General features: G+C 38.5%; 1 protein-coding gene across 3 annotated transcripts; it reads right to left on the bottom strand.

The window, feature by feature from the left end:
- Positions 1–23779: 23779 nt before the first annotated feature.
- Positions 23780–60156, bottom strand: Rragb (Ras related GTP binding B). 3 transcript variants are annotated; one of them, XM_042702547.1, is made up of 11 exons: positions 59539–60156; positions 58598–58631; positions 55171–55270; positions 49358–49441; positions 47509–47575; positions 44955–45177; positions 34932–35027; positions 32611–32733; positions 26480–26571; positions 25232–25347; positions 23780–24315 (listed from the first exon to the last, which is right to left on the bottom strand). In XM_042702547.1, exons 1-11 carry the CDS (start codon positions 59628–59630, stop codon positions 24218–24220), a joined length of 1125 nt encoding a protein of 374 aa, XP_042558481.1. In that variant the 5' UTR covers positions 59631–60156; the 3' UTR covers positions 23780–24217. The 3 variants fall into 3 exon arrangements, with proteins under 3 accessions (XP_042558481.1, XP_042558482.1, XP_042558483.1); XM_042702548.1 differs by having other exon boundaries at positions 23780–24083; XM_042702549.1 differs by lacking the exon at positions 49358–49441.
- Between the last annotated feature and the right edge of the window lie 11933 nt (positions 60157–72089).

Here is a 72089-nt window from a genome sequence, read left to right as displayed (position 1 = left end):
TCAATAACTTGTTGATATCTACACATACTAACTAAATATAGTTGAAATATTGAAAATATTTGACACGTACTAGATCCCAAACACAATACATTTCTATTTTAAAAGTCTCCCAGAAATAAGTATAGTGTATAAAAAGATCATTCACAGGGCTGGGAAGGTGGCTCAGTGGCAGAGTGCTTGCCTTGCATGCCTGAGGCCCTGGGTTCGATTCCTCAGCACCACATAAGCAAAAACAAAAAAGCCACAAGTGGCGCTGTGGCTCAAGTGGTAGGGCGCTAGCCCTGAGCTGAAGAGCTGAGGGATAGCTCCCAGGCCCAGAGTTCAGGCCCCACGACCGGACCCCACCCCCCCAAAAAAAAGATCATTCACAGAAGAAATACATAGTGAACTAAAAAAAAAAAAAAAAGCTACTCCAGCTGGGTGCCGATGGGGCTCATTTCTGTATTCCTAAATACTCAGGATGCTGCCCTGGCAGGAAAATCTGTGAGACTCATCTCCAAAACAGGAGAAAGATGGCTAAAATCAAGAATTCTAATAACAACAGATGCTGGAGGGGATGTGGACAGAAGGGAACCCTACTGCATTGTTGGTAGGAGTGTAAACTTGTTCACCCACTTTGGAAAGTAGTGTGGAGGTTCCTCAAAAGACTCCACATAGAGCTCCCCTATGACCCAACAATCCCACTTTTGGCATTTACCCAAATGATCACAAACAAGACCACACTAAAGCTACCAGTACAACTATGTTTATTGCAGCATTATTTACCCTAGCTAAGATATGGAACCAACCCAGATGCCCCTCAGTAGATGAATGGATCAAGAAAATGTGGTATATATACAGAATGGAATTCTATGCGCCCATCAGAAAGAATGACATTGCCCCGTTTAGTAGGAAATGGAAAGGCTTGGAAAAAATTATATGAAGTGAAGTAAGCCAGGCCCAAAGAAACATAGGTCTCATGGTATCCCTTATTTGCAATAACTAGTACATGTCTGAGACAAGCAGAAACGGTCAGATAAGTTGATGTTAGGCGAAATCAACCTCAAGATAAGGACTCAAATGCTTTTTCTTTCTTGCTATTGTTTCTAACATATTTATAAGATGATTTCCTTGTTGCTATGTATGTCCCTCCCCCATGGTATAACCCCTGTTTTTACTGTATTTGATGTTGGTATAATTTGTGGAGGGGAAGGGAAAAAACAAATTGTTTAAATAGGGATAAAAGTGGACCCATTACAACAATGAGATGCACAAGATGCTATGTTGAGAAACGAACTTACAACTTTGGGGGAGGGGCAGGGAGGAGGAGATAGGAAGGGATGGTAAGGGGAAACAAAGGAGGAGGCAAAAATGCTTGATAAGAAATGTACTCATGGTTTCCCTTATTTGCAATATCTAGTATAGGTATGAGTCAAGCGGAAAAAGTCAGAGAATGTGATGTTAGGAAAACGAACCCTCAAATATGTATTTTAATGTTTTTGTTTCTTTCATGCATGTGTTTCTAACGCATTTATAAGATTATTTCTTTGTTCTTTGTATGTCCCTCCCCCACAGTGTAACCCCCGCTTTCACTATATTTGATGTCAGTATAACATGTGGAGGAGACGGGGACAAACAAGTCGTTTAAGGATTCAGGTGGACCTGTTGCAACAATGAGAAGTACAAAATGTCATGTCAAAACCAGCTTTACAATGTCGGTGGGGGGGGGGGAGGGGGGGTATGACTGGGTGGGGGGGAGGGGGGAGGCTGGGAAGGGAGGTGAAGGGTAAACAAAGGAGGAGGCTGCAATGCTTGGTAAGAAATGTATGCATTATCCTGCCCATGTAATTGTAACCCCTCTGTACAGTATGTTCTCAAATAAAATAAAGTAAAATTAAAAAAAAAAAAAAAAAAGAAATGTACTCATTACCTTGCCCATGTAATTGTAACCCCTCAGTACGGTATTTTCACAATAAAAAAGATAAATAATTTTTTTTAAAAAAACAGGAGAAAGAAAGGAGTGGTGGTATGGCTAAAGTGGTAGAGTGCTAGTCTTGAGTGGAAAAAGCTGAGACAGTGCTCCGGCCCTAAGTTCAAGCTCCAGTACCACCGCACATGCACGCGCGCGCCCGCGCGCGCGCACACACACACACACACACACACACACACACACACTTTATTCCACTTTAGTAGAGATCAGAGAAAAGTAAATTAAATTTAGAGGGTAACTTCCCAAATCAGCTGTGGCCAAACCAGGATATATATTCACCATTTGTTACAAATTTGTGTTTTCTAATTTTTCTGCCTGTCCCGGGGCTTGAACTCTGGGCCTGGGAACTGTCCCTGAGTTTCTGTCACTCAAGGCAAGCACTCTACCACTTGAGCCACAGTGTCACTTCTGGTTTTTTTGAGTACTTTGCTGGAGATAAGAGTCTCACGGGGTGTCCTGTCTGGGCTGGCTTTGAACCGTGATCCTCAGAGCTTAACCTCCTGAGAAGCTATTATTATAGGCATGAACCAACAGCACCTGGCTAATGCCTATGATCATAACCATTACTTCTTACATGTTTTGCATAGCCTACAAACTTGGTAAAAACTCTCTAGAAAAGTTGCCATAAGGAAGGAAATTGGCTTTTCTACGTAGTTTTCCAACTCTTTTTATTTTTCCTTCTCATCAGAACCTTTATTTTTGAGAACATTGTTTTAGTCAATGAGGAAAAATTGTTATCCTTAACTGATGGATCCATGACCATTGTTCTTTTTTTCACTAGCTTAAATAGACTATTTGGGGACTGAATGTAGAAAGGGCACATAAAGAAGTTACATATACTTTTCTCTCAAGGGGTTCCCAGTCTAGTTGGAAAGATTGAAGTGTAAAAGAAAATCGTTTTAATACTCTAAGCTAGGATTCATGTTAAAAATAAGCACAGTATTCTAAAGGAATAGTGAGAGAAGCAGCAAAGGCTGATTTATACTAGTGGTGCCATACAAACTAGGTCTTAAACAGCAGTTTGAGTGAAGTAAGCAGAAAATTGAGGGATGGCATCTCTTTCCACTCTCTCACATTGTTCTCTCCCTATCATGCTGTTTTGTTTTGCTTTGTTTTGTGCTGGTACTTGGGCTTGAACTCAGGGACTCAGTTTTTCTGTTCACAGCTAATGGTCTACTACTTGAGCCACATCCCCTCTCCTGGATTTCTGCTGGCTAATTGTAGATAAGGGTCTAGCAGATTGGTCTTGCAGGGGTGGCTTCAAACTGCAATCCTCAGATCTTCATCTGCCTGAGCTGGCTTTAAACCTTGATCTCAGATCTCAGACTCCTGAGGAGCTAGGATTACAAGTGTGAGCCACCAGTGCCTAGCTATGCTGTTGTTTCTTAAAACATGATGGCTCCCACTTTGGAAAGCAGTCTGGAGGGTCCTCAGAAAACTAAATACTGACCTCCCTTATGACCCAGTCATACCACTTCTAGGCATCTATCCTAAACAACAGGAACCAGTATACAAGGACACGTGCACCTCCATGTTTATTGCAGCACTGTTCACAATAGCCAGGATATGGAAACAACCCAGATGTCCCACCACAGATGAATGGATCCAAAAATTGTGGCATCTATACACAATGGAATATTATGCAGCCATTAGAAAGGACAAAATAATGGCATTTGCAGGGAAATGGATGGAGCTAGAAGAAATCATGTTGCGCAAGGTAAGCCAAGAGCAAAGAGACAAACAGCACATGGTCTCCCTGATAAGTGAATGTTAAGTCCAAAATGTAAGGTGATACGACAAAATTAACAAGACTTAAGAAACAAAGGACTTCCATTCATCTGGTCGAATAACCCCATGCTGCTGATCACATATATGGTGTGCACACCGGAGGGAAACCAGGAGGACGACACAGAACTAGAGGGAATCAGGGAAAAACATACAACAGTGGGACCCATAAACTGCACTGGACATTGATCAAAATGAACTAAGCAACTCAATGGCAGCGATGGGAGGGAGGGAACAAGTGGGAAAGAGGGAACAACTGATGCTATGCAAAACAAAAAAAAATGTACGTATCATCCAATGTGGTAGAAATAACTGTATTGCAAAGCTCATAGAACTCATAAATGTTATAGATCATGATAGATAATTTGCCCCATGAAAGTTAGAATGTGTTTGTGACTTTAACTAAGAATCACTATCCCATAATACTGTGAAATTTGGGAAATTATGTAATCACTTAATCACAATAAAGAATTTGAAAAAAAAAAAAAAAACATGATGGTTCCGTCCCAGGACTCCTCTTACAAGTGTGCTCATTTACCTGCTAAAGTGCCCTGGCAGGAAAGCCCATGAGATTCTTACCTCCAGTTAACCAACAAAAAGCCAGAAGTAGAGCTGTGGCTCAAATGGAAGAGCACTAGCCTTGAACAAAAATCTCAGGGACAGTGGCCAGGGCCTGAACACTATCCCCAGGATCAGCGCACACACACAGAGACACACACACATACACACATGTACACACTCACTCACTCATTCACTCATTGAATCATTTAGGGCATGCCAAACTTTGTTCTAGATATGAGGAATGGGGCAGTGAACAAGATCTCTGCCCTCATGGTAGCCTTCAAGTCTAGTGAGAGCCAATAGACAATTACCAAATAAAATATTAAGTTCAAATAGTGGCATGTCTTACAAAGATAGTACAACAGGATAATACGACAGAGAGAATAGAGGTAAAATTGGAGTAGTTAAGATAAGGCTCAGGGGGACTGGGAAGGTGGCTCAGTGGTAGAGTGCTTGCCTTGCATGCATAAAGTCCTGGATTCGATTCCTCAGCACCACATAAGCAGAAAAAGCCAGAAGTGGCATTGTGGCTCAAGTACAGAGCACTAGTCTTGAGCTGAAGAGCCGAGGTACAGCACCCAGGCCCAGAGTTCAGGCCCACAACTGGAAAAAAAAATATAAGGCTCAGGGATCTCTGAGGGGATCACATGTGAATGGGGACTTGAATAATGAGAAGGGTTAAGGCATGCAAAGAACAATCCCAGTGGAGCTAACAGTGAAGAACAGAGGTCTTGAAATAGGAGTAAACTTCATATGTTCAAAAGCTAGAAAAGCCAGGTATGGCAGGAAAAGAGTGAATATAAGAGAAAGTAGTTCAAATTAATGTCAAATAAGTAGAGAGAGGCAAGGTCATATATGATCTAAAAATCCAAAAGTGGAGGTGTGGCTCAAGTGTTAAGAGTGCCAAACTTGAGTAAAAATGCTAAGAAACAGAAGCCAGACCCTCACTTCAAGCCTCAGTACCCGCACAAAAATGAGGCTATTTAAAATTTTTCTGCCATCTTAATCCTCAATCTCATTCTTAGATAGAAACTTGCTTTCTTGCCTTCAAACTTTCAAATTTCTAAGCAAACTAAGGACAGAATGCTCCCACATACTGTGGTCTGTTGCTTCTTTGAACCCTGGTTGGACAGAATACACAGAAGCTAAGGAAACTAAGGTCTGAATGGAGGCTGACAATCTGGGTTCAAATTATAGTTCTTCCAATTGTTGTGACAAGTAGGGGAGATTTTCCTTATTTTTTTTACATCCACTTTCTCATCTATGAAGTAGAAATGAATAATACAACTCACTTCACATACTGTATGAAAAAAGATAAGATGATGACATGCAAAATGTTTAGCACAGGGCTTGGCACAGAAAGAACACACAATAGATTGTTATTAAAGGAACAGTAGATCAACTGCAAGTGAACTTGTGGGCATAGGCCAATAGGATAGACAAGAAAGGGGAAGGAAAATAGTTCTTACAAATCTCCAACATACTCTAGGTCTCAGTTGTACTTTCCTTTGTCAGATTAAGGAGCTGAATGGAGTAGAAGAACAAATCTACTACAGGCCTGCATTAAAGATACAAGATAAAATGATCTCTCTTCTTACTAAGTTGGCCAGCCTTTGCAAGTGAGTAACAAAACTTATTTTAAATTGGATCATGAAGAGATAAAAATTACAAGATATACCAGAACTAATATGTTAAAATCCAATTACAACTTAAGAAGTCTATGTGTTCATATGAGACTATTCACAAAAATCTAGAGAAGCAGGAACGATGTGATTCTAATTTTGCAGAAGGAAGAAAAGGACACCTGTGTGTAATTGAACATAAGCCCATGGAATGTATTTGGAAGGCTTTATATAAACTGACATAATAGAAGTGACTCCTAGGGGAAAAAACAAGTGAGCAAAAGATATGGAAGGGCAATTTAATTTCCTTTTATTACATTTCATTTTTATGCCATGGGTATATTTAAGATTGTTTGGCAAATAAATCTCAATTTAAATGAAATCAAATTAAATTAACAACTCAGAGCTCATTTCCTTAGGGAAGATCTAGGGAAATTTCAGGCTGTACTCAACACCAGTTAGTGTATAAAGTTCATGATTTGGGATAGATAATAGTGGATGGGTTTGAAAAGTAAGAAGTAAGCAAAAGACAGTCTAACACTTAAGGAAAGCATTTTTTCCTGTCTCTAAGATTTTGGAAAGGAAATGATTCAGATGCTTTACCTGTGATGTTACTCTTCAAAAGAAATTTCTATGAACCTCTGGAAAGATGGTGGCATCATCACAGTTAAATTCCCTAGGTATCTCTGACCAAACAGATATTTAGGGTCCCAGCACACACTTCACCTCAAGAGATCCACTCATTCTAATATAGAAGAAATCTCACCGTAGAAATGCAAAAGCAGAAATCAGTGAAGATTTCAGAAGCAGCATGCTTGAGTGGCTTCAGCCATGACCTGAGCTATCCCAGACAGCATCGGGAGACCCAGAAGGACACACCTGGAGAGCCTCCAATCAAACCTTAAACAGAGGACCACTCTAATACTGAAGAAATCACACAGCACTGTGGAAACAGTGGTTACACAAGGAAAGAAACTAGCACAGATCTCAGAAGCAGCGTGTAGACCCCTACTGAGAGGCTGCTGCTGCTACTGCACTGCACAGAAGAGAGAGACCCATCTGAAACACCACACCACAGGAAGAAGAGTTAGAGACCATCACATCCACACACAGTGGTCCCTCACTAAGCACATACATAAAGAAAACAAAAACAGCTCAAGTAAACAACCTCACGATGCAAGGAAAACTGCTAGAAAAACAAGCACAAATCAAACCTAAAACTACTACATGGGGAGAGATAGCAATGATTATGGTAGAAATCAACAAAATAGAAACAAAAAAAATATATACATAAAATCAATGAAACAAAAAGCTGATTTTTTTAAGTAATACAAAAATTTTGAGAGGTCAAATTAGTAGTATTTATTGGAAAGCTGCCAACTGCAGGTGGACTTTTGTCACAAAGACCTGAAGCCCTTTTAAAGGCCTAAACCACATAACCAGTATGAGAAATTAAACCTAACGAAAGTGTTATTCATAGGCACAGCAAACTGGATGTGAATACTAAATCTAACAAAAGTGTTACTCACAAGCAGAGCAAACTAGATGAGGATACCTAATCCTAAAAAAAGTGTTATACACTGGCAAAGCAAACTGGATGAGGATACTTAATCTTAACAAAACTGTTATAATAGGCAAAGCCAACTCTACAGGGGAACAATCAGGAGCAATCAGGACCCCAATTATCTAAGGGAAACAAGACTTTCTTGGAGCTTAACAACTCAGGACATATCTACAATCTAAAGAATGTCCTCTATCACTTCTACAGCTCTCAAAAAGTCCCCCTCTTCTATTAAGATGCCAAGATGGCTAGGCACCGATGGCTCTGCCTGTAATCATAGCTATTCAGGAGGCTGAGATCTGAGGATTGTCGTTCAAAGCCAGCCCAGGCAGGAACTTCCATGAGACTCATATCTCCAATTAACTACCAGAAAACCAGAAGTGGTACTGTGGGTCAAGTGATAAGAGTGCTTGCCTTGAGCTGAAAAGCTCAGGGATAGTGCCCAGGCCCCGAGTTCAGGGCCCACAACCAACAAAACAAAAAACAAAACAATAAATAAAAAACCCCAAAGATGGTGCTACTTAGATCCAGTGTCCATATTTCATTCCCCACTGGTGTTATAAGAATAACATTGCCCCATTTGTTAGGAAATGGAAAGACTTGGAAAAAATTATATGAAGTGAAGTAAGCCAGGCCCAAAGAAACATAGGTCCCATGGTTTCCTTTATTTGCAATAACTAGTATATGTCTGAGACAAGCAGAAAAGGTCAGATAAGGTGATGTTAAGCAAAATGAACCCCAAGATAAAGACTCAAGTGGTTTTTTCTTTCTTGCTATTGTTTCTAATATATTTATAAGGTACCATGGGATTTTTTTGATGCTTTGTATGTCCCTCCCTCACAGTATAACCCCTGTTTTCACTGTATTTGATGTTGATATAATATGGGGAAGGGAAGGAAAAAAAACAAATTGTTTAAATGGGGATACAGGTGGACCCATTGCAACAATGAGATGTATAAGATGCTACGTTGAAAAACGAATTTTACAATTTAGGTGGGGGGGGGGAGTATAGCTGTAGAGATGGGAGGAAAGGGATGGTAGGGGGAAAACAAAGGAGTTGGCAACAATGCTTGATAAGAAATGTACTCATTACCTTGCTCATGTAATTGTAACCCCTCTGTATGGTATTTTCACAATTTAAAAAGTCATTGATTTCCTGATTTCCCTTCAAACCATGGGTGTAACTGAATTATAACATCATTTCTTAGCTCAGACACCCCTTGTGGTCTTGACATGTGGGGATTAACATTATCAACTGGGAGAAGAGAATGCAAAACAAGTAACAGTTTCAAGAGGGCAAAGGGTCTAGACAATTAACAGACCACTTGCAAGGTTAACAGAAAAAAAAAAAAGAAGAGAGGAGACTCAAATCAATAAGATCAGAGATCCCACAGAAAACATTACAACAAACATCCAAGAAATCCAAATGATTATAAAGGACTACTTTCAAAACCTATACTCACAAAAGAAGGTGAACCTAGTAGAAGTAGACAAATTTTTTGAAACATACAAACTACCTAAACTGAACCAAGAAGATATAAACCAACCTAAAAAGCCTATAACACAGAGAAAGAGGAAGTAATCAGAAGTCTTCCAACAAGGAAAATCCCAGGCCCAGATGGATACACCACTGAATTCTTTAAGACCTATAAAGGAAACCTAATACAAATAAGCTTCTCAAGGTTTTCCGTGAAATAGAAGCACAAGGAGTAATTACAAATTCATTCTATGAAGTCAATACCACATTCATCCCCAAACTAGGTAAGGATCCAACCAAAAGAGAGAACTACAGATCAATTTCTCTGAATATAGATGAACATAGATGCAAAGCTCTTCAATAAAGTATTTGCCAATATATTTTAAAAATCATACCTTATGACCAAGTAGGCTTCATCCCACAGATGCAAGGCTGGTTTAACATACGCAAATCAATAAATGTAAATCACCACATCAACAAAGCCAAGGACAAAACCACATGATTATCTCAAAAGATGCATAAAAGGCCTTTGACAAAATACAACATCCATTCATGTTAAAAGCTTTGGAGAAACTAGGAATAGAAGGAACATTCCTTGAAACAATAAAGGCTATATGTGACAGACCAACAGCCAGCATCATACTAAATGGGGAAAAACTAAAACCATTTCCCCTAAAATCAGGAAAAAGGCAAGATACTCCTCTCTCCACTCCTCTTCAATAGAGTTTTGGAATTCTTAGCCAGAGTAATAAGGCAAGAAAAGGACATAAAAGGGGTTCACATAGGGAAAGAAGAAATCAAACTATCCCTATTTGCAGATGACATAATCTTTTACCTAAAGGACCCAAAAAACTCTACCCCTAAGCTCCTAGAGCTGATCAACTACCTCAGCAAAGTAGCAGAATATAAAATTAACCCATAGGAAGCGACGCTGTGGCTGAAGTAGTAGAGCGCTTGCCTTGAGCTGAAGAGCTGAGGGACAGCGCCCAGGCCCAGTGTTCAAGCCCCACAACCCACAAAAAAGAATTAACCCACAAAATCAGTAGCTTTTCTGTATACCAACAATGTACAAGCAAAAGGGAAATCATGAAAATAACCCCATTTACAATAGCTTCAAGAAAATAAAATACCTAGGAATTAACCTAATCAAAGATATGAAAGATCTTTATAGTGAAAACTATAAAAATCTAAAGAAAAAAATCAAAGAGGACACCAGGAAATGGAAAGACCCTACATTTCATGAATAGGTAGAATCAATATTGTGAAAATGGCCATACTGCCAAAAATGATATATACATTCAATTCAATCCCTGTCAAAACTCCCAGTACCACACTTAACTGAAATAAAGAAAACAATCCAAAAATTCGTAGGGAACAAGAGACCTAGAATAGTAGCCAAAGCAATTTTAGGCAAAAGAAGCAATGCAGGTAGTATCACAACACCAGATTTCAAACTCTATTACAGAGCCATTATAAGAAAAACAGCTTGGTATTGGCACAAAGATAGACTCAAAGATCAAGATCAGATTAGAAGATCCAGAAATACAATCACATACTTACAATTATCTGATATTTGACAAAGGAGCCAAAGACATACAGTGGGAAAAACATAGCCTCTTCAACAACTGGTGTTGGGAAAACTGGGCAACCATATGCAGAAAACTAGGAGTAGATCACTGCTTGTCACCATAAACTAATATTAATTCAAAGTGGATGAAAGACTTCAATGTCAGACCTGAAATTCTGAAACTACTGCAATATAGAGAACTTATAGGTATAGGCAGGAACTTTTTGAATAGTCCCAGAGGCATAACAGGTAGGACAGAGACGTGGCAAATGGGACTACATTAAAATAAAAAGTTTCTGCACAGTTAAGGAAATAGTTACCAAACTAGAAAGACAGCCAACATATTGGGAAAAGATCTTTACCAGCAATACATCAGACAAAGGCCTAATATCCAAATATACAAGGAGCTCAAGAAACTAACCCCTCTCAAAATTAATACACCATTACTGAATGGGCAAGGGAGCTAAGGAGAGACTTCTCATAAGAAGAGGTAAGAATGGCAAAGAAACACATGAGGAAATGCTCATCATCACTGGATATAAAGGAAATGCAAATCAAAACAACCCTGAGATCCCATCTCACCCCAGTTAGATTGGCCAATATTTTAAATTCGAACAGCAACAAATGCTTTCAGAGATGTGAGGGAAAAGGAACCCTACCGTACTGCTGGTGGGAATGCAAACTAGTACAATCACTCTGGAAAGCAGAGTCATACTACTCCTAGGCATCTACCCTAAGCATCATGAAAGAGGATATGATAAAGACACCTGCATATCCATGTTCACTGACACACTATTCACAATAGCCAAGATATGGAAACAACCAGATGACTCACAGTAGATGTGTGGATTCAAACAATGAGATAGGTATATACAATGGGATTTTTATACAGCCATTAGAAAGAATAATGTCATTTGTATGGAAATGGATAGAACTAAAACAAATCATGTTGTGAGGTAAGCCAAGATTGGAGAAACAAACAGCGCATATTCTCTCTGATATGTGGAAGTTAAATTTAAAATGCACTAGAGTATGAAAAATTACACAGGATTCTAGATGCTCACATACAGTGAGACCAAAAAAGGTAGTCTTAGGAGAAAATTACAAATGTGCAACACTAAGCACCTCTTCATATGTATATAAAATAATATACATACTGAAATGAACTCTGAATATGGAAATAAAGGACTTTTTTCTAATTTATTGTTCTTTTAGAGGTACTATACAGCGGGATTATCTTTACATACCTCAGGTAATAGTACATTTCCTTTCCAATTGTGTCATCTGTTCCCTCATTCTCTCCCATTCCTTCCCTCCCATTTCCACCTACAAGTTGCACAGTTTACTTTCATCAATGTCCAGTGCAGCCACTCTGCTCCACTGCTACACTTTTTCACCCCTTTTCCTCTGATTCTGTGCCTTCTCCACCCTCCCACAGATGTGCATGTGAGTACACTCTATATAAGTTAAATACAGTCATCACAAATGGAAAAAACAAATTAAGAAAAAAGTCATTTGTTTCCATATCTTTGAGTTCATTTCAGTATGTATATTATATTATATACATATGAAGAGGTGCTTGAGTATTGTACCTAGGACTTTTTTTGTTTTTTTCTTTTTCTGATGATTCTGTATTCTTTACTTTATATATGGTGTACTCCCATGCACAGCTGTGGGAGGTCAGCTAGAGGGGAGGGCACAAAATCAGAGGAAAAAAGGGTGAAAAGTGCAGCAGTGGAGCAGAGTGACTGCACTGGACATTGATGAAAGTGAACTGTGCAATTTGTGAGTGGAGATGGAGGGAGGGACTAGGAGGAAATTGAAGGAACCGATGACACTGTACAAAAGGAAATGTACTCATTATCTGAAGTATGCAAAAGTAACCCCTCTGGATATCACCTCTATAATAACAATAAAGTAAATTTTAAAAAAGAAATTTCTATGAGAAAACCATAGTTTAAGAAAACCAAAAGTTTAAGAATCATGTTCTAGAATGCTTGAAGCACATAGAGAGCAAACTGAACCAAATAAATGAGAATAGGGCTTTAGACACTGAGTGACCAATAGTGACCCCCTCAAGGAATGATTGCTGGAATGAGAAGTGACAAAAGACATTTCTACAGAAGAGCCTAATACTTTTTTTCTCAAGTATATAAGAGAAGGGGATCAGGAAAGGGAAGAAAGGGTTATTGGAGGGGTCATTATTATCACAGGCTGGTATATGCATGAATGGAAATGTCATAGTGTGAAAGCCACTAATTAGTATAGCTAATAAGATTTAGCTGGGCGCCAGTGACTCACGTTTGTAATTCTAGCTACTCAGGAAGCTGAGAGCTGAGAATCATGGTTCAAAGCCAGCCCAGGCAGAAATATTTGTGAGACTCTTATCTCTAATAAATTACTCAGGGACAGAAGTGGCACTGTGGCTCAAGTGGTAGAGAGCTAGCCTTGAGCACAAAGAGGCTCAGGGACAGTGCTCAGGCCTTGAGTTCAAGTCCCAGGACCAGCAAAAAAACACTTGATAACTATGATAAAAAGTATAATTACCCATCTTGGCAGATATTATAACCACCTGTGGAGCTTTGAAAATGCTTGTATCCAAGTCATACTCTAATGTAATCAGAAACTCTGTAAGTGGGATGTAGCCACTGATAAGTTTCAAAGCCCTCCAGGAAACTTCAATGTAAAGCCAAGTTTGAAAATCATTGCAGTATTTTTTGTGTACCAGTATTGGGACTTGAACTCAAGGCCTCACAACTCTCACTTGGCTTTTTCACTCAAGGCTGACATACAACCAGTGGAGCCACACCTCCACTTGTAGCTTTCTGCTGATTAATAGTAGATAAATGTCATGTTCTTTTCTACCTGGACTGGCTTTCAACTGCAATCCTCAAATCCCATCCTCTTGAGAAGCCAGGATTACAGGTGTGAGCCACCATCTCCCAATGACATTGCTCTTGATGTTACTCCTCCTGGCCTATAAAATTAACAGCAACAAAAGAAACCTTGGCTTCCACTCTGAAAAATATTCTATGCATATTGTAATAATATTAGCAATAGTAAAAACACTATAAGTAACTTAAATGTTCCACTGAGAGGAAACTGGTTAGATTGTATAATACTGTAAACTATAAAAATGAAATCCAAATGAAAATGAATAAAACAGTACCATTAGTGAGTTATACAGTTGAGTGAAATGAGAAACATGTACCTAATGAGAATAATTTTCTATTAAAAAGTGACAGGTGATTAGAACACGTATAAAATATTACTGGAATAGTATATAAATCACTGTTAACCCTGAATACTGTTCATGGCTAAGGAGAAATGGGAGACTGAAGGACTAAAGTGGGAGGAAGATGTGTATTCATTTTTTAATGCTGTTTAAAATTTTAAAATATCAATGTAGACCTGCAAAAATTAAGCTGTTTTATGTCTGAATTGTGCATTTCCATGTTCCACTTTATGTTTTTGGTGCCAGTCCTGGAGCTAGAATTTAAGGCCTGAGTGCTGTACCTAAGCTTGTTGTGCACAAGACTAGTGCTCAACCACTTAAGCCACAGCACCACTTCCACCTTTTTGGCAGCTAGGATTATAGGTGTGAGCCCCCAGTGCCTGACACTGTGGTCCTCTTTAAATGGCAGTGATCCAACACCATTAGAAATTCCTTCTCTTGAAAAGCCTTGAACTGAGTAATATCAAAAGCCAATGAGAGGATCTCATCTGTTAACTAAAAGTTTAAGTTTCCCTGCTGGTCACAAGCAATAGCTAAATACCCCTTCCCTGCCAGCACCCCGTGTCTGTGAGCGCGCGCGCGCGCGCGCAAGTGCGTGCGTGCGTGCGTGCGTGCGTGCGTGTGTGTGTGTGTGTGTGTGTGTGTGTGTGTGTGTGTGTTATGTTGTGTTGTTTTATTTTACGTCTTTACTTTTTTAATTTAAGAAAATTCATCTGTTTGGTGTTCAAAATGTCTAGGAATGAAAATAAAAGGAGTTACGGGATCTATATAGTTATTAACTTTCTCTATTTAACTTTAAATGTTGTAAAACATGGACCCTAAGTAGACCATAGAAAATTATTAGATAGAGTGTGACTCCAAACACCTCTCCCATTCCCTATTAGACTGAGGAAAATCAGTGTGAAGCATTAGTAATGCATCTCAACCACTTTCTATCAACTATTCCCTATCCTAACACAGCAAAGAATATAAAACATTCACTAACCCCCCCCCCTCCACACTGATTCACAGTGCTAAACATTTATGATCAATCTGCTTTGACATTATGATGGCCAAATGATGATAGTTGCCTAAAATTCCAGCACTTAAGAGTCTGAAGCATGTGAACCGCAAGTTTAAGGCCAGCTAAGGCTATACAATGAGATCATCAAAATTAAGTCCAAAAAGGTTATTTTTGCACCATGTGTCTGTTTTGACAGTTTTCAATTTGAAGCACCTTAGAGATAATCCTAACAGAAATATTATGTGGGCATTTGCACAAAGGCAATCCTACAGATCACGAGGGTAGTTGGAAAACTTCACATGTAATGGAATTCAAAGCTTTCACATGTGTCTAGGTAGATAATATATAGTAAGAAGAAAATGAGCCTTTTTGTGCAATGAATACTGAGAGCAGCCAAAGACATAGGGATAATTGTGCTGTCAGAAAAGATAAGGGAGGAATGCTCCCCCAAAGTGAATGATGAACAGTGACAGGTGTAGTTTTAATTGTTAAAATGAATACTGCAATATTTCCATTGGATTGCATTAACATGGATGGCACTGATCATCTTAACAAGAGCTGTCCTTGGAATAGTGAGGTGCAGTAGAGTAGGCTGAAGAGTAAAAGAGAATGAAGGAAACAGAATGACAAAATTTGGTACTTGGGGAAGTATGTAGACTCTGATGAGGGTTTTTACCTGAAAGATGGGAAAATTTAGATAGTTGAGGGAGGAATAAGGCTTAATTTACATTGAAGACTATGCAGAAGTAGGAGGCCTCTCTGTTCCCTCCCCACTCTCCCTTCTCCTTCCCCCACTCCACTCCCTCCGCTCCCTCTCTCCCTCCCTCCCCACCTTCTCTCTTCTTGGTCCTGGGGGCTGAACTCAGTGGCTGGGCACTGTCCTTGAACCTTTGTTGCTCAAGCCTAGAGCTCTACCACTTTTGGCTTTTTGGTGGCTCATTGGAGATATGAGTCTCATGGATTTGCCTGTACAGGCCAGCTTGAACCTTGATCCTCAGATCTCAGCATCCTGAGGAGCTAGGATTACAGGTGTGAGCAACTGGTACCTTCATGCTTGTGCTAGGGATTAAATCCAGTGTCTCAAGCTCATGCTCAACTTTTTCTGCCCCCGCCCCCTCCCCTGCTTTACTTCTGGCTCTTTGCTAATTAATTGGAGATAAGAGTCTGTCTATCTGGCATCAAATCTTGATCCTCAGCTTCCTGGGTAGCTAAGATTATAGGTGTGAGCCAGATATTTAAGCTATTCTTATTTTCAGTTTTTGTTACCTATAGCCACATCAAATTCTAGTGTATTCCATTGTTTCTGTACCTTTAAACCTTTAAACTCTTGGGTATTTGTACTGTTCCTATTGTTTACTAATATTTGTCATGTGACATTAAGCATTTTTTAGTTATCCCTATACCTTTATAAACACTTTGGGTTGTGATAATCCATTTTTGCCAAATTCTATTTGTTAGAAGAAAGTCACTTAAGGGGAAGGGGTTATGCACTTGATTGGAGGCTACCACCTGTCATGACTACTTTAGAGCCTGGTATAAGCATTTGTGGAACCTGTAAACTGTCCAATTTTTTACATATACATGTATTATATACATATATATATATATATATATATGAATACATACATATAAACAGGGGTTTATTTGGGATTTTTTTGGTGGTTGTGGGGCTTGATCTCTGGGCCTGGGCACTGTCCCTCAGCTCTTCAGCTCAAGGCTAGCGCTCTACCACTTGAACCACAGTGACACTTCTGATTTTCTCGTGGTTTATTGGAGATAAGAGTTTCACAGACTTTCCTGCCCAGCCTGGCTCTGAACCATGATCCTCAGATCTCAGCCTCCTTAGTAGCTAGGATGAGCCACTGGACCTGGCTAAAAATATTTTTTTATATTATAAAAGTGATGAACAGAACAGTTACTTGTCATAAGTCAGGTATTATATATCTACTGTATCATTACACACTGTTGTAACAATCTCAAGATGATTTTTTTTACCACATTATATAAAATGACTTAAACACATATTCTGCTATAAGTTAGGATCAGACTGAAATTTTAATTTGTGGTGAAATTATTTGGGTTTGAGGATAAGATCTTTGGTTCCTCAAGCTGGACAGTGTACAGTCCTTTTCTGTCTTTTGAAATAGTACAATAACATATTAGCTGTTCTTGAAAAGTTGAAAAATTCATCATGGTCTATCTGTGAAAAAGTGATATGAGGAATACCTTAGTAATGTTATGTGTGATCTTCTTTTGTTGTTTTTTGAAATCTTCCTTTGTTCATACAGGATTTTCATGCTGCACTGCACAATATTATACCCACGGTCACACATGGCTATATACATGACTTATGTTTATAAATTAATAATTTTGGGGGGGGACTCGAATTTGATATCTGACACTTTTGCTTATTGGCTGGCACTCTACCACCTGAGCCACACCTCCAACCCTGAATTCATAAATTGATAAATCATTTGTCATTTATATATTATGTAATTTATAAATTAAATTTACAAAGCACTTGTTGAGGTTCACTGGCCAAAGTTCAAATGTTCAGCAACCACAGGTGGAGTGGCTACTCCATAAAACAGTAGAGACAGCAGACTTCCATTATCACAGCAAGTTTTATGGGATTGTGCTGCCTGACAGCAACTTAGGTGAGGCTGGCTTAGAATCAGAACTAGGTTTGAATTCCAAATATGCTCTTCACTATTTTTATGACCTTGGATAACTCACCACCTCTTTGCTTCCTACTTTACTAATCTATTATGAAACTATTCTACTACTTTACCTGTCCATTTCACATAACTGTTGAGAACAAAAAAGATAATACATGAGAAACTAATTTGAAAATTACAAAATACATTTACCAAGTGTCAATTTGAAAAACTGTAAATCTGAAGGGATGTTTTTATTATAATGCAAATCACTCAAATATACAAAATGTTAATAATAACAATACACACTCCATCAGGTTGCTGTCATTGGTAAGTGAGTTAGTGTATGTAGAAAATAACATTTAAGTTCCATGCCTGGCAAACATTAAAAGATCAGTAAATATTACCTGCTATTACTTTGACCATTCAGCATTAAGATCATATATGTGCCTGAAAGTAAGCAAAGGAGTTAAGACAATTTAACCCTTCACATTTTCATAAAAAGCAGAATATATTTTCCTTTGTAAGAGTGAATCTGCAGCCAAGTGTTGGTGGCTCATACCTATAATCCTAACTACTCAGAAGGCTGAGATCTGAGGATCAAGGTTTAAAACCAGCTTGGGCAGGACTCTTATCTCCAATAAACCACCAAAAAGCCAAACATGGAGCTGTGCCTCAAGTGGTAGAGTCTTGAGCAAAAAAGCTCAGGGACAAGTGCTCAGCCCCTGAGTTCAAGCCCCAGGACCCACAAAAAAGTCAATTCTGTCACTTCAGCTATATTTTTTGTCAGTTATGGGGCTTGAACTCAGGGCTGGGTACTGTCCCTGAACTTTTATGCTCAAGGCTAGGGCTCTGCCACTTGAGTCACAGCTTCATGTCCAGCCTTTTGGTGGTTTATAAGAGTCTCAGGGACTTTTCTGGCCAGGCTGGCTTTGAACAGCGATCTCAGCCTTCTGAGTACCTAGGATTGCAGGCATGAGCCATCAGTGCCCAACTGACTTCAGACTTTTTAATTAATATACTGGCTTTTCTTGGATCTCAAGTCTGCTAACTTTTGGACTGGAATGTATACTAGCACTTCTCTTGCCTTTCTGTTGTTTGGACTCCAAATGGAATTTCATGGGCTCTCCAGCTGGCCAACTAGATTTCAGTACTTCTCAGACACCATAATCATGTGAGGAATTCCTTACAATGATTCTTTGTACACATACACAGTTGTGTTTCTTTAGAGAATCCAAATAGTTTCTTCTGGCATCTGTTAAAAACTACCATATTTTAGTGGCTTAAAATAAAACAAATTTATTACTTAATAGTGCTAGAGGCCAAAGACTTGCATGGCATCACTGGGCTAAAATTCACAGGTCAGCAGGGATGTTTCCTTCTTGAAGCTGTAAGAGATAACCCATTCCTTGCCTCATTCAGGTTCCAGAGGCTGGTTACATACTTGGCTAGGGGCTCTCTGCTTCTAACATCAAAGCTAGGAAGAATGAGTTGAGCCTTTTCCCCAGAGTCACACTGACTTCTCCTGCCTCCCTCTTCCACAGTAAAGAACCATTGTGGTTATCCTAGACTACTCCCATAATCAAGTTGTTCTTTAAGAACAGCTAAATAGAAGCATTAATTCCATCTTAAACCTACCTTTCTGCCTGCCATGTAACATTCACAAATTCCAGGAGTTAAGATGTGGGTATCTGTGAAGGCCATTATTCTGTCTGCCCTAGCATCCTCCATCATTCATTTTTGCTGGTCATAGGGCAGGGCCTAGGCACTGTCCCTGAGCTTTCTTGTTCAAGGCTAGCACTCTAGCACATGAGCCACACCTCCACTTCTGGCTTTTGGGCTCTCCTGTCCAGGCTAGTTTCAAATTATGATCATCAGATCTAGGCCTCCTGAGTAGACTGGCTCGGGTTACAGGTGCAAGCCAACACCCAGCATTTCATCAATGTTTTAATTTTCTTCATAGTGCTTATCTCTCTTAATATATTTACACAGCTGGTTATTGTCTCTCTTCCCCTACTTACAGGCTACATGGGCACAAGGATTTGCTTCTGTATTCCAAGTTCTGAAATCAATATCTCAACCACAGTAGGTATGGACGTAACTAAATCAATGCAGCTAGCAATTTTGTTAGTGAGGATACAGTATAGGGGGTTCCTGATTGCCTGTTTTCTAAGAAAGTCAGAAGGTTGAGTGGGAAATCATTTGCTGGATTTTGCAAGCACTGCTGTAGAAGACCAAAACAAATTACATGCTTTCTTCCTCCCCCTTTTAAAAGGTTCAGTACTTGCTCACAGTAACACAATTAAAAGAAAAGACAGGTTTGACTAAATTCTTCAATCTGGAGGAGTTTTTGTCTTGTTTTCCTGTTGACTTTGCTTTCCACTGCCTACTAAAGAAATTCCTACTCAATGTAGCAAAGCCACAGAGAAAACAGAAGTGAGACAGATTTGCAAGTGTTTGCTCTACTATTTCTATAGTAGCCACCACAGAAGTAGTCTCACAGTCAAGTTCCACACTTGAGGACCCCTTATACTCTACAACCTTGAATAGGTCCTGACATTCAGGACAGCCATACAAATTCAAGGTGGGCACAGGTTGGACTATCTGTACTGAAACAGTAGCCTCCAAATATTCCATGACTGCAGTCAAGTTTCTTATCCTTTTTCTGAGCCGTATCTCTTTTTTTTGGGGGGGGGGGTCCGGTAGTGGGGCCTGAACTCTGGGCCTGGGCGCTGTCCCTCAGCTCTTCAGCTCAAGGCTAGCGCTCTACCACTTGAGCCACAGCGCCACTTCCGGCTTTTTTCTTTTTGCTTATGTGGTGCTGAGGAATTGAACCCAGGGCCTCGAGCATGCAAGGCAAGCGCTCTACCACTGAGCCACCTTCCCAGCCCATGAGCCGTATCTCTTTTGCAAAATGGGGATGGTGATAGTACTTACCTCCTGGGGATTCTCCCAAGAATTAAATAATATTCATAATACATTTACAATTTGAGACTTACTAAGTACCCAACTAACAGCAGCACCATTTTCATTTGGCAACCCATCTAACTTTTCATGATATTCTACTGAGTCAGTAAATAAAGCTGAGAAAGTAGATAAACTCAAATCCCTACACAACTCATTACCAATAATCTCTTCATGCTAGCAACAGTTTACATGTACAACATACTTATGAAACACAAGGATTTTAGTCATTGTTTTAAGACCACTTGACCTAACATGTAAGAATTTTTCTTAGGAGATGGGTGCTGATGATTCATGCTTGGAATCCTAGTTACTCAGATGGCTAAGACCTGGAGGACAATGATTCAAACCCAGCCTGTGCAGAAAAGCCCAGGAGACTCCACCGTCAAAATAACTAGCAGGAAGCTAGACTGGAGGCAGGATACAATTAGTAGAGCACCAGCCATGAGCAAGAAAGCCGAGCAAGATCTTAAGGCCCTGTGTTCAAGTGCTGGTACTAATACACATTTTTTTTCCTTGACAAAATGCTTTCAAGCTTATCTGGGAAACACATTTTCCCATACCTGTTCCTATAATCCACAATTCCTCTTCCTTTCCCTAAACAAAAATATAGGCCAAACTGCAATCCTTGGACCAGTATCATCAACAGCAGTGGAAAATCTGTTAGAAATGCAGATTCATAGGATCACCTGAGGTCTAGTGAATCAGACTTTCATGGCAGGGCTAGGGCTGTAAATTGTTTTATTTTGTTTCCAGGTACTGAGATTTGAACTCAAACGAAAACTTACTTGATGGTGACAAGAACCTCTGCATCTTGGACTGCTGAATAGCTAGGTGGGATCACCAGATACTCAGCTAGCAATCTGTTTAATTAAAGTCCTTTCCTAGTGATTCTGATGCATGCTGAAGTTTGAGAACCATTGCCCTATACAACTCACATAGCTAACATGTCCTGTAAAAAGCATCACTCCATTGTGTCACTAATCCTGTAATTTTCACGTCTTTTCTCTCCATTTCCACATGTATGCCTTCATTGTCACACTGAATTTACTTCAGTTTCTAAGAGGCTTTTCTTTCCTTTTTTTGTGCCAGTCGTGGAGTTTGCACTCAAGGCCTAGGCCCTGTCCCTAAGCTTTTTTTGCTTAAGGCTAGACTAACTCTACCACTTGAGCCACAGTTCCAGTTCTGGCTATTTGCTGGTTAATTGGAGATAAAAAAAAAAAAGTCTCATGGATTTTCCTGTCTGGGCTGGCTTCAGAACTGCAATCCTGGACCCATTACAACAATGAGATGTACAAGACGTTATGTCAAAAAACAAACTTTACAACTTTGGCAGGGTGGGGGTTGGAGGGTGGTGGGGGGGGTGGAGAAGGGAAAGGCTGGTATGGGGAAACAAAGGAGGAGGCAGCAATGCTTGATAAGAAATGTACTCACTATCTTGCCCATGTAATTGTAACCACTCTGTATGGTATTTTCACAATAATAAATAATAACAACAATAATTAATTGGAAAAAAAAGAACTGCAATCCTGAGATCTTAGCCACCTAAGGTATCATGACACGGGTGGCTCACGCCTGTAATCCAAGCTACTCAGGAGGCTGAGATCTGAGGATCACAGTTCAAAGCCAGCCGGGCCAGGATAGTCCGTGAGACTCTTATCTCCAATAAACCACTTAGAAAACAGCTGTGGCTCAAGTGGTAGAGCACTCACCTTGAGCCGGAAGAGCTGAGACAGTGCCCAGGCCCAGAGGTCAAGACCCACAACTGACCACCCCCCCCCACCAAAAAAAGCTTAAATCAAATTACAATCTTGATCTTTTTAACCTTTCATCATTTCAATACAGCCCCTAAATCCAAGTTATAACTATAATTTGAGCAAGGATTGAATCAAGGGCAAAAAAAGCATAGTTATAAATAATATAATTACTTTCACTTAGTCATATAATTTCATGTCGCCATTTTGAGTATCTCCAAATCCTACCCAAAATACTGGAGATAATGAGAATATGGCAAATCATGACTCATATTAGTTACAGAACAGACCTCAATAAATTTTCATTTTTCTAAATGATAATAGGATAAAAAGTTCGAACAACTGTCTAAAATTCTTCTTCTATAAATTAATAAAGCTATTGATAAAATTAGTCTCATCGAGTCATTTGTTTATATAATGTAGGCTACATAAAACCATGTTCTGGGGCTGGGAAGGTGGCTCAGTGGTAGAGCGCTTGCCTTGCATGCTCGAGGCCCTGGGTTCGATTCCTCAGCACCACATAAGCAAAAAGAAAAAAGCCAGAAGTGGCGCTGTGGCTCAAGTGGTAGAGCGCTAGCCTTGAGCTGAAGAGCTGAGGGACAGCGCCCAGGCCCAGAGTTCAGGCCCCATGACCGAACCAAAAAAAAAAAAAAAACAACAACCATGTTCTTAGCCAGGCACTGATAGCTCACACCTATAATCCTAGTTATTCAGGAGGCTGATATCTAAGGATTGCAGTTCCAATTAACCACTCAAAAAACTGTGGCTCAAGTAGTAGAGTACTAGCCTTGAGCAAAAAAGCTCTGATCAACATCTAAAAGATTTTTTCTTTTTTTTTTGCCAGTACTAGGACATGAACTCAGGGCCTTGAGCTCTTGGCTTTGCCAATTGAGGAAATTGGCACTCTACCACTTGAGCTCCACCTCCACTTCCTGGAAGAAGTTTCTTTCTGATGCAGATGAGAGCAACAAGATGAATTCTACTGTTGAAGAACTCCTATGTATTTCTGTGGTTATACTGTCATTGAAAACTGAAAAGGTCGGGGCATGAAGTAATTCTCAAACTCCCTTTCTCACAGTTTACTACAGAGCTTCATTCGTTTCCTTAGAAGATTCAAGTTAAATGTAACTCATAGCTTCTAAGAGGTTTTCATACTGCCTAACCATAAAAATGAAAGTATGTTATGGATGACATAAAATTAACCTTGTTGGACCTCAAAGAAAGACGTTCATCTCATACTTTCCCTTCACATTTTTATTCATTCACTAATTGCAATTGCATCCCCAAACAGACTTTTAATCCAGCTACCTCAGGCCTAGACTTATAAAGAGTTTACCCATTTACTATCAGGCTATGTTGCCTCGGTTAAATTTTTTAAATTTCTTGCCTATTATTTCCTCCTATAAAGCATGCAATGGTTTCCTGCTTCCTATCACATTTAGATATATCTCAACTCATCTGCTTAGCTTAATTGAAGGCAATAATGTAGCTTCATTCTCCCATTCAAATTTACTTTGTACTCTTTCCAACAACAGGTTGCCATCACAAAGATAACTCAAATTCCTTTGTTCTTTAAGGCAAGTTGAAGAAATAAGGAAAATAAAAACAAGACACTGAAATCCCTAACAGCAAAATTTTATTTATAATTGAAGTTAAGGAAAAATTTTTAATGCATGCTGAGAAAACAGTACTACCCTAAACTTATAGGTTACTATCTGGTAACAAATACAAGAGGATGCTGGGAAAAGCTTTGGCATACACAACTATTAGAACCACATTATCAGAACATTTAAACACTATTAGAACCATGTTATCAGAACACTTACATAAATCACCTACTTTTATATTACACCACCTTCATGGACACCTCATCTTCTAACTCCTCATTGGCTATTTGAGTACATAGCATTCGAGGTTAAACGTTAAGACTGGAGAATAGAGAAGAAATACAGAAGTAGTAAGCATCACAACATTTGTAGCCTACATATATGAACACAACATTAAGATTAATTAAGAAACAGTGCTTCAATTTTTGTGTGTGTGAAACAATATTCGGCAATGTTTAGCGCATGAGAAGACACTGCTTTGGTCCATCCACTCTTTCCAGCTTTTCAAAGTGTTTCCTGGCATTTCGGATGTTGATCAGAGTAGCTGCGGAAGCTAAGGGTGGGGGTGGGAGACACCCAACAGAGTAAGAAGGGCAGTCAAAGGAACTTCTGACAAGCAAAAACAAATAAATTAAAAAAAAACAAATCTTTCAATGTATGCCTCTGAGAACATACCAGAGTAGGAGGTCCCATGTTACCAAGGTTTAATATTTCTGAAGAAGCAGAAGATATACTCATATTCTAAACACAAAACTTCTAAAAACCTTTTGGTTTGGGGCTTGTAGAATAAAACCCATTATCATATGTAACATAGTAATATTAACCTGAAGTAGGAAAAGCCAGTGCATGAGAGATATTTAAACATTTGGGAACATTCTGGAAATTCTGCCAGGACATTTATTCTAATGGCTACGACAGACATGGGTATCACAATATAGAAGCACCAAATACTCCCATCACACCCTTAAGAGAAACACGGTGCTATGGCAGATAAGAATATGCATAATTTATAAAATGTTTTAGCATTTAGTAGTTAATATATATATAAACTAGCCTGCCTTAGCAATCTACTACCATATATCAAGGATCTGGATTCTATTTTATTTTAAATTCCTGGATTTACATCCTGGTTTCTGAAGCTTCCATGAAGAAAAACAATGCCCTAAAGACTAAACAGATTTTCAGCTTCAAAAATATAAGCCTATTAAATAAAAGCTATTCTTTAACTTTAGTAATATATATAACATACGTGTGTGTGTGTGTATGTGTGTGTGTGTGTGTGTGTATATAACACATAAATTTTACCAGGCTTACCATTTTAAGTGTTTAATGAAAGTCAAAAACTTTACATTATTGTGCAATTATTTCATCTACAAAATAGTTTTTAGTATCTACTAAAGTACTAGCTCTAGGGCAATTATTTTTAAATTATGTGGCTTTGAAATTATGTCAGCTAAATTTAGACTTACGAATGGATGGATCAGACATCACGACCATCACGTAAGTGTTAGATGTAAAGATGTCAATGAAAGCAGCAAAATTAGAGTTCCTGACTTCCATACTCTGGAAAGAGGCAGCTAGCTTGCTAAAGGAGAAAGGAAAAAAATGACTGAATGAAATAAAACAAAACAGTAGGAGCGTAACAATCTCTTTTTATGATAAACATTTTATAGCATTATACTTAAGTTCAGAAATTCCTTAAGATGGTGTCCAGTGAAATTCAAATATTCAATTTAACATGTTTTAGAAATTGACTGGAATAGAAATTAAGCTTGGGCTTAATGTTGACTAAGAAATAAAAATGGGCTTAGATCTATATCCATGTTACAAACCAAGTTACAAAAGACTTTTCTAATATTTAGAAAGCATCTTAGTTTGCATTATCCCTATCACTGAGGTTAATATCTATATGACTTCAACGTTACATTTAAATCCAAGAAATGACTGCATTTCTTTGAAAATAGGGTGACTATATTTGCTTGCCATTGACTATTTCTTGTAAAAAATTAACATTCTAGAAAGTCTCAAAGAATAAATATAAAGTAGATAAACTTATTCCTACTGTATAGGCATCTACCTTTCATCAGAAGCATTATTTCCATTTTAAAAAATCTTTGCTAAAATAAATTCTTTTTCCTATATTCATAATGCTAATATTCAAATATTATTAAAAGCTGACACATGATTAGACATTTCAAGACTCTCTGGTATGTCATTTCTGAATCAATTTGTCACTAGTTTAATTATCATAATTTTATAGTAAATTTTAGTCTTTAATAAGACAAATTCTCCTTCCTTCTTCTTAAAAAAAGGTATTTTTTAGGATATTCCATTTATTTCTTCTTAAGAATATTAAGTATTTCAAAAGGGAACTCAATACTTTTCATACAATTCTCTACTCTTTAAGTTTATATAAATCACAGACCTGGGTTGATCTTTTCTTTTAAATTCCTGGATTTAGTAACTTGCTTTATGAAACTCTCATGAGAAAAACATAATACCCGAGAGGCTACATTACTTTTTAGCTTCAAGACTATAAGTCTACTGACTTTTCAATAAACGATAATGAATTTCACTTCAGTCAAATGTAGATTCCATTAAAGTATATTTTTTTACTAAAGGAACTATTAGTATGATCAACTAGTCATTTGAATTTCTCAAAAATGACAGTAACTCTTTTCCAGCCATTAATAGATCACATGTGTAAAATCTCTTACCTACAGCTCAGCTTGAACTGCTTAATAATGTTGCTGATTTTCTCAAATCTGTGGGCATCACGCTGTGCTTTACATTGATAATGAGAAATCACCTGTGGAAGAAAAACATTGTCATTTTTTGGTGCTAGTACTGGGGCTTGAACTCTGGGCCTGAGCACTGTTTTTTCACTCAACACTGGCACTCTGCCACTTGAGCCACAGCTCTAATTTCAGCTTTTTGGTAGTTAGCTAAGATATGAGTCTCACAGTCTTTTCTGCATGGGTTGGCTTCAAATCACAATCTTTGGACTTCAGCCTCCTGCATTACACATGTGATCCACTGGTACCCAACAAACAGTGTCCTTTAAATCCATATCAAGCCAGGTGCCGGTGGCTCACGGCTTTAATCTTAGCTACTCAGAAGGCTGAGATCTGAGAATCGAGGTTCAAAGCCAGCCTGGGCAGGAAAGTCCGTGAGACTCTTATCTCCAATAAACCACTCAAAAACCAGAAGTGGTGCTGTGGCTCAAGCGGTAGAGCGCTCGCCTTGAGCTGAAGAGCTGAGGGACAGTGCCCAAGCCCAGAGTTCAAGCCCCACAACCGACCCCAAAAAAATCCATATCAAATACTCATACTACCTTCTGCTAATACCTAAAGGAGGTAAATATTAGTCTCTTGGTCATCCTAGTTTTCAGGATAGACTTGTCATCTGACTTACTGTCTCCTCCCCTCTGTCTCACATTCTGTCAACATTGGGTGTGACTTCAGCCCTTGGTCATAACTTTATTAGATCATTCAAGTATTCTCTACAGTTGATCTTTGACTTATGATGATTTGACTTAACTTTACAATGCTGTGAAGGTGACATACATTAGCTAGAAAACAGTTTGAATTTTCTCATCCCAAAGATATACTTTTGTGATACTGAGCAGCAGCAAATGAGTAATAATTCCAGTGAGCCACAAAATTACAAGGGCAGACAAGGGATCTTAGTGTACTTGTGTTGCTAAGCTATTATGTTTAAGAAGCTAGGTGGATTAAATGTATTTTCAACTTATAATGACTTGAAAAGGACATAAACCTCATCTTAAATCAAGGAGCATTTGTATTTTAGTAAACTGAAATAATTTTTCAATTGCTTTTTTATCATTAAATGTTTGCGTTACTTCAGTTTCACCAGTCTTTGATTTTATGAACTACAAAAGAAAAAGAAAAATAAATTACAACCCCTAGCTATCTATGAGACAGACATACTTAAGATATTTAATTTTAATGAAGTGTACTACCAAGGGACTTTGGGAATCCTATTTTAAAATCTTTTTTTTTTTTTGGGTCCGGTCGTGGAGCCTGAACTCTGGGCCTGGGTGCTGTCTCTCAGCTCTTCAGCTCAAGGCTAGTGCTCTACCACTTGAGCCACAGCGCCACTTCCGGCTTTTTTCTTTTTGCTTATGTGGTGCTGAGGAATCGAACCCAGGGCCTCAGGCATGTAAGGCAAGCGCTCTACCACTGAGCCATCTTCCCAGCCCCTATTTTAAAATCTTAACTAGATAATTCTAGCTCCAAAAAATTGGAATATAAAATGAGTCTGTTCAGAATGGACACTCATGCCAGCTGAAAATACTTTCCTCCTAACATTTTCTTTTTAACATTTTTTAATTATCTTTAAGTAGTTAAACAAAGGAGTTGCCATTTAACAAATCGGTTTATGAATATGTCTTTGTCAATGTCACCATTTCAACATTCTCACCCATCCTTCTTCTATCCACACCTATCCTCATTCTTCTTAATTTTATAAGATATACATTGGATTCTTGTCTACATTATCTCCCTCTTCTCTTCTTCACTTGTCTACCCTTTCTCCTTAACCTTACCCTATCCCTTTTGAGTACCCACTAATGGTGTTTTATTTGGCTGAACTTTTTATTTTGGCTTTCTAAGGAATTTTGATAAAATCATACAACTATCCTTCCCAGTAGGAAAACACTCATCAAAAGTAAATTCATAGGGAAATCCCTATGAATTGATGAATATGATGCAAAACTTATACAATTCCTATACTAATAGCAGAAGAGACAGACCTTGCTTGACTTAATCTCCTTCAGTAAAAATGATCAAACACACAGCCTTGTGTGGTAGATAAGGCAAGGGAATACTAATGAAGTAGGGTTCTCTTGTTCCATATGCATCAAGACAAAAAGAGTAGCTTACTTTCTTACTGCTACACTTACTAGTTAGAAAGAAATGGCTCTGAGTAATTCCAAACAAGCAACCTATTACTACCAGATAGATGCACAAAGACATTCTTTGGACTCCCTGCCTCAATGGTACCAAATACTGCCATAGTTACAAACAGTGTTTCCACAAAGGAAGGAGTTGTCCACAGGGACAACATCATTTAAGACTGTTTTCACCCTGTTGGTGTAACAGCAACTGACATTTAAGTTGACATACACACACACACACACACACACACACACACACACACACACACACACATTATGCTAGATGCTTAAAGTTATTTTGACCCATTTTAATCAACATGATAAATCTTTGATATAAGTTCCATTATCTTGTTTTATAGAAAGGGAAAATTTGCATAGAAAAATTGAGAAATATGTTTAAAATCAGCCAAGCAATGGTAGAGCTCAAAAACAAAATCATTATTGGCAGATACTCCTAGAGTTATCATTTACTAGGCTTGTTAGAAATTATTTCTGTAGTATGATGTAACATCTCAAACTGGTTTCTATTACTGCTATTTAAAATTTTTATTTAGGGGCTGGGAAGGTGGCTCCGTGGTAGAGCGCTTGCCTTGCATGCATGAGGCCCTGGGTTCGATTCCTCAGCACCACATAAGCAAAAAGAAAAAAAGCCGGAAGTGGCGCTGTGGCTCAAGTGGTAGAGCGCTAACCTTGAGCTGAAGAGCTGAGGGACAGTGCCCAGGCCCAGAGTTCAAGCCCCACAACTGGACCCCCCAAAAAATTTATTTATAAAGTAATATGAGCCTATAGCCAACATTATACTTAGTGATGAAAAGTTAAAACTGTTTCCTCTAAAATCAGGAATGAGATAAGGATGTACACTCTCTCTACTCCTATTCAATATAGTAGTAGAATTCCTAGCTAGAGCAATAAGGCAAGAGGCAAAGATAAAGGGGATCCAAATAGGGAAAGAAGTAAACTCTCCCTCTTTGCAGATGACATGATCCTGTATTTAGAGAATCCCATAGACTCCACTCACAAATTACTCGAACTAAACCAAAATCTTGGGAAATTAGCAAGGTATAACACTAATCCACAAAAAATAGCTTTTCTGTATGCCAACTATGAGATGGCAAAGCTGAAATCAAGAAAGCAACTCCTTGCGTAGTCGCCTCAAAAAAAATACTTAGGAATTACTTAATCAAGGAAGTGGAGAATCTCTACAATGAAAACTTTAAAAACTTGAAAAAGGAAATTAAAGCAGATCTAAGGAAGTGGAAAAACCTCCCATGCTCCTGGATTGGGAGGATTCATATTGTGAAAATGGCAATACTGCCAAAGGTTATGTACAAATTCAATGCAATACCCATCAATATCCCAACTTCTTTTTGTAATGAAATAAAAGAAGCAACCCAAGATTTCAGATGGAACAATAAAAGACCCCAAATAGCAAAAACAATCCTTAACAGGAAGAACAGTGCCGGAGGAACATCAATACCAAACTTCAAATTCTATTATAACGCCATAGTAATAAAAACAGCTTGGTACTGGCACAAGAACAGGCCTGAGGATCAATGGAATAGAACTGAGGACCCAGAAATGAACCTGCAGATTTATGGTCACCTAATCTTTGATAAAGGAGCCAAAAACACTGGATGGAAGAAAGACAGCCTCTTCAACAAATGGTGCTGGCAGAATTGGCTATACATGTGTAGAAAACTGAAGTTAGATCCTTACATATCACCATGCACAAGAATCAATTTCAAATGGACCAAAGACCTCGAGGTAAAGCAGATATTGGTATAATTTGGGGAGGGGAAGGGAAAAAACAAAATGTTTAAATAAGGATACAGGTTGACCCATTGCAACAATGAGATGTAGAAGATACTATGTTGAAAAATAAACTTTACAATTTAGATGGGGGGGGTGAGTGTAGGTGTGGAGGTGGGAGGGAAGGGATGGTAGGGGAAAAACAAAGGAGGAGGCAACAATGCTTGATAAAAAATGTACTCATTACCTTGCTCATGTAACTTTAACCCCTCTGTACAGTATTTTCACAATAAAAAACTTATTTTAAAAAAATCAGATACCCTGAAAATATTATAGGAAGGAATAGGACAAACACTAGGGCTCCTTGGCACAAGTTGAAACTTTCTTAATAAAGACCCAGAAACATGACAAATGAAAGAAAGGTTAGATAAGTGGGATTTCATTAAACTGCAGCCCTTCTGCACAACAAAAGACATAGCTAGCAAGATAAATAGAAAGGCCACAGATTGGGAGAAGATTTTTCACTAGCCATACAGTAGACAAAAGCCTCATATCTAAAATATACTTAAAGCTCAAAAATTAAATCCCCCAACAACAAATACTCAAAGAAACAAATACCCCATTTACAAGTGGGCTAAAGACTTAAAGAGAGACATCTCTGAAGAAGAAATAAGAATGGCCAATACATACATAAAGAAATGCTCAAAATCTCTGGCCATAAAAAATACAAATCAAAACAACATTGAAATTCTACCTTACACCAGTTAGAATGGCCATTATCAAGAAATCTAATAAAAGCAGATGCTGGTGGGGATGTGGCCAAAGGGAACACTACTATACTTGGTGGAAGTGTAAACTGGTTCAGCCACTCTGGACATCAGTAAGGTTCCTCAAAAGACTAAACATAGAGCTCCCCCTACAACCCAGAAATCCAACTCCTGGGCATTTACCCAAATGACCCCAAACAACGCCATACTAAACCTACCAGCACAACCATGTTCACTGCAGCATTATTTACCATAGCTAAGATATGGAACCAACCCAGATACCCCTCATTAGATGAATTGATCAAGAAAATGTGGTCTATATACACAATGGATTTCTAGGAGAGAGGGGAGGGGAGGGGAGAGGGAAGGGAGAGGAGAGGCGAGGGCCACATACAAGCTAGGTACCAGTGGCTCGTGCCTGTAATCCTAGCTCCTAAAGAAGCTGAGATTTAAAGAATCATGGCTCAAGGACAAACTTTGGCACAACAAAAAGCAAAGCTGGAGATGTAGTTCAAGTAGTAGAGTGCTAGCCTAGCAAACATAAAGCCCTGAATTCAAACCCAGTACCATTAACACACACACACACACACACACACACACACACACACACACACACACACACACACAAATATACTAAAGAACTTCTTTCCAATCACTTATTGGCAATAGTAGTTTAAAATAAGACTGCATACTGAAGTAATGACAAAAGGGAGTAAGATTCTTTTTGAAAGCAGGAATGTTATTCTCTTACTGAATAGAAAAAGTACAAAATCTATCTGTAATACTTCACTTAATATATTTTTTTCCAAGTCTTTCCAGTGAAGTAAGCCAGACCCAAAGAAACATAGGTCCCATGGTTTCACTTATTTTCAGTAACTACTATATGTCTGAGACAAGCAGAAAAGGTCAAAAGCTATATATATATGACCAGATAAGATGATGTTAAGTGAAATGAACCCCAAGATAGGGACACAAGTGCTTTTTTCTTTCTTGCTATTGTTTCTAACGTATTTATAGTGTACCATGTGATCTTGTTTCTTTGTATGTTCCTCCCCCTGTTTTCACTGTATTTGATGTTGGTGCCCTGCATCTTGTATATACACTTCTCTAATTTGGGGAGGGGAAGGGAAAAACAAAATGCTTAAATAGGGATACAGGTTGACCCATTGTAACAATGAGATGTGTGTTGAAAAACAAACTTTCAATTTTAGGCAGGGGGTGGGGAGTGTAGTTGTGGTGGTGGGAGGGAAGGGATGGTAGAGGAAAAAAAAAGGAGGAGGTAACAATGCTTGATAGGAAATGTACTCATTACCTTGATCATGTACTCATGTAACTGTAAACCCTCTGTACAGTATTTTTACAATAAAAAACGTATTAAAAATAAAAAAATCTGTCTGTAGAGCACAGTTCTTACCAGAAAAGTAGCTCGCTCAAACAGAAGTACTTCATCAGCCTCAATAATCTCAGCAAAATTCCTTAAATTCATTTCCAGCTGTTGAACATTGGGAATCAGCTGATAAACAATGCTGGACCAAGCCTAACAGAATAGAAGCACAATGTAATATTACTAACAGGTAGCCAGTTTCAGAGCTTTGAAGTGAATAAGTACACTACAACATATAGACAGCAAAATATAATGATAATTGAGTCCCAAATAAATACTGACATTAAATATAACACAAATGAAATGAGAATATGAAGCTAACATTTGTCTTTTACCCTTTGAGTTGAGTTTTTAACTTCAAATACCTGAGAAATGCTGGAGAAACTTCTTTCCATGGATAATGAAAAGTAAACAAGTAATTTAATGTCATCATATTGCCTTAGGAAAAAAACATTGCAGAAAATGATCTACTGTGCTAAAAAGCTTCTCATCCAGATATTCAACAAATATATGAGTCCAACAGTGTAGATTGCCTTAGAAATCAGAACCTAGATATTCAACAAATACATGAGTCCAACAGTGTAGAGTGCCTTAAAAATCAGAACCTAATAACACAATATTTAACATATACCCAAGAATAATTTGCAAAAATAGTAGAGCCACATGGACAAATGGGCCCTCCCGTCAAGAGAGGATAATGAACCATTACAAGAGAAATTACTGATATATATCATTTCCAAAGCTTTGTTGTCTTCTGTAAAACTTATCAATCAATCCAATTGCATTTACAAAAGTCCACTGTGTTTGCCTAATACTGACTTCATCCAGAGGAGTTAACTACACCCTCCCTCTATTTCCTTTTCTTTGTACTTCCATTCTAATACTTCCTCACTCACACTCCAATTTGTCTGGTTAGGTGTACTTTGTTCTTCTCTCCCCTACTAGAGGGCAGGAACCTGATCTTATTCATTTTGGTATGTAGCAGCATCAAGCAGATAGGCAATGAGTGCTTGTTGACAAAAACTTAACATAAAAATTTAAGTCAGTTCTATGCAACATCGATGTAAGATAGTAGTGCCATGTCTCTGTTCCAATTAGTTTTATTACTTAGGCATAGGGGTTCAGGTTCCAAGTTCCCAAGTCGGTGTTAATGTCACTGCTGAATTTACCTTGGAGAAGGCACCAAAGCTAACCACAGCAGAGACATTGTCACTCACAGCAGTGTTGTGATTAGCCAATTGTCTTTGGTCGTGTTATGTATTGCCATCCTTCACACCGCAGTTGGTTCTTATCAGTGCGTCATGTCCATCCTTATTCACGGTTACCTGTTCTATGGGAATAAGGCTTTGAGAGAAATTCGGCCCATATCAATCTAGAACAGTACTTCCTAGACAGGTATCTCAAATGATGTTATTAGAGTGAAGCTGGTCAACGTAATATTGGGGGGAAAAGTATATTAGTTTTAAAAAGAGCAATGGCTATTTTTAAAGTCCAATGTCTGTTCTCCTTTGTAAGTCAGGTTTCTGTGTTTCTGGTTGTAGATACTTGTCAGATGCAGTTGAGACTGAGGTTCTAGCTACCAGTGACAGAGAAGGATCCTTTGCCTCCCAGAGTCAGACTTGTTAATGGATACAGAAGCAGTCTGAAGGAAAAGTATGACCACAGGAAGACACAAAAGGAGCCAGTCCTTACATCACTAGATCAGTAGGAAAAAGTAGTCTATTTGCTAATAAGGGTAATTTTGGCTTCATCCACATGAACTAATGTTATAACCTCTATAATTACTCCAAGGAGGATGGCATCTGCCCCAGCAATGGAAACAATCCTTCTGGTTGAAAGAATGCTGGTCTCCAGTTCTGGTATAAAAGTAGAACCTACTCTACATTCTAGGCATAACGTGTCTCATTTTAAAATTACATTCTCCAATTTCTCCACGAAATAGTTTTCTTCCAAACTTAGGAAGACTAGCTTCTATCATTACCATGTAAGTAATTACTCAAATACTAGATACAGCTCCAATCAGCATTGAGATCACAACAGGTCAAAATGGATGATAGCCATTTAGAGCAACTTTTGTTATCCCAAAGACTAGGATCAAATTAATTACAACCAAACTGGATAATTCAGTGTGACCTGGTAACAATGTCAACCCAATCTAAGTTTAAATCCCTATTCTCTAGATGACGATTAATGATGTTTGATAGTCTTCAAACAATTTGTTGTATATTATTTCTTTTTAAGTACAAATCTAGATGGCTGTGAAATAGTTTAAAAATCTTTTAGTCTTGTTAAAATACCCTTCTAGCTTTTTTCATGCTCTTAAAATGAGGGAACTCAGGAAATATACACACCTTATACAGAGTTTCATCCCAGATAGATGTTCGGAAACAAGAGCATTCCAACGGGCGAGACAAACGCCTCAGATCTTCTTCTCGCTCTTTAAAAATCTGAATTAAAAAGTTCAATGCATTGGTCAGCATATAACTGCTTACTTCTTTCATTACAAAATCTAAGGCACAATTATTTCAGTGTATTTTAATTAGAAGTTTCTGCTCCTTCTTTTTTTTTTTTTTTTTTTTTTTTTTTTTTTTAATTTAATTTTATTTTATTTGTGAACATACTGTACAGAGGAGTTACAGTTACATGGGCAGGATAATGTGTACATTTCTTACCAAGCATTGCAGCCTCCTCCTTTGTTTATCCTTCACATCCCTTCCCAGCCTCCCCCCTCCCCCCCTAATCCCAATCCTTCTCCTTCCTCCCTCCCCCCAGCCCCCCCCCCCACCAACATTGTAAAGTTCGTTTTGGACATGACAACTTGTACTTCTCATTGTTGCAACAGGTCCACCTGTATCCTTAAACAACTGGTTTTTCCCCATCTCCTCCACAAGTTATACTGACATCAAATATAGTGAAAGCAAGGGTTATACTATGGGGGAGGGACATACAAAGCAACAAAGAGATAATCTTATAAATGTGTTAGAAACACATGCATGAAAGAAAAAAAACATTAAAATACACATCTAAGGGTTCATTTTCCTGACATCACATTATCTGACCTTTTCCGCTTGACTCATACATATACTAGATATTACAAATAAGGGAAACCATGGGACCTACGTTTCTTTGGGCCTGGCTTACTTCACTTAATATAATTTTTTCCAAGTTTTTCCATTTCCTAACAAATGGGGCAATGTCATTCTTTCTGATGGAGGCATAGAATTCCATTGTGTATATATACCACATTTTCTTGATCCATTCATCTACTGAGGGGCATCTGGGTTGGTTCCATATCTTAGCTATGGTAAATAATGCTGCAATAAACATAGTTGTGCTGGTAGCTTTAGTGTGGTCTTGTTTGTAAACATTAGGGTAAATGCCCAAAAGTGGGATTGCTGGGTCATAGGGGAGCTCTATGTGGAGTCTTTTGAGGAACCTCCATACTGCTTTCCAAAGTGGTTGAACAAGTTTACATTCCCACCAACAATGAATTAAGGTTCCTTTCTGTCCACATCCCCTCCAGCATCTGTTGTTGTTAGAGTTCTTGATTTTTGCCGTTCTCACTGATTTGGAGTATGGATATTATTTCGCAAACTAGGATAGAAAATATTTTAGGTTAGCTCCTGTAGCTGCTAGAATTCTTCAGGCTTAGCCTGTGCTGAATGTTTACAAAAAACTAAATTATGTTGGAAAATAAATTTATCATACAGAGAGAGGGATCTCAATAAAACATATCTAATACTCCATTCACCAAATCTGGGACATTTTAAGATAGTTATGTCTATATCAGTACTTTGTACTTTAATCTTTTAACGTATATTTTCTTCCCCATATATATACATTTATACCCATTATTTACATGTATACTATATTTAATTAACATATAGATAAGAACTATCAAATCCACAAAATTACCTAACAATTTTGGATGTTTCTATTAATATATGCCTAAATATACATAGAAATATCACACACACAGATACTTTTTCCTGATGGGTAGATTGGCAGTATGTGTGTGTGTGTGTGTGTGTATATATATATATATGCATATGTGTGTGTGTGTGTGTGTGTGTGTGTGTGTGTGTGTGTATACTTAATTCAGCTACAGTACCTAGTCAACTGGTAAAATAACAATCGATGCTTTTAAAAGGAAGTTTTTAAAAGAGATTAACATTTAAGTAAGTAGACTTTTAGTAAAGCATATTACCTTCCATAATGTTGGTGGGTCACATAAATAAGTTGAAAGCCTTAAGAGTAAGAGACTGACATTCTGAAGAAAAAGGAATTCTGCCTCTAGACTGCCTCTATACTGTGATATGTAAGCTCAGTTTTTCCATAGGTCTCTAGTTTGTGGGTGTGCCCTACAGAATTCAAACTTGCCAGTCTCCAAAATTATTAAACCAGCCAGTTTCCCTAAAATAAACTAGCTTCTTTGCTTCTGTCTCTTAGGGTTTTTTTTCTCTCTCCCTCCTTCCCCCCATCACATATGTGTGTGTATGTGTTTGTGTATTCTCACACTCTGTTTATTGATTCTGTTACTCTGAAGACCCTAATGCAGATTTTAGAACTGAGAGTTCTAGAAGAGAATCTTAAGTATTTTGAAGTTTCTGAAATTGGTTTCCTAATATATTTGTATTTAAAGGTGCTAATGATCCTATTTGCAGTAGTAAAAAGAGCACTGATAGTTAATGGTATGATTTGGCAACAGAAATACTGAAGATTCCTAGCAAAATACTTAAAAGACACAAGATTCTGTGTACAAGATTCATATGTAAATGAATTACTTTTGTCCAAATGTAATACTAACAAAATATTCAGACTGATGTTATCTGTGCTAGACAAAGGGGGGAAAGAAAAGGATGAGCTTTGAATGAGATTTGAATCCCCAGTCCAATCACTGCATAAACCACCTCAAGGTCTCTGTATTTGCCCTGAAAGAAACCCTTACTTCCTAGTCATAGACTGAAGAAAAATTGCTGAAAATTAAATTTAGAATTCATCATGTGAGTAGCCAAACAACAATGCATATTGAATTGCCAGTTTCACAGATATCTGCTGTTAAAGCAAGGGCTGACTATAACGGAATGGGATGTGAGAGATTGGAATAAAGGTCATATAAGACTTGGGAAGAGCCTGAGGACATTGAAGTTCTAAATTCTCAAGTCTTCACAAGTAGAAGCAGACACTCCATTTCTACTTGAGATTGACCCTATTTTGCCTGAAGAAACTATAATGGCCCGCTCTGAGGGATTTTTGCAGAGATATGCAGGGATTTTGGTTGCCTTTCCCTTTTATAAGATATTACACCGGTCAATTACATTGATGAAAGTGCACCAAATGGATCCACCAAGCAAGAAGTAGTTCTAGAGGCACGAGGTCAGAGCTACTTGTATATGTGTGATCTAAGAAAGATCCTTTTCTATTGGTAGTTATCTTCTTTGACCAGGCATGCAGCTTCAAGAAGGATATGTATAGAATGGAGTGGGGGAGGGGAGAGAACACCCAAGTAGCCATCAGGTTCGGCTAAATCTTCCTCGTGATCAATGAGGTGAGAGACAGCCACAGCCAGATTGCTTTATAGCTGACCCCTACCATTTCTCCTAGCCACAAGCTAGACTCAAAATCCCAGAAGATACAAGGTAAGGTACAAAGTGTCTGCCATGAGAAAGGGTCCTACATCACAGAAGAATGATTTTTTCCAATCTATATAGACTAGAAAATAGGGCCCAGGTGTAGGAACCTCTATCCCTGCATCTTGTCTTTGATGATGGCACTAGTCTCAAGAATCCCTTCAGTAACTTGAAATTGCTTTTGACTTACTGTTTTTCTAGGTAGAAGCAGTTCCAGTGGCTTCTGCTTGGCTTTTTCTATCATAACGATAGGAAAGGTTAGGTAAGGTCAAGGTCAAGGTAAAGGTAAGGTAAGGTAAAGGATCCAATATGGGGATTCTACCGTATTTCTAAGTACTATTTCAATTAGCAATGTTGTATTCCAAAATTGGGAGAGTCATGACAGTACGGTTTTGGAGACCTAATGGGCCCGCTGAGACAAATTGGAAGTAAAATTCCATTGACCACCAGACCTCCTTAAGTCTCAATTCTGACTATCGTCATTCCTCCCACCCCTACTTCTCCCCAAATCTCATGAGGTATCATTTGCTTTTAGGTGGCAAGACCAACAGTACACCTTCAATTAACCTTCCAACTGGGGAGCTACCAACTGTCTAGCCCTATGTAATGATTTAATTTGCAGGGATTTTGGTTACCTTTTCCTTTTACAGATATTACACTGGTCCATTACATAATGAAAATGCACCAAATGGACCCACCAAGCAAGAAGTAGTTATTCTAAAAATATATCTGCATATCAAAGGGGAGGAAATAAATCTCAAAAAAAAAACAAAACTCAGGAGTTCAACCTCAACTTCAGTGAAATTCCTGAAAGTCCAGTGTTGTGGGATATGCTGAGATACTCTTTACTCTTTCTAATAAGAATAAATTGTTTTGACTGGCCTATTCCACATCCAAGAAAAAGGCACAATGTATAGCAAGCCTGTTTGGATTCTAGAAGCAACACATTCCTTACTTGGATGTGTTCCTCAGGCTTACTTACCAAGTGATTGACATAATAAGCTACTGGCCTTGAGTATTGCCTAGGATAGAAGACTGCCTGTTAACAGGTCCAGGCTGCTATGCAAGCCTCTCTGCCTCTGGGACTGTATCATCTAGCAAATCCAAGGTTGTGTGAAATGACTGTGGCAGATGGGGATTCTCTCAGGAGCTTTTGGGAGGTACTACAGGTTAAGTCTAACATATATACCTTTAAGGATGAAAGCCATCCTCCACAGATACTTTCCATTTGGAAAACAGTTCTTGGCTTATGGAATTTTCAGTGGCTATAGATAGACTTGGGTAAGTAGAGATGTGGCTCAGGTGGTAAAGCACTAGCCTTGAATGAAAGCTCAGGGACAGAGCCCAAGCCCCAAGTTCAAGCCCCAGAAACAATCCCCCCCCAAAAAAGGAGCGAATGAATGACAGTGAAGGGTTTGAGTCCGATCAAGGTATATTGTATGCATATATGGACACGTCAAAATGAAATCCCTTTGTCATCTAATTGATGCTCCTAAAAAATGTGGGAATTTTTTTAAAATATAAAGGCTGTCACATTGTCCACTAGGTGGCAATACCTTCCAAGGCTAGGGAAAGGTTCTCTAGAGGTGGTAAATGCTGTGACTGGAGTTCAGTATATGGTGCTTTTTCTTCTATCATGAGGATTCATAAGTCCAGGATACAAAGTGTAGCATCACTTGCTATCTGCCTGCCATCACCAAGGGTAGGAGATAAAGTTGTTGTTTCTTGCTCTTGTCACCTTATATTCTCCCTGCCTGCAGGTCTCAGTTCTTTCATCATCATCATTACCTTTAAATAGGTGTAAAAAGGTCTTTCAATTCAACATGTCAGGTCACAGTTCTAAAGGCAGGAAACACAAAAATAATTCCACCAAAATGGAGATTAAGAATGCTACTCAGCCTCAAAGGGTTCATTGTGCCTCTGGATCAAACTGCCAACCTGTGTTATTGATCGTGACTATCAAGGTGGAAGCTGGACCGTTTCCTCACAAAACAGATAAGGAAAGGTATCTCCGGAATACAAGAGATCGCTTAAGCCATCTCCTAGTAATATCATACTTTAAAGTGTTAGAAAACTATAACTTCCTAATCTACGCATTTCTGCTAATGGACATACCACTAGGAATATTAAGGTCTGGTTCAGCCCTCATGTAAAGAACTACAATCAGCTGAGGTGCTTGCTGTAGGCAAAGGAAATCTGGAACTCTAGAAGGTAGCTTACTAGCTGTAACACATGACCAGTTATACAAATAAGTATATGTCATGAGTATTTCAACTCTGTTATAAACATATACATGAATATATATAATCATAAGCTGGTTTTCTTCTGGCTTATTAATGTAAGATTTTTATATACTTTATATACTATTTACATCTTAATACTTAACTTACATGATATTAACCAGAACAGTAAATACTTTTGTTTTTTTTTTTGCTGGTCGTGGAGCTTGAACTCTGGGCCTGAGCACTGTCCTGAGCTCTTCAGCTCAAGGCTAGCACTCTACCACTTGAGCCATAGCACCTACTTCCAGCCTTTTCTGTGTATGTGGTACTGAGGAATCGAACCCAGGGCCTCATGCATGCAAGGCAAGCACTCTACCCCTGAGCCATGTTCCCAGCCCCCAGAACAGTAAATACTATCCCAGGACTTTGCATACATTTGGAGTTAAAAGGGTTAGTGTGTTTCTAATTGTACACATGATAGTTATATCATGTAAAATGGAAATACGACCTTGTTATTATATTTATCTGGAGCCTAAGTAAGGTTTCAGGAGATGAGTATGACTGGCCTGTTGACAAGGAGTAGACCATAATGGTTACTTTTATATGGTAACTTGGCTATGTTATAGTAGCTAAATATTTGGTCAAATAGTAATATAGATTTTGCTGTGAATATACATTTCAGATGAGATTGTCATTGAATTCACTAGACTTTGGGGAAAACAGATTACTCTCCATTATGTGAGTGGTCGTTATCTGTCATTTAAAGGCCTCAAAGGCAAACAGTTCACCCTACTTTCTAATTCTAACTGCCACATAATTCCCACTCCCTAGCCTATCTGTCTACTCTCAAGATTTCAGGCCCACTACCCCCTTATAACAAATACTTACTGTCTTTTTTGTCTTTCTATACAAAGATATCTGACTGGTTCTGTTTCTCTAGAAAACCCTATCACATACACATACATAAGCATACACACACGGAAATATCAAAGCTTAAATTTGTATTTTAGGAAGCACTCTCAGCATTTTAAAGCTTTTCAAGAATAAGTCTTTAGTGAAATTAAACATTTTCTTAAGTTTAAAATTACTTAAAGAATATTAACCTAGTTGTAAAGCAGAGACAGGAAGATCACAGTTCAAGGTCAGAACAGGCCAAAAAAGTTAGCAAGATTCTAACACAATTAACAAGCCAGGCTTGGTGATATATTCCTGAAATTCCAGCAACAAAGGTAGGTAGGCATACAGTCTGCGCCAGTCATACAAAAAACCCATGACTCTAGCTTAAAAAACAAAACAAAAAAAAACAAAAAACCTAAGCCAGGCTGGCATTGGTAGCTCATACCTGTAATCCTAGCTACTCAAGAGGCTCAGATCTGAGGATTGGAATTTGAAGGAAGCCTAGGCAGAAAAGTCCGTGAGATTCTTATCTCCAATTAACTACCAAAAAAGCCAGAAGTGGAGCTGTGGACCAGATGGTAGAGCACTAGCCTTGGGCAAAAGAATCTAAGGGAAAATGGCAAAGCCCTACCCCAGGACAGGCAGGCAGGCACGCGCGCACACACACACACACACACACCACCACCACCACCACCACCACCACCACCACCACCACCACCTCCACCACCACCACCAACACCAACACCAACAACAACAACAACAACAACAACAACAACAACAACAACTAAAGCAAAAAAGGGGCTGGAGGTGTGGCTCAAAACAGCACTAACCTAGCAAGGTACTGTGTTCAGACCTTAGTATCACTAACTCTCCCCCCCTCAAAAAAAACCCTGAGAATATATGAAGATATTTATATTGGCACGTAGGAAAAAAAATAACATGATCACTCAAAACAAAAAATGGCTGAAACATATATCGTGAGCTCATTTGTTGAAATGCTCTAGGATTTTCTTCTGCAATTCTAAGGAATTAAATTACTTTTCCAGTGTTGTGAATTGAAGCTAGGACTTCATTTACACAAGGCAAGCACTCTAACTACTCTAAGCTATATCCTCAATCCTTGAAATACTTTTTGCATGTGTGTGTGTGTGCTAGTACTCGGGCTTGAATTCAAGGCCTCATACTCCCACTTGGCTTTTTGCTGAAGGCTGGTGCCCTACCATTTGAGCACTCCTCCACTTCTAGCTTTTTAATAGTTAATTTAAATTTAAAAAAATCTAATGGACTTTTATGCCTAGGCTGGCTTCAAACCTCAATCCTCAGATACCAGCCTCCTGAGTAACTAGGATTACAAGCATGAGCCTCTGGGGCCCAGCTCCTGAAATGCTTTTTAAAAGAAATAGAACAAAACATCAACAATAACAAAACTCTCAAAAACCCAAGACTCATAGTACACACATTATTTCCTAAGATAGGAAGGGGGGAGCTAAAAATACCAATGGAAACATTGGATATTCAAAAGTAGTATTCTGAGCCAGGTGCTGCAGCATGGGCAGGAAAGTCCCTAACACACTTATCTCTAATTAACCACCAAAACAGCAAGAAGTGGATCTGTGGCTCAAGTGGTAGAGCACTAGCCTTTAGGAAAGGGAAGGAAGGAAGGAAGGAGGGAAGGAGGGAAGGAGGGAAGGAGGGAAGGAGGGAAGGAGGGAAGGAGGGAAGGAGGGAAGGAGGGAAGGAGGGAAGGTAGGTCAGGAACAGCACCCAGGCCCTGTGTTCAAGCCCCATGACTGACAAAAAAATGTATTCTGAGTCAAATATAGAAGCCTTCCAAAGCTAAACAGCAAAACACTGGAAGCAATCCTGTAACAATACCACAACTATTGTCAAGAAAGTATTTAGTCTAAAGATATTCTGACACTTTTACATTCCAACTCAAGAAGGAACTATATTCTTTTACAAGACAAATATATTCTAAAACTGCTTTCTCTACTTTTACTGTAGGACATATTAGACCTTAAAATCCCATCCTCTTGTACTGAACAAACTGACTTGCCTGTCCTATAGTCTCATACCTAGGAATTTACTATTTCTACTGTATCTTTTCTATAGTGGGCCTTGAGCACTCTCTTGGCTATTCAGAGTTTTGTTTTGTTCTGTTTCGTTTTGTTTTGTCAGTCGTGGGGCTTGAACTCTGGGCCTGGGTGCTGTCCCTCAGCTCTTCAGCTCAAGGCGAGCGCTCTAACTCTTGAGCCACAGCACCACTTCCGGTTTTCTAGTGGTTAATTGGAGATAAGAGTCTCACGGATTTTTCTGCCTGGGCTGGCTTTGAACCTCGATCCTCAGATTTCAGCCTCCTGAGTAGCTAGGATTACAGGCATGAGCCACTGGTGCCCAGCTTATTCACAGTTTTTTGTTGTTGTTGTTTTAAGACACAGCCTGTTGCTATCTCTTAGCTTTTTCACTCAAGGTTAGTCCAGCTAACCACTTTCAGGAGGCTCAGATCTGAGGATTGGGTTTGAAGGAAGCTTAGGCAGAAAAGTCCGTGAGATTCTTCTTTAATTAACCACCAAAAAAGCCACAGCTCCACTTTCAGCTTTTGGAGGGTTACTTGGAGATAAAAGTCTCATGGATTTTCCTACCAGAACTGACATCAAACCTAGATCCTCAATCTCAACCTGCTGTATAGCACCCACCTAGGCTATTCTGGCTTATGAGCAATTAACTAATTGGTTTTTGTAGGAGTAGTGACAATATTCTCCCTATGAGGTTTTCTTTGATTTAAAATTATATGTACTAATTCATTCATGCCAAAGAGAATATACTTCCAGTACCATTATGAGGGATTTTTCATAGTGCCTTACATAGCATGTTTGTTGTTACTTAAACTGATGCATATACAGCTTTCATAGTAAAACAAGGGGAAATATATTTATAAAGTAAGCCAGGTGTGGTGGCTCATAGATATAATTCCAGCTACTTCGAAGGTAGATAGGAGGATTTTGGTTTGAGGCCAGCCTGGGAAAAAAATTAGAGAGGCCCTATCTCAGCATCAAACCAGGTATAGTAGTTCTTGACTATAAATTTATCTATCTGAGAGGCAAATGCAGGAGGATTTCAGTTTGAGGCCATCTCCAGGCAAAAGTAAAAGACCCTTTCTAAAAAATAACTAAAGCTCAAGAGAACTGTAGGCATATGTCAAGTTTTAGAGTACCTGCCTAGCAAACATGAGGCCATGAGTTCAAACCTCAGTACCACCAATAGATCAGATTATATAGATACTGCTTAATGATACCAATTCTGAAAATTATTTAAGTGAATACTGTCTTTCCCTTACCATGGAAAATATAGTCAAGAATTTCATTTAAGATAGGGTCTCACCATGTTTCTCAGGTTGGTCTTGAACTCATTGGACCAACTGATCCTTCCACCTCAGCCTCTCAAGCAGCTGGGACTATAGGGATGTACCACCATGCCAAGCTAAGAATGTTTGATAAAACAAATGACAGCATTTCAGCCTGACAGCTTTTTTCCAGAACATAAATACTACAAATACCTATACTTCCACAAAAGAAATCCACAAAGCACGTCAATCATTTGGCCTAACACCTTTACTATTTCTTACCAGGTCCCGTTGATCTTCTTGTACCAAATCCATTTTGTGAACCAAGCAAAAGATTTTGGCATCTGGAGAGTTCTGTAGAATGGCTTCCAGGCATGACTGGTAATAGTGCATGTCCTTCTCAAGTTCCCGGCTCTCCACATCAAAAACATAAATCAGAACCTCAACATTTCGGAAGATGTTGTCACGTTGGCTAGTGAAATAATTTTCCATGAAGGTGTCTTGTCTGTTTGGAAAACAAAATCTAGATAGTAAGCAAGCCCTTGGTTCAATTACTCCTACTTATGATCTATTTTTGTTAAATGAAAAATAATCTATGACTTTAATTTAGAGAAAATAATAGCAAACAGGTCGGAGGATCTTGAGCCTTGAGCCAAAATTTACAAACTTGTATCCTCTCTGCCCATTCCTCAAGTCCTGAACACACTAACATTCTCTCTTCCTCTTGTGGCCGATTTGTACCCCATAGGGATGGGGGGGGTCCTGGGGTTTGAATTCAGGGCTTGGGTGCTGTCTCTGAGCTTCTTTTGCTCAAGGATAGCTCTCTACCACTTGAGCCACAATGCCACTTCCAGCTTTTCCTGAGTAGTTGATTGGAGGCAAGTCTCGTGGACTTTTCCTGCCTAAACTTACTTTGAACCTCAATCCTTAGATCTCAGCCTTCTGAGAGTAGCTAGAATTACAGATGTGACCCACCAGCATATAGCTGTGCATGATTTTTAATTGATGCATTAGTTTCCTAGATAGCAAGGTAATAATAATAACCCCATAACTTCTCAGCTTTTCTTTTTAGTATTGGGGTGCAGACTCAGGGCCTCATATACTCGCTCAACTTGCTTGCTCAGCTGGCACTCTACACTTGAGCCATGTACCCAGACTAGAGTTTGCTGGTTGTTTGGAGATGGAGTCTCACATTCTTTTCTGCCTGGGTTGGTATTGAACAGTGATCATCCAGATCTCAGTCTCCTGAGTAGCTAGGGTTACAGGTATAAGCCACCAGTGTTGAGGCAATTTCTCATCTTGAAAAGAATGTTAGATGCTCAGTGAACATTTCCTGAATCAATACCGTACTAGCCAAATATTCTAAAACATGAAAATTACTTTAGTGATAACCTTTTAGCAGAATGTTATTCTTTGCTTTTTAATCTGAGTTCCACTTCCCAAAATGTTCTTCAGTTAACTTCTGAAGAGCAGAAAACAGCAGCATTGTATAGTAGGGGGAAAAGTCAGGAATCTAGGTTCAATGTTATGCACCTGCTGCTAATTAGTGTATGACCCTGGGAGAATCATAATCTCCCCGGACTTCAGTTGTCTTATCTGTAAAAATAAACATCACATCTTAGTCTCCAAAATCAAAGGACTTGGACTGATTTCTTAGTATAAATTAGAGAAATAGAAGTAATAATGAGAAACGGCTGCTAGACTGTTATGTGATCCATCTGCTCACAGGAATGGGATCATTTTCTTAGAGACTATTACATTATTCTTTCAAAAAATATTAACTGCACACCTATTCTATATGTGGCTGGGAAATATTGAGTTGGCAATAATATATGATTTTCATTTTGCATATATTATCTTCTGGTCATCAAAATAACCCAGTGAGTTGGAATCATTACTTTCCCTCTTTTTTTTGTGGTTGTTGTTGTTGGTCATGGGGTTGAACTCTGGGCCAGGGCGCTGTCCCTCAGCTTTTCAGCTCAAGGCTAGAGCGTCTACCACTTGAGCCACAGAGCCACTTCCAGTTTTCTGGTGGTTTATTGGAGACAAGAGTCTCATAGACTCTTTTGCCCAGGCTGGCTTTGAACCATAATCCTCAGATCTCAGCTTCCTTAGTAGCTAGGATTACAGGCATGAGCCACTGGTGTCCAGCTACTTTCCCTCTTGTACAGATGAAGAAGCTGTAGCTCAGAAGCTCAGCTTCTGATCTGTCCAAGATAACACACTAACAGAACTGAGATTAAACCCTAGTGTAACTCCAATGCTTGCATTCCTAGTCACTGGGAATTGTACAATGCTGTTTCAGCACAAAGATGAAAATAACCATAGGACAGAGAGTAACATCAACATACAATCACAGTGAGTGTGCCTTAGTGATGGGATATTTTCTGAGTGCCTTGTCATGAGAGAAAACATTGTCTCCTTCTTGTCCAACAACGGGTAACTCAGAGAAAAATCTCAGCGCCAAGCCTACTTTTAGATAATGATGAAATAACTAAGAACGAAGTAGTCTGGTATAATGATAGTAAGACCTCTCTCAGCACTGGTATTGGACCATCTGAGACACAAATCTAACTTATGTTCTTGCAAAACAAGGGATTATCTACCCATACTACACATACTTAGATCAAGCATGGAGCTTGTATTAGAGCTATTTAATCACATCACAAACAAAGGATATTTGCACAAACTTAGAGATCTTTATCCATGAAGAAATTTCTATCCAATGTACCTATTACAAGTGACAGTTCCTCTAAGTGTATTTGCCATGCTGACTGTATAAGATGTCATGAGTATTATCATCAATTTCACAAACAAATAAGCAGATGGTACTTACCCACCACAATCCCATAGGTTCAAAACCAGGTTTCCCAGAAATCGGACATGAGAATGCTCTACATCAACTGGAAGACAAATATAATAAATCTAGTAATTGAAGCAAGCACAGTAAAATTTAAGACAAGCAAAGCACTAGCCCACGGACTTTAGAAGGACCAAAGTGGAGTGAAATGCTCAAAGCCACAACAAGAAGGTGATTTTCAGCTTAGTAACGTGGTTTAGTGGCAAGGAGGGCACAACTAAACTAACTTCAGCTATGTAAGTCATTTTACATTTTAGTAGTTTAGTACTCAGTGCAGAAACAATCTCCAATTATAATAACAATGTTAAAATTTAACATGTAAGACAATGACATAAACCACTTAATAGATTGTCCCTGTTCCACCTGCACTTACCAATTTCCCTCACAAAAAATAAAACAAAAATCAAACATAAAACAAACATAAAACATTGCCAAACTAATTCCTTTACAGATTTCCCTTTCAGTTAATGATGCTACTTTTTCCCCATTTCTGACTCCTCTGTCCACATTCAATTCAATTGTAATTTCTCTTAATTCCATTCTTTATTTAACCCACCACCATCATTAAAGAAGGCCCTTTTCATCTCATGCCTAAACTGCTACTAGAGCTCCATAACTGACAATCTCACCAGAAAGACTTATCCACTTTACTTCCTCCTAAAGGCTATTGGCATGTTCATCTTCTTAACACTACTTTGAACATATCACTCCCCATTCAAAACACTTTCAATGGCTTCTCCAAGCCTAAAAGGGCATTCAAGGTCCTTCACAATTTAGCTTCCAATCTATCTTTATATTCCCCCAATAAATCATATTAAGGAAGCCTTTCACTTGAGTCCAATTCCGTTTATTCACAGTCCTCCCAAATCCCACTAACTCCCCAACCCTCAAAATACTTTACACATCAGGGGTCGCAAACTTGCTCATAAGAGCCTGGCCAGCAAAGGTACACCCTCAAAGCTGGCCACAGAATATTGGCTCAAGATTACCAGACCTTTCATTTTTTTCATTAGTAGTAGGAAATGCAGGTTTTAAGGAAACTTTTACATGTAACAACTAACTCCAATTTTTCTTAAACAATATGTAGGCCAAACAAAACGTATCTATAGGCCTTACTCAGCACAAAGATTATTTGTTTGCGACCTCTGTCTCACATTTCCCTCCCCCTATACTTAGCCTACTCTGTTGTTCTGCTGGAAAGGCCTCCCCATTTTCTTTGCAAAGTTATATTTACCTCTTAAGACCCACAGTAAATCCCACCTCCTCTGAAAGCCCTGCCTGGAAATCCCCACTTACCGTCCTCTCTCCCTCTGAATTCATCCAAACATTTAGTAACAAGCATCTACTCTCTGCCAGGCACTTAAGATTCCCAAGGAAAAACTAAATTTTTATGCCCCAAATTTCTCAAAGTCTAGTAATTGTTATCTACACAATTTAATGGGACAGTGAGATTCATCACCTAGTATCATTTCTTCTTTGACTACCTCCAAGCTGTTGCTTTGACTGCTAGCTACCTTTTGTGCAATTTTATCTTCTCATAATCTAGATCACAGCCAACAAAGTACTATGGAATAAAACATAAACATTTTGGAGTCAAAGAGACCTTAGTTCAAGTATCAGTTCCACCTCTGTGTGATCTTGAGCAAGTCATTTAAGATCTGGGTATTAGCTTCTACTCCTATTTTAAAAAAGAAAGAAGGGGCATAATACTGACCTCCCAGAATTACTGGGAGGATTCAATGAGTGCCTGGCACATAGTAGGTACTCAAACTACTTCCCTTCTCCCCTTTAATTCCCCCTCCTTGGAAAAGGAATCATATCTTACATGTCTTTGTATTTCCAACAGAGTCTACGAGAGAGTAGGTGCTCAAACTGCTATTAATTTGAAGACTATGTATACGGTCTAGTACTAAAAAAAAATGGAAAGAAGTGCTACTGAGAAAGGGAAAGACAATAACAAAAGAAGTGACAGGATTCAGTGACTGTTTAGATAGGGGGCACATGGGATAGAAATCTGGTTTCTATTCCCATGTCACAGCAATAGCTTTCATCAAGTGACCAATGGCCCCATTACCAAATCCAGTGGACATTATAGTCCTTGTCTTACTTTCTGCAGTATGACACTGTTGACTACTCTCTTCTCAAAAAAAACTTCTCTTGGTCTCTGATATTGTACCTACAAACTTTCTGGAATTCTCCCTTATAAGCTCCTATTCTTCTTTCTGTCCCTTAAATGTTAGAGTTCTTCAGGACTCCATCCTTGGTCATCTTTGTATTCTTCCCCAAGACAAGATCATCTATTCATATTGCTTTAGTTTCCACTTGGGATATACAAATAGGTATCTTTGGTATAGCCTTTTCTCCTACCTTTCTCCTCTATTGTACATCTTCACTTAAAGAAATAAACAAATGTCACAAATTCAAAATATCCAACTGGAACCCATCTCCTCTTTCTTCCCACAAACTCTATTCCTCTTTCAATGTTCTCCACTTGAGTGGAGATGCCTAAGTGAAAACTCTAGTTCTGTTCTTTCTCTCACCATTCTCACCAAATCTAATAGTCAAATTCTCCTGACTGGACCACTTTAAGTATACTGCAAATCCCTGAACTTCTCACCATCTCTACCAATACTAGCCTAACCCAAATCAAGCCCCTGTCATCTCTTACTTGGTCTACTAAAGTAAGTTAATTATTTTCTATTGTTTCTATACTTGCCTCCCTCCTCTCTGTACTCCATATTATACACAGAATGACCTCTCCAAGAGGCAGACTTTTTGAGTGTGTGTGATGATCCTGGGCTTGAACTCAGGACCTAGGCTAGTCTTTGAGGCTTTTTTTTCCACTCAAAGCTAGTACTTTACCACTTGAACCACAGCTGTACTTCTGGCTTTTAGGTGGTTAATTTGAGATAAGAGTCTTACAGACTTTCCTGCTAGGACTGGCTTCAAAACACAATCCTCAGATCTCAGCCTCTTGTGTAGCTAGGAGTACAAGTGTGACCTACTGGTACCTGGCAAAGAGAGAGATTTTTATTCCATTCTTCAAAAAGAAAAGGAATATGTCTCTTTATATATGCATAAATGTATATACCAATAAAGGTCATTTGGTAACCTCTGAACTACTAAAGTTCAGGAAGTTGCCTTGACAGTGAAGGAGCAGACTTTCTACATTCTGTAGTGCTTGCATTTCTCACAAATATTACTTTTGTAATTAATATTGGAAACAGGAAATAATCAAATATAAATCCGATTGATAAACTTTTCAGTTTAAAACTAAGGGCCTTCATTTCAAACTACCAAACTTGGCATAGAAAGTATTTTTTGCTCTCCTCCCACTTCTTGCTCTCCACTTAGCCTTAAGATCCCTATACTACCTGTGCTTTGCCTCTTCTGTCTACTTGTTATGAGAGTTAACTGAAAAGGAACCAAGAACAGAATTTTGGAGAATCATATACACTTATGGGGCAGAAAGAAGAAAATATTATCATAAATATTATCTTTTTTAAAAAAAAAAAAGTAGGGCGGGATGATTAAAGGTAAAGGAAGCAAACCAGGGTAATAAAAGCATTAAATAAAAACCAAGAGAACAGAGAATTTTGAGAAGGGAGGAAATCTTGGAGCTGTCAACAGTGTTTGAGTCTGAAACACCTCAGAATCATATTTTTAATGACAAATTTACTATTTCCACAAAAACATTTTAACATCCACCTAATAAGTTAATAACATCATCATTTCTTTCCTTCAAAGTTTAAAACACAGTAGGCTATAAGTTTCACAAAATAAAACTGGACTTTTTCAGGAATGACAAATTAGGAACGTACTAACACATTATAGTCAAATAGTATTTTTTAAGTATTCTTTTACTACTTTTAAAGAAAGAAACTGAATAAAAAAGATTTATCAAGTTAAAACCAATGCAATTTATGCATTTTGAACCAGTCTGTATGTTTAGCAATAAAACCTCAACCTTTGTTCAGTGACACAACAATCTAGTTCATGATACACTAAAGCCTTGGGGCCAACATAACATTTTAAAGTATTTTTTACTACTTTTAATGAAACAGAAATTAGAGCGTTACCAATAAAGTTCCCACCTGAGAATCCTTAAGGGCAAAAGTCCTGTACCATTCAGTATCTGGCACACAGGAAGCTACAGAACCATACTTGTAAAATAAATGGCCTACTTTAATGAGTAGGATTCATATAATGAACAACGTTTTGTTCATAAAGGTGCTGTCTAATTATGTCAAAACTACTTTTAGAAGTTTGACTAGTCCTGAAATTTTGATGGCAATACTATTCACTGGACTTGGTTATTAATTAATGCTGCTGATCAGCTAAAATCCCAGTTTGGGGGGGGGGGGTTGTGTTTGTTTTTTGTTGTTGGTCGTGGGCCTGAACTCTGGGCTTGGGTGCTGTCCCTCAGCTCTTCAGCTCAAGGCTAGCACTCTACCACTAGAGCCACAGTGCCACTTCCAGCTTTTTCTGCTTATGTGGTGCTGAGGAATTGAACCCAGGGCCTCATTCATGAAAGGCAAGCATTCTACCACTGAGCCACCTTCCCAGGCCCAAAATCCCAGTTTTTGTATCACTGATATAGGAAAAAGTATTTCAATAAAGTGTGCAGAATTTAAAACACAAAGAGAAAGAAGCCTGTTGGGAATTGTTAAGAGTAGTGTAAACCAGATAGGCTGTGATGTGATAAACAGAAGGTGAGCATAGAGTTGCAGTCTAGCTCTCAGATTTACTAGCTGAGTCAACATAATTTTCTGTCATATGTTTATCATCTCTCAGAAGAAAGTTACTATGAAGATTTAAGTAAATAAAACACTGTAGATGAACCTACCAACAGTTTGATAAATATTAGCTTCATGTAATCTATTGGAACCGCACAAATACTAGGCCCAAATATTGAACTTAGAAGAAAATAATTGTAAATGTATCTATCAAGACAGATATTTGGCAAGCTGCCTTTTCAGAGGCCAGATGTCAGCTCTATATGTATGATATACCACAGAAATTATGATGAGATACTTATTCAATGTACAAACTGTACAGAGCTAGGAAGGACAGTTCATATATCAGATGAGAGAATAAGTAGTCAAAATGATAACTGGATTCAACCCCTTTCCTATGGATAAAATCCTAAAGTGAGGACCTAAGAAACAGTGACTTGTCTTGGCTTTCATAATTAACAAACACAGGGCATTGAAATATTTCATGAGCTAACAAAAACTGAGTCATTAAGTATAAATAAGAGCTTATGCATAGGCATAAATACTAATTGCATAAGAATCAGAAGAATGCATATATGTGTGTATTCTCATATATATACATATACATGTATATATGTATATATATATATATATATATATATATATATATATGAATTGAAGTGTTTTTAGTATAATATAATGAAACCTGCCCCTGACAAGGGTTACACTATGCTAACAGCAATGTAATGTCCAGAATAAGATATGTAATAGGCCCACTTTGCAATGATCCAAAAACATCTGCACTCAAGTGTCAATTCAAAAATGCAAACATTTGAATAACTCCTTTAAAATACTTCAAAATTATGAGTCAAATGAGGAAGAGAGGCTAGTCATGGTGGCTCATGTCTATAATCCCATCTACTCAGAAGGCAGAGAATGGGAGACTGTGGTTCAAGGCCAGTCTAGGGGGGCTAGGAATGTGACTTAGTGATAGAGTGCTTGCCTAGCATGCATGAAGCCCTGGGTTCAATTCCTCAGTACCATATAAGCAGAAAAAGCTGGAAGTGGTGCTGTGGCTCAGAGGGTAGAGTGCTAGCCTTAAGCAAAAGAAGCTCAGGGACAGAGTACAGATACCAAGTTCAAGCCCCAGAACTGGCAAAAAAAAAAAGCTGGGCTCCAGTGGCTCACATCTGTAATCCCAGCTACTCAGAAGGCTGAGATCTGAGGATTGTGGTTCAAAGCCAGCCCAGATAAGGAAGTCTGTGAGACTCTTATCTCCAATAAATCACCAGAAAACCAGAAGTGGAGCTGTGGCTCAAGTGGTACAGCGCTAGCCTTTAGCTGAAGAGCTCAGGGACAGCACCCAGGCCCAGAGTTCCAGAGTTCAAGCCCCACAACCAACCAAAAAAACCAAGGCCAGTCTAGGTAAAAAGCAGTACTTTATCTGAAAAAATAAGTCAGGTACAATGGTGCATGTCTGTCATTCCATAAGGATGTATAGGTGGGAAGCTGTAGACAAAAACATTAAGACTCTATCTAAAAAAATAACTAAAGCAATGAAGAGCTAGGCACATGGCTTGCGTATAGAATACCTGTATGAAGCTCTGAGTTCAAATTCTTTTTTTTTTGCCTGTTTTGTGGCTTGAACTCTGGCCCTGGGTGCTATCTCAGAGCTGTTGTACAAAGCTGGCACTCTATCACTTGAGATACAAACTCTCTGGCTTTTTTTTGGTAGTTTTTCGTGGAGCCTCATGGACTTCCCTGCCCAGGTTGGCTTCAAACTGTGATCCTCAGATTTCAGCCTCCTGAGTAGCTAGGATTACAGGCATGAACCACTGGCACCTGGCTTCTGAGTTCTAATTCTAAAACATAAAATGAAGACTAGATAGAGAAACTAGATATGTTTAACTGAATATGATTTGGGAGGCAGAAAATGACTAACGATAAATTAAGACTTCGGATATACTCAAATATTTGAGGACAGACTATCAAAGAAATAGGTGCCCCAATAATGAAAGTCTAAACTTTCAAATCCCATAAGAAAAGAAATAAGGATTCCTTCTCCTTGGTATCCTAGGGTCTGGAGCATAATGTTACTATTCTTGACACCTTATAGAGTGACTTGTCCCATAAAGCATTCACAATGGTAGAAACCCAGAACAGGAATGTTTGAATGCCAGTTAGGGCAATGACTCCCTCACTTAGAAGCTAAGGACCAAGGCAAAATCCAGACATTCTTTGCTGCTTGAAAAATGAAATGCCATTTAAGCTCAGAGACAAAGCAGTTCTCTCAAGGTGCTAGATTCACTGTCTTCATAGGTATGGCAGCCCAGCAAGTCTATACTAACATTTGAATTATAAAGGGCAGTAGTGTATTTCCCAAGTCAGAGTAAAAACTCCCATGAGAAGACCTATGTGTATCTAAAAAGAAAAGAAGAGTATAGAGCAGATTGGTCTCCCTCTTCCCTATTCTCATAGTTTACCTTTTCATGGGGACCAGAACTATTACTTAAAAAAATATCTTAGGAGAAAAAAAAATCTTAGGAGATTTTACTATATGCTTGTTAATATCTATTAATTTCCCTTGGTGTAACATCAGTTAAAAACAAACATTCTCCCACAAAAATGAACAAGCAAAAGTGTTTTTCTATACTTTCTTAAGAAACAGCAGGACAAACAAGAAATTGGACAAGGGCATTCCACTTTGTAAGCAACCCACAACGTAAAAAAAAGCTTCCCAGGAAAGTAAGTAATAACCAGAATTAGGCCACATCACTCTGAGGAGAAGAGATGCAGAAGAGAAAAACATGCTCCAAAACAAATTCCTCAACCTCTGCATGCACAAGCTATGGCCATCAAGTGTGTTATGCAGATTATTAACAGTTAAGATCACCTCACTTCACAATAAGATAAAACATCTTACTTGTTGCACCAAGACGACGTGTGTCTCTGGCAATATAATTTGCAAAGATAATAGATCTCATGCTGGTCTTACCAGACCCACTTTTACCCATCAACAGCACCTACAGACAAAGTGGGGAAAAGAAAACAAAGGTTAGCAACCTAGAAAATATCTAGTGTACAAGGTCCGATTTCTCTCCTGTATTTGATCTTACACAGAAATGACCATCTCAACAACTAGGCACAAATACCAGCAAGTAACATGTTTCAAAACCAATGGTGAATTCAGATATACCTAGCATTCCAAGAGCCAATCACTTACCTGATCTCATTTTGGCAATAAAACTCCATTGAATTTATGCTAATATGTAATACTAATATATTTAGGCACAGGTTGAAGAAATATCATCTTGAGAGGAAACTAGTGTTTGATGCACTGAACCGTCTAGCAGGGCATTTCAGTGTAATAAAGGCTCTTGCTCTTCCTGCTCAAGGGCAAACTTCCCATCTCTACCCTTGATCTCATTACTACTTCCATTTACCCCTACAATCACCCTATTAATTACATGGCCTCTCTTTTTTTTGGCACTAGGCTTGAATTCAAGAGGTTCATACTCTCTTGTCTTTTTCTGCTCAAGGTTAGCATTCTATCACTTGAGCCATACCTCTACTTCAAACCTAGATATTGATATCTCAGCCTCCCAAGTGGCTAGGATCATAGGTGTTAGGCACTAGAGTCTGACTCCTTCGTGTTTTTAAAAGTTTCTCATGGCCTACAAGTTAAGTCCTCAAATTACTTATAATATACTTATAAGTATAGATCCAGTCTATACTTCTCTGTCTTTATCTCCTGCCCTTACAGGCCAGGGAAGCACGGGCCACATAGAACTCAATGACATATAGTCCTTTTGTCACTGGTCCTCCTGAGAATTCATACTATTCTGTTAATAAGGTTCCATTGTCTTTTCTTTCATTTAAGTTTCACTTATCCTTCAAGACTTAGCTCAGTAATTATCTTCTCAAAAAGCTTCTCTGACCCCAGTGCCCCCTACTGACATAGGTGTCTTACCTCAGTCCCATGGTGGTACTGTTATATGATTGCAGACAATAATGTACTACGTATTTCTCACTACTCTAAGCCCTTGAAGGGCAGAGTGAGATCCTTTCATGTTTCCAGTAACAGTAAAGCTACCAAAAACAAAGATACAAAGCAAGAGAGTTTGGGTGGGTATTTTTGTATTTTTCCTTGTTTTGATAGTTACTAGACTTTGATCTTAGAGCCTTGCAGGCTTGCTGTTGCTAGGTAGGTGCTTTACCATTGAGTCATGAATCTACCTCCCAAATTGTCTAGTGGAAAGTAAGGCTTTGTGTCATTACTAGCATTTAATAGAAAGACAGCTATCAAAAAAGAGGCTAAATATTCATGCACTAGAAAGGAATTGAACGAAATGACTTTAAGAGTCTTTTCATATCTAAAATTTATGAAATATTTTAAATTGCCTTGAATTTCAAATAAAAGGATACTTGTTCTACCTTCAATCCCAAGATATTTTGTCCAAATTCTTTTACACATATGGAGTACTAATGAAATGTAATTCACACAGACTTGATCCAATCTAAAAATGTATACAACTTCACTGCGTTAAGGAAATATCATTCCTGAGTCAGTGTAAAGTTGGTTTAGAACAGTTTGTTTTTAGCTGAGTACCAATGGCTCACATTTGTAATCTTAGCTACTCAGGAGGTTGAGATCTAAGGATGATAGTTCAGAGACAGCCTGGGCAGGAAAATCCATGAGTCTCTTATTTCCAATTAGCCAGCAAAAAACTGGAAATGGAGGTATGTCTCAAGTGTTAGAGCACCAGCCTTAAGAAAATAAACTAAGGAGGGCTGGGAAGGTGGCTCAGTGGTAGAGTTCTTGCCTTGCATGCATGAGGCCCCGGATTCAATTCCTCAGCACCACATAAGCAGAAAAAGCCGGGTGGTGCTCTGGCTCAAGAGCTAGAGCACTAGCCTTGAGCTGAAAAGCTGAGGGACAACACCCAGGCCCAGAGTTCAGGCCCCAAGACCGACAAAAAACAAAAAAAAAAGAAAGACACTAAACTAAGGGACATCACCTAGGCCCTGATTTCAAGTTCAAGTACAGATATAAAAAAAAGTTTGTTTTTGTCCTTTTTCAAATTTGTCAACTAAAAGACTACAAAAATTTCTAGGATGCATTTTTTATATATGTGTACACTATGAGATGATTAAATAAAGCTAATTTTTGCTCTTAATCATGTAAAAATTCCTGGCAGTATTAAAGCACTTTTATTAATAGCAACTTTAGACAAACTCATCAAGAACATTTCTGTAGCCCATCTGAACTACTGATAGACAAAGTTAAGGCTAAAAACATTTATTTTGTTTTGTTTTAATAGAAAGATTTAACTCAATTGCTTATAAAAGGCCAATGATCATCATGTTAGGTACTAACTGAAGTGCTCCAGTAATTTAGTCACTCAAAGTTCACAAAACAGGCAGGTAATATGAGATAGGAAATATTACCACCATTATACAAATGAAGAAACTGAAGCCCCCAAAAGTTTAAGACATTAGCTCTAAAGATGAACCCTTAAGTGAATCTACCTAAATCCCAAGATGAGGCACAAAACCAGAGTACAAAGGAAAGAGTATCTAATTAGAGTCAGAAAAGTCATGCAATATCCCAGAATGTTATCATTTGATATGGGCTAGAATAAATGTGCACGTAGAGGCTTCTCTATTGTATGTACATGATTTTGCCCAGTCAGATTTTTGTATTAAAAACTACACAACAGGCCAGGTGCCAGTGGCTCATGCCTGTAATCCTAGCTACGAAGAGCCTGAAATCTGAGGATTGCTGTTTGAAGCCAGCACCAGAAGGAAAGTCCATGAAACTCATCTCCCATTAACCACCAGAAAACTGGAAGTGGCACTATGGCTCAAAGTGGTAGAGCACTAGCCTTCAGCGAGAAAGCTCAGAGACAGCACTCAGTCCCTAAGTTCAAGTCCCATGACCAACAAAAAAGAAAAGAAAAGAAAAAACTGAACCAAGTGCTGGTGGCTAATCAAGAGGCTGAGACATGAGGACTATGGTTTGAAACCAGCCCTGTGGCTCAAGTGGTAAAGCAGCCTTGAGTGAAAAACTAAGGGACAGTAGCCAGTGCCAGTGCCAGTGTCAGTACTAGTACATGTGTGCGTGCGCACGCACGTGCACACACACTCTCACCCATACACCTATATCAAACAGCAAATAAGGGAGGAAGAGTTAGAAAAACAACATAGAAGATTCCTACAACAGTCCAGGAAGAATGTTATATATGTGTGTACACATACACACATACTATACGCACGAATACTACAAATTTCCTGATTAGCAACTTTTTTACCTTTACCTTCATGTTTCTGATGTACCTGACACATCTTACCTTTTTCTTCATGGCTGTATTTGGTAGCACCCACCTGCAGATACAAATCAAAAGACAGTTTCCATGATCCAATTGCCTCAGAAACTGAAATACAAATAAATGTGGATATGCAAGAGCATGTATAACACAACTGAGTATAGCTGTGTGGGATCTCAGCTGATCAGAGGCCCTCATTTTCTTAAATTATAAGTTGGATGTGGTTCCCCATCCCCTAAATACAAGCTCAGGAGATATCTCCTAGGAAGCATATTTAGGAATACAATGAGCCATTGAAATTCAAGATTCAGTTTCTGCCATTTTAAAAAATTACAGCAACATATATGTGTGTTTTCATAAATCAATGTTTCACATTTGAATCTTTTCTATTCTGGGTAAGTACTTAAGTTTGAACTCAGAACCTCACATTTGTCAGTCAGGCACTGTACCACGTAAGCCACACCCCAAGTCTGAATATTTGCTCTCTTTTCAAGGCAACTTTGTATTTTTTAATGTAGTTTCTCATTTTTTAAATGTGGAAAGTATCATTGGTTCGTCACCTGTCCGTTCCAGGTCATATTTTACTCATCAGACATACAACATACATTTTACATAAATCTTACATTCATTTACAAATTAGCACAGAAAACACTGTAAAGCCAGTAAGCTGACCAGGGAACATCAATCCTGTCCCTCATGTCATCCCCAACTACCTTTATTAAAAATTCAAAGCAATTTAGAACTCAATTACACCCCCTATCCAAATTCACTAGGAATATCATCAGCCCCGTTCCAAAAAGTGTTTCTACCTAGTTTGGCACCATTCCTTTTTTCAAAAGCATGCTATACTGCTAGCAATTTGAAGCGATATATCCCTGGGGGTGCGGGGGAGGGGATTCATCTACAACATTCTCTTCAATTAAAACACCCTCCCTTCCAGGTTTGAAATAATACCCTTCACCCACCCAAGCGATCCTTCCGGTTCCCCTAGTGGAGGTTCCATTCTCGGCCCCAGATTCTCTTTCTCCATCTTTTTTTCAGAGTCAGATTCTTCCATCGTGCAACAAGTCCTTTTCAGTGCCTTCTAAATCCGCAGTACTTTTTTTTCTTGATCACCCCCCTCGACTGCCTATTCTCATTGCCTGCGGCCCCTCGGCCGGCTCTAGTCTCGTCTCCGCCTATGTCCACTGGGGGGCCGCTTTCCCCACCGTTACCTTTACCGCTCAAACTTGGTCTCTAGGCACGGCTAAGCAGGCAAATGCAAAAGCTGAGTGATTTCGGTGATGCAAAGGAAGAGCTGGGAGATGAGAGGGAAAGGGGGGGGGGGAGCGGTCGTTCCTAGTTAGGGCCTCACGCCCCAAGGTCTCCAAACCCAAAGGTGACTTCACCCGCAAAGACGTGCGGGACCGTAAAGGCGGTGGTGGCAGAAAGAGCTGGCCTATGCCCTAGACGGTGAATGCCTCGGAAGCAGCTGGCCAGTGGGTCCGGAGTTGGTTTTCCAGATGAAGTCCGCTAGCGGCGACGGCCGTGACGACCTAGCCGCCCGCCCTTCAGGAGCCCAGGTACCAGACCACAAGTCACCCAACTGCAGGCCGAGATCACGTGAGAACTCCCCGTAAACCCAGAGCCTATCACGTGATCGCTGCTGCCCAAGGGGAGGGTGGGCTGGGAAGAATACCATAGAGACTGCGCTGGGAAAAGCAGAGTGGTGTCCATCCGTGTCACGTGGTGCGGGTGCTCTCTGGGTCCGAGGCGGACCTGAAAGCCGAGAATTAAAGGGTCCCTAACAATTCCAGTGCCTCCACGCTAGTGGATTTTTCTGCAGCTTATTCTTACCGCTGGGAAAGAAAAGCACTGTTTGTTTTCCTGCTCTTTACCATTAGTTCCTGTAATTGAGGTTATAATTAAATGAATTAATACATCTAAAGCGCTTAAAACTGTCTTTCACAGTTTGTTATTGTCAAAGCTCATAGAATTCACTAACTTTATAGTCCATGATAATGACAATTTGTCTTGTGAAAGTTAAAATGTGTTCGTGACTTTACGTATCACTATTCCACAATACTGTGGAATATGTGAAATTTATGTAATCACCTAATCTCAATTTTAAAAAAAAAATGAGAGAAGAGATGGGTTAGGAGCGATGGGTGACAATGCTGTCAGACACCTTGTACTCATATACTGTTTTGTAGAATGGGAACTTCTTTGTACAACTACTTAAAGATAATAATAAAAATGTATTTTTTTTTAAAACCTGTCTTTCACATAGAAAACATTCAGTACATTATAACTGGAACCCAGGTGACATCTGGAGTTTTAGCACACACATCTATCTTCTTTGTTTGTTTGTGCCAGTCAGGGCTTGGATGCTGTCAATGAGCTTTCTTGCTCAAGGCTGGGGCTCTACTGTTTGACCCATAGCATGACTTCCAGATTTTTCTGGTGGTTAATTGGAAATAAGAGTCTCATGGACTTTTCTGCCCAAGCTGGCTTCGAACTACGGTCCTCAGATCTCAACCTCCTGAGTAGCTAAGATTGCAGGCATGAGCCACCTCCACCAGACCCATCTCATTTTTAAAAACACATGTCTTTTAAGATTTTTTTTATTAACATGTAATACTTGTGCTTCTATCATCCTCTATCTCTTCCTTTCATGCCTATAAAGAAACTCAGAGACATTGCCAGGCCCCGAGTTCAAGCCCCAGGACCTGAAAAAAAACTATTATTTACAGAAAACAATTTTAAATACACAGAAGTATATACTAAAATTAAAGGAATGGAGAAAGAGTCCCTCAAATGATGCTAAATAAAAGGAGATAGGAATATCTATATTAATTTCAACAGAACAGATTTCTTTATACCTAACAAGGGCTAAAAAGAAGGATTACAGCTGGGCATTGATGGCTCACCCCTGTAATCCTAGCTTCTCAGAAGGCTGAGATCTGAGACCCTTTGTGTATGTGTGCATGTATGCACATACATGCACACAAGATGGGAATATCTATATTAATTTCAGCAGAGCAGATTTCTTTATACCTAACAAAGCTAAAAAGTGGATTGCAGCTGTGCACTGGTGGCTCATCTCTGTACAGCTTAATGAGAACAATTAAATTATATTTAAAATTAAATCGCCCGGGCACCGGTGGCTCATGCCTGTAACCCTAATCAGGAGGCTGAGATCTGAGGATCATGGTTTAAAGCCAGCCAGGGCAAGAAGTCCGTGAAACTGTTATCAACAATTAACTGCCAGAAAACCGAAAGTGGTGCCGTGGCTCAAGAGATAGAGCACTAGCCTTGAGCTGAAGAGCACAGGGACAGTGCCCAGGCCCTTAGTTGAAACCCCATGTTGGACAATAAATAAATAAATAAATAACCAGGTGCTGGTAGCTCACACTTGTAATTTAGCAGTTCAAAAACAGCCTCAGCAAAAAAAAAAAAGTATGTCCACAAGACTTATCTCCAATTAACACCAAAAAAGCCAGAAGTAATGCTTTGGTTCTAGTGGTAGAGTACTAGCCTTGAGAGAAGAAAAAAGAAAAAGAAAGGAAGAAAAGCTCAAGAACAGCACCCAGGCCCTGAAATACTGGCACAGAAAAATAAATAAAAATTTAAAAAATTAGTTCCCACTGGGCACTGGTGGCTCACACCTGTAATTCTAGCTACTCAGAAAGCTGAAATCTGAGGATTGTGGTTTAAAGCTAGCCCAGGCAGAAAAGTTAGTAAGACTCTTATCTCCAATTAACCACAAAAAAACTGGAAGTGGAGTGTAACTCAAAGTGGTAGAGCCCTAGCCTTGAGCAGAAAAGCTCAGGGACAGTACCTAGGCCCTGAGTTCAAGAACCATGACAAACAGCAGGGAAAAAAATCAGTTCCCTTTCTACATATGAACAATAAATTGCCCTAAATGAAAAATATGAAGACAATTCGAGTTCCAAGTGTGTGCTGGCATGCCCATCTTATATTGAAATGCAGGTCTCAATAACATTTTGCCTAAACTAGCCTAGAAATTCAAACATCTGGATCTCTGCCTTTCAAGCATCTAAGATTACAGATGTGAGCCACCATGCCTCACACTAACACCATTGTTTCTCCAATGTATATGCAGAAAGTCATATCATGGGTTTATTTATATCATGGGCCACCAGCTAAAGCTAAGTGCACAAGCTAGCAGCCTCAGGGCTGAGAGATTTTGTCCAGATGCATGAATCCCATGTCTTCAAGGGCCCCGAGCTACAAACCCACCTTTGGATTGGATCACTAGGGTGACAGATACTCTCATTGTTGAAGAAAAGGTGGAGCCAACCTTCCAGAGGAAATTGCAGTACTCTGCACACAGTATGGTGAATAAAACTGGTAATATATGAAGAACATATATTTGTCCTTCTGCTTGACATCTGACAGATGAATGTAGTTCTTCCAGGTCTCTGTCCTCCTGTGAAACACAGGTGCTCCCATTAAAGCACCTGGGTGAATATGGTCAAAATAATTCATGAACACATGTAAAAATAAAACAATGAAGCGCATAGAAATTGTTTTAAGAAATGGGAATGTGGAAGAGGCAGAGACACTGAGGGAGCGGGTCTGATCAAGGTATGTTATAGGCAGATAAGGACATGTCAAAACAAAACCCCTTGTACAACTGATACTGGTTTTTAAAAATATGGAAAAATGTGCAAATAACTCAGGCAGATACATCATTAAAGATGATATACCTGCCAGGTGCCAGTGGCTCACACCTGTAATCCTGGCTGCTCAGAAGCCTGAGATCTGAGGCTTATGGTTTAGGAACGACTGTGACACTCTTATCTCTACCTACCAAAAAAGCCAGAAGAAGAGCTGTAGCTCAAGAGGCACAGTGCTAGACTTGAACAAAAATACCTCATAAACAGCACCATGGCCATGGATTTTTTTGGGGGGGAGGGGTCCGGTCGTGGGGCCTGAACTCTGGGCCTGGGCGCTGTCCCTCAGCTCTTCAGCTCAAGGCTAGCACGCTACCGCTTGAGCCACAGCGCCACTTCCGGCTTTTTTCTTTTTGCTTATAAGGTGCTGAGGAATCGAACCCAGGGCCTCATGCATGCAAGGCAAGCGCTCTACCACTGAGCTACCTTCCCAGCCCGGTGGCCATGGATTTTAGACAAGCCCTATACTCCCCCCCAAAAAAGATATGCCTATGGAAAATAAGCATATGAAGATACAGTCAACATCAAATGTAATTAGGAAATTCAAAAGTAAAACTATGATTCCAGGCAACAGTAGTCCTGCCTGTAATCCTAGTTACTCAGGAGGCTGAGGTATGAATATTGCAGTTTGGCCTGGGAAAGTGAGTCCATAAAACTCATATCTCCAATTAACCACCAAAAAAGCTAGAAGTAGAGCTGTGGCTCAAGTGGTAGAATGCTAGCTTTGAACAATAAAGCTCAGAGACAGCACCAAGGCCCTGAGTTCAAGCCATAGGACCAACATATAAATAGATAGATAGATAGATAGATAGATAGATAGATAGATAGATAGATAGATAGATAGATAGATAGATAGATAGAACAATGAGATACTTCTTCATAGCTAATAGATAGATGATAGATAGATAGATAGATAGATAGATAGATAGATAGATAGATAGATAGATAGAACAATGAGATACTTCTTCATAGCTAATTGAATTTCTCAAATCCAATATCTTTCCAATCCTAGTCACTCATGAGAATGGCAAACAACAGGAAATACCATCCTTTCTGATGAGAATGTAGTAAGGTACATCCAATTGGTTAGTTTTCCAGTTTCATCTTCTAAATTTTTATTTTTTAGATTATAAATTGACAAATTATATACATATATGTATAAACTTGTAAAATATATGTATATGGTTCTGAATAATTAAATGAATCTAAATACATCCAGTAATGCAAATACTTATTTTTTCTGGTGTAAACATTTGAAACTTACTCATACAAGATATATTAATATGTATAATACATTACTATTTACTATAATTACTATACTGTGTACTATATCTCAAAGCACAAACAAAACAAAAGCTGGACACCAATGTTTTGTACCTACAATCCTAGCTACTCAGGAGTCTGAGACTTAGAAGATCAAGGTTTAAAGCTAGCCTGAGCAGAAAAATTAATTCCATCTCCAATTAACCAGCAAAAAGTAAAAGTCATTGTGTGGCCAAGTGGTTGAGCATCAGCTGTGAGCAAGGAAGCAAACAGTATGAGCACAAGGCTCTTAAGTTCAAGCTTCAGTACAGTGGGGACAAAATACCAAGTGCCTCCTAACTGAGGCTTTGGTTTCTTGATTACAATTTCCCATCATATCTCCCCCACCCCATGTTAATTTTTCTTCAATGAGACAAAATACCAGAGAAAAATAACTTTAAAAAGAAAATATTTGTTTTGGCCAAAGTTTCTGAGATTTTAGTACATTCTTGCTGAGTCTGTTGTTTCTGCCTAATGGTGAGACTATATATCATAGGAAGGATGTCATAGAGCAGAGCATCTCATCTCATGGAAGCCAGGAAGCAGAGAACAAGACAAGCTATGTTCTCCAAGACCTGTCCCCAAAGACCTAGCTCATTCAACCAGGTCCTGTCTCTGAAAGTTTCTATCACCTACCAATAATTCCATTAAATTATAAATCCATTTTGGATTCATAAATCTATTAAGTCAGAGCCCTCAAGATCCAATCACATCTCAATGATTGAATCCACAAGTCAACACAAGAACCTTTCATGTGTGGTGATATTTCATATTCAAATCATAAAATATAACAACTCCCTCACCTCTAGCCTCTAGCAGTTTCTTACAAAACTAAACCTTCTCTTACCATATAACCCAGCAATCACACTCCTTGGCTTTCCCTAAGTAAGTTGAAAACTTGTTTCTGCAGAAAATCCTATATACTGATGCTTATTAAAAACTTCCTTCACAGTTGCCCAACTTGGAAGTAACCAAGATGTCCTTTGGTAAGTGAATGGGTAAATTGTGATGCAAATAGACAATAGAATGTGTTTAGTTTTAGAAAGAAATACATTATTCAACTATGGAAAGAAGAATCTTAAATGTATATTATTAAGTAAAAGGAGCCAATCTAAAAAGGCTTTACATTATATCACTGCAACTATACATCTTTCTGGAAAAGTGAAAACTATGGAGTCAGTAAAAAGACCACTACCAGTTACCATGGATCAGGAGGTAGGGAGAGGTAAACAACAGAACATGGAAGATTTTTAGAGAAATTAAATTGTTCTGTATTATACAATTGTGCTGGATATATATTATGTGTTCCCCAAAACTCATAAAATGTATAAAACCAAGAGCAAACTCTAGGATAAACTACAGACCTTAGAAACTATCTGAGGGAAGATGTGGAAAGTGGAGGAAATTGTGTATGAGTGACAACTGAGGGTACATTGGAACTCTGTACATTCTGCTCAATTTTGCTATGAATCTAAAATTGTTCTAAAGATAGTTTATATATGTGGTGTATATGTGTACACCGTTATATGTTATAGACCGTGATAGACAATATGCTCCAGGAAAGTTAGAATGAACTTGTGGCTTTACATGAGCATCATTATTCCACAATACTGTGAAATTTGGGAAATTATGTAATCACTTAATCACAATTTAAAAAAAAAAAGAACCTGGGGAAGGTAGGGAGAGAAGGGACAGTAGGGGGGAAACAATGGAGGGGGTAACAATGCTCAATAGGAAGTGTACTCATTACCTTGCTCATGTAACTGTAACCCTCTGTATAGTATCTTTACAATAAAAAATTAAATAAAAAATAAAGATAGTTTATGATTGTAATAAAACCTAAGTGGTGGAGGACTACACAACAAAATAGAAATAAACTCTTCATAGAGATTCTTTTTTTTTGCCAAGAGCTTGAGCTCAGGGCCTGGGCACTGTACCTGAGCTTTTGTGTTCAAGGCTAGCGTTCTCACACTTGAGCCAGAGTCCTACTTCTAGCATTTTTGGTGGTTAATTGGAGATAAGAGTTTCATAGACTTTCCTGCCTAGGCTGGCTTCAAACCTTGTTTCTCAGATATCAGCCTCTCAAGTAGCTAGAATTACAGACATTAGCAACCTGCACCCAGCAGCAAAAACCTTTTAATGGAGCTATACATTTCCTGGATCACACATTCAATTTATATCCAAAATGCATACATCTGTATGGATTTTAATGCTATTTTAAAAATTAACTCAAATAGCTATTAGCCCTTTATCAGATATGTGATTTGCAAATGCTTCTTGAAATCTGTAGCATGTCCTTTTGACCTCCACACTTGAGATTTCATGAAGGAAAATATTTTTAATTTTGATGAGATTCAATTTCATTACTTCCTTTCATGCTTTGGTTCAAAGTTTAAGAACTAATTTGCCTAGCCTCAAGTTTCAAAGGTTTTTCTCCTTTCAAAAACTTTTATATTTATTTTGGTGATTCTGTCTTCTTTATATATGGTGTATTCAGGAGGGTGGGGGATAGAAAAGTGCAGCAGTGGAGCTCTCTGGACATTGATGAAAGTGACCTATACAATTCATGGGTCGAGATGGGAGGGAGGGACTAGGAGAAAATGAGGGAACAGAAGACACTGCACCAAAGGAAATATACTCATTACATGACTCGTGTAATTGTAATCCCTCTTTATATCACCTCTGTAATAACAATAACATAAATTTTAAGAATTATATTTAAGACAGGCACAGTAGCTCACATCTGTAATCCTAGCTACTCAGGAGGCTGACATCTGAGGATCACACTTCAAAGTCAGCCCAGGCAGGAAAGTCTATGGAACTCTTATCTCCAATAAACTATTCAAAAAAACCTGGAAATGGTACTTTGCCTCAAGTGGTAGAGTGCTAGCCTTGAGCAAAAGAAACTCAGGGACAGCACCCAGGTCCAGGATTCAAGCCCCGGGGCGCGCGCGCACACACACACACACACACACACACACACACACACAAATGTGTGTGTGTGATCTATTTAATATAGGTTGGTATTAAACTTTGTTTAGACTTGCTTTGCTTTGTGACTTGTCATATGATCTATCCTGGAGAATTTTCCTTTTGCTGAGAAGGTTGTACTATATATTCTATAGCTCTTAGATGGAATGTTCTGTAGATGCTAGTTGGTCTTGGATTCAATTTAACTTTGCCATTTCTTTGTTAAATTTCTGTCTGGAAAATATGAGATCCATCCATTGCTGGAAGTGGAGATTTAGCCAGGTGCCAGTGGTTCATGCCTATTATCTCAGGCCACTCAGAAGGCTGAGATCTGGGGATCAAGATTGAAAGCAAGCTGGATCTGAGAGATTTCTTATCTCTAACCAGAATAAAGAGACAGAACTGGAAGTGTAGCTCAAGTGGTAAAGTGCCAACTATGGGAGAAAAAGCCAAGTGACAGTGCAAGACCCTGAGTTCAAGCCCTATTGCAAGCACAAAAAAAGAAAGTAAGTTTCAAAGTCCTCTACTATTAGGTAGCTTAATATTTGCTTTATATGTTGGGTTCTCTAATATCAAGTGTATATATAGTTGTCATTTTTTGTTTCCTTTGGCTGAATTGATCCCTTAATAATTACATAATTTTACTTGTCTCTTTTGCCACTTTTAATTTAAATTCCATTTTATCTGATTTAAAGATGTTAAATCTACAAGTAAACATACTAAGAAGTAAGGAAGTGGTTACAAATGAATTAACTGAAGTGCAATAGACTCTATGGAGAGCACAGATAGTATAATTCTTTAAAAAGACTAAGTCTAAGCCCATCAAAATAAGTACCAGGAAATGGGTACTTGCAAGAAGGGAGGGTGAGGTGAAGTGGAGAGGAGTAAAAAAATGAAGCAGGGAAGGGGAAGAATGCAGGCAATAATTGATTGTATATTCTAAAGAACTGAGAAAAATAAGGGATGTGGTAGGTGAAAGAGAGATAGAGGTGTTCAAATGTTGACACAGATCAAGATGCATTGCACACATAAACTGCTTTGTTGAGTGGCAAAAAATCAATATATAACCTAAATTAAGATAAGTAAGGGAAGGAGATGGGTTAGTAGGGATGAGTGAGAGTGTTGAAAGAGATGACATTGACCAAGATGCATTGTATTCATAAACTGCTTCAATGAATGGCAGGCCATTTGTACAACTGCTTAAATATAATAAGAATATTCAAACAAAGATGGTAAACAAATTTCTTGTAAGCAACATATATTTGAGTATTGACTTTTTATCAAATCAATCACTTTATGAAGAATTTAATGTATTTTTAATTCATTTTTTTAATTTTTAAAATTTTATTGTAAAGATAATATATATAAGGGTTTTACAGTTACATAAGTCAGATAATAAGTACATTTCCTTTTAACAGTGTCACTCCCTCCCTCATTCTCTCCGAGTTTTAATCATTCATTTATTTTTGATGGTAGAACTGGGATGTGAGCTCAGAGGCTTGCATTTGCTGGACAAATGCTCTATTACTTGAGCCATATTTCCAGTATTTACATTTAAGGAATTGTCAATTTTGCTATAAGATTATTATAAATGTTCTTTATTAAATGTAGAAATTCTTCTCTATTCTTTTTTCTGAGAGGTATATCATGAATAACTGCTTGATTTGATCAAATTTTATTTTTCTGTGACAGTTATTTAAAAATATAATTTTTCATATTAACTTATTAATGTAACAAACTACAGTATCAATTTTCAAGTACTGAATCAGCCTTGCATGCCTGGAATAAATATTATCTGACCTTGAACTACACCCATAAATTAAATATTCATGAATAATATTGGTTTATAGTTTATTGTGTCATATATTTGCTTCTCCTTTGCTTTATATCTTAGCAAACTGACTTCTTAAATCAAATAAGAAAGACTTAATTTTCCTCAAGATTATATAGAAATGATACTGTTTTCTTTAAATCTTTAATAGAATTTTCTAATAAATCATATAAGCATGCAAAATACTTGAAAATGTTAAGTTACAAATTTAATTTCTTTACTAATTATGAGTTCCAACTTATTTCATATTAGGGGAGTTCTACTATTTTGTGTACTGGAGTAATTATCCCATTTCTTCTAAGCTGGGTAAGTGAGAAGGGTGCCTTGTTTACATTCAGGTTAAGATGTGACCCCAGACTGTCACATGGTCTCCAGTTGGGAGTGCCTTCCTAAAGGAAGTACCTTACTATCCAGAGGATACACAAGCCCAGTGTCACTACTTGGCTTTGGCTGCTGCTGCAGGGTAAAGAAAGTGGTTTGGGCTACTCATTTATATTCAAATAAAGGTGGGAATCTAGAATCCCATGCAGACACTGTAGGCATGGGCCAACAGTCTTTTCTGTGTAGTTTTGTAAAATGGAATGTCTGTTGCACCTAGATTTTTCTCACTTGGCTGCCTCTTTTTTAGTCTCTTTTCTGAGTTCAGAATGAAGACGTTCTTTTTTTGTCTGAATTCATTATCAAATTCATTTCTTAGTCACCTGTTTTTGGCAAAAAACAAATTCAGATAAGTTATTACCAGGTCATTCTTCTGGTCTTGCAATCCTAGACAGCCTGTTTCTCTCCATCTTTCAGTCTTGTTTTCTTTGTTTTATGTTTAAAGTCCATGGCTTATAGCTGTACTTGGTGGGGTTAATGGGAAAAGTATGCAGACTGGTTTGAATTGTGTACCACTAAAATTCTTATTCACCTGGAAGCTCATAATACAACTTTACCTAGAAATAAGGTCTTTGAAGGGGTCATTAGTTAACGTGAGAGCATTCTGAATTGGATTGGGCCTCAACCAAGTAAGATTGATGTCTTTATAGGAAAAGAAGACGCTGAAAACCACAAACACATGGATGTTATTTAAGGAGGTAGAGATTGAGGTTATGCTTCTAGAAATCAAGCAACATTCAGGATGCCATCAGAAGCTAAGAGGTGTCAGAAATGGATTCTTTCCTAGAACACTCAGAAGAATGTTGACCCTACACTTTTATTTCAAATGTTTAATCTAGAGATCTTTGAGAAAATACATTTCTTTTCTTAAGCCATCAGGTAATTTATTACAAATAGCCCTAGAAAACTGATACAGAATGTCTATTCTGTCTTCCCAAATGGAAAGCTCTCTATAAGACCATTATCTGAAAACTAATGGAAATGTTTTCTCCAATTTACAGAGTTAGGTAAGTTAAATCATAAATTGAATGTGATTATAATTTTATTGAAATCCTAATCAGATCAGGATTAGTCAGCCAGCCAGTAATCATATCTGCTTGGGAGGATTAAGGGATGGCTGCTTGAGACCGGCTTCCAGGGGGAAAACAGTTCATCAAACTCCATTTCAACCAATGGTTTGGTGTGGTGGTGTATATCTCTCATCCTAGCAACACAAGGAAGCAAAAATAGGAGGACCACAGTCCAGGTTGGCCTGACATCAAAGCAAGACCCTATATCAAAACTGTACAACACAAAAAGGGTCTGTTGTGCTGTTCAAGTAGTAGAACAACTGCCTAGCAAGCAGGAGGCCTAAATTTAATCCCCAGTTCTGACAAAGGAAAGAGGTTGTTGAATGAAATAATTAATTCTGCCCAGCAGTAATGGCTCACATTTATAGTCCTAGCATCTCAGGAGGCTGAGATCAATGGATCATGGTTCGAAGCTAGTCCAGGCAGGAAAGTCTGGGATACTTTTATGTCCCAAACACTGCCAAAAAAGCCAGAGTAGAGCTGTGGATCAAGTGGTAGAATACAAGCAGTAAGCAAAAAAGCTTAGGGACAGTGCCCAGAACCTGAATTCAAACCCCAGAACTTGCAAAAAAAAATGTACTCATGTAAGTCCTCTCAGTTTAAGGGAAGCCCAGATGTCTTCTATTTGTTGAAAATTTTTTCCAATTGTATTTAAAGAAAGAAAAGGGGAAAGAGAAAGAAAAATGTCAAAATAGGGTCAAAAATGTATTTCCATATACCTGTAGCAATAACCTTATTTGGAAATCATGTCAAATATTTAAATTTGAAATCTCTCCATGAATATAAAACTTGGAGCAAATGGTCTTTTCACTAAAAAGATTATGTTTAAATGAGTATTTCATTTGGCGTCCCCATTTTGATGAAACTAGGGATACGTCTGCTTCCATTTATATAATTAAACCTCTCTATACATTCCCTGAGGCCAGCCCCAGTTTGTCATAGAATCAAGTCCATCAAGGCTGGTTTTGGCTTAATTTTTCTCTCCTGGTATGAAAACTTATTATTGTTGACCCCTCAGGGTTTGATGATATAAGTTATAGTCTACTATCCTCATTTTAGAGTTTGAGGCCACTTACATTTCCACAGACATATACTTGATATCCTTGGACCTGGGAGCTGTCCTTGAGCTTGTTTTGCTCAAGGCTACCACCCTACCATTTGAGTTACAGCCCTACTTCTGGTTTTGGGGTGTTTTGGGTAGTTAATTGGGGATAATAGTCTTCCTATCCAGGTTGTTTCAAACCATGATCCTCAGATCTCAGCCTTCTAAGTAGCTAGGATTACAG

Source organism: Dipodomys spectabilis, unplaced genomic scaffold (assembly GCF_019054845.1).
Source record: "Dipodomys spectabilis isolate Male_0828 unplaced genomic scaffold, ASM1905484v1 ptg000328l, whole genome shotgun sequence".
Taxonomy (NCBI): domain Eukaryota; kingdom Metazoa; phylum Chordata; class Mammalia; order Rodentia; family Heteromyidae; genus Dipodomys; species Dipodomys spectabilis.
Note: the sequence above shows the minus strand (reverse complement) of the source record. Positions and strands in the feature narration are given on the sequence as shown.

Coding starts and splice junctions, on each gene's coding strand:
- Rragb (XM_042702547.1), bottom strand. CDS start 59,630: ATGGAAGAATCTGACTCTGAAAAAAAGATGGAGAAAGAGAATCTGGGG. Junction 55,271..58,597: donor ATACAGCCATGAAGAAAAAG/GTAAGATGTGTC, acceptor CTTTGTCTGTAG/GTGCTGTTGATGGGTAAAAG. Junction 35,028..44,954: donor AAGAAGATCAACGGGACCTG/GTAAGAAATAGT, acceptor TTTTTAATTCAG/ATTTTTAAAGAGCGAGAAGA.